The sequence below is a fragment of the Biomphalaria glabrata genome, chromosome 13 (assembly GCF_947242115.1).
Source record: "Biomphalaria glabrata chromosome 13, xgBioGlab47.1, whole genome shotgun sequence".
In the NCBI taxonomy this organism is placed as follows: domain Eukaryota; kingdom Metazoa; phylum Mollusca; class Gastropoda; family Planorbidae; genus Biomphalaria; species Biomphalaria glabrata.
The window spans coordinates 3,593,315-3,656,693 of record NC_074723.1 but is presented as its reverse complement, the minus strand read 5'-3'; the positions used below and the strand labels follow the sequence as shown (position 1 = coordinate 3,656,693).

At 35.7% G+C, this 63,379-nt stretch overlaps 4 protein-coding genes across 7 annotated transcripts; 2 read left to right on the top strand and 2 right to left on the bottom strand.

The window, feature by feature from the left end:
• The first annotated feature begins 3,532 nt into the window (after nt 1-3,532).
• LOC106053538 (WAP four-disulfide core domain protein 1-like) lies at nt 3,533-14,571 on the top strand. 3 transcript variants are annotated; one of them, XM_013209100.2, is made up of 8 exons: nt 3,533-3,695; nt 8,640-8,893; nt 11,088-11,292; nt 12,515-12,556; nt 12,789-12,830; nt 13,461-13,625; nt 14,240-14,375; nt 14,519-14,571. In XM_013209100.2, the coding sequence occupies exons 2-8, from the start codon at nt 8,759-8,761 to the stop codon at nt 14,553-14,555; spliced, it is 762 nt and encodes a 253-aa protein (XP_013064554.2). In that variant the 5' UTR covers nt 3,533-3,695; nt 8,640-8,758; the 3' UTR covers nt 14,556-14,571. The 3 variants fall into 3 exon arrangements, with proteins under 3 accessions (XP_013064554.2, XP_055864855.1, XP_055864856.1); XM_056008880.1 differs by lacking the exon at nt 3,533-3,695 and adding an exon at nt 3,721-3,841; XM_056008881.1 differs by lacking the exons at nt 3,533-3,695; nt 8,640-8,893 and adding an exon at nt 9,472-9,543.
• On the bottom strand, nt 14,389-20,995 carry LOC106053540 (YEATS domain-containing protein 4-like). The gene is made up of 7 exons (XM_056008882.1): nt 20,825-20,995; nt 19,318-19,437; nt 18,262-18,328; nt 18,059-18,153; nt 17,781-17,873; nt 16,965-17,052; nt 14,389-15,192 (listed from the first exon to the last, which is right to left on the bottom strand). The coding sequence occupies exons 1-7, from the start codon at nt 20,861-20,863 to the stop codon at nt 15,014-15,016; spliced, it is 681 nt and encodes a 226-aa protein (XP_055864857.1). The 5' UTR covers nt 20,864-20,995; the 3' UTR covers nt 14,389-15,013.
• An 8,399-nt stretch (nt 20,996-29,394) lies between these two features.
• LOC106053539 (coiled-coil domain-containing protein 63-like) lies at nt 29,395-42,264 on the bottom strand. Of its 2 annotated transcripts, none has more exons than XM_013209102.2 (11): nt 42,145-42,264; nt 40,353-40,533; nt 39,550-39,680; nt 38,489-38,670; nt 37,295-37,476; nt 36,296-36,483; nt 35,290-35,501; nt 34,304-34,472; nt 32,419-32,582; nt 31,839-31,933; nt 29,395-30,420 (listed from the first exon to the last, which is right to left on the bottom strand). In XM_013209102.2, exons 2-11 carry the CDS (start codon nt 40,508-40,510, stop codon nt 30,234-30,236), a joined length of 1,668 nt encoding a protein of 555 aa, XP_013064556.2. In that variant the 5' UTR covers nt 40,511-40,533; nt 42,145-42,264; the 3' UTR covers nt 29,395-30,233. The 2 variants fall into 2 exon arrangements, with proteins under 2 accessions (XP_013064556.2, XP_013064559.2); XM_013209105.2 differs by having other exon boundaries at nt 40,353-40,519; nt 42,145-42,231.
• A 3,447-nt stretch (nt 42,265-45,711) lies between these two features.
• Nucleotides 45,712-60,887, top strand: LOC106053537 (uncharacterized). The gene is made up of 5 exons (XM_013209099.2): nt 45,712-45,903; nt 50,923-51,063; nt 53,789-56,973; nt 59,355-59,465; nt 60,551-60,887. The coding sequence occupies exons 2-5, from the start codon at nt 50,940-50,942 to the stop codon at nt 60,713-60,715; spliced, it is 3,585 nt and encodes a 1,194-aa protein (XP_013064553.2). The 5' UTR covers nt 45,712-45,903; nt 50,923-50,939; the 3' UTR covers nt 60,716-60,887.
• Nucleotides 60,888-63,379: the final 2,492 nt, after the last annotated feature.

The following is a 63,379-nucleotide window of genomic DNA, read 5'->3' as shown; positions in this document are numbered from 1 at the left end:
TGGTTTCCATCGTATGTTGTTGAATGACTGAGGCTCGTTATGAATGACTTGGCTTACTTTGGCTTGAAGTATTTCCTCTTGTGGCTCTGAAGCCCTTGCTCTGGAATTGCATATTTAGACACATACGTTTCAGGAAAATGTTGCGTTTATATCTCACGTTTAATAAGCATAATAAACTATTATATATATATATATCGCTACTTTCATGCTTATAGCATGCTCATGGCGCTCAGCAAACGCAAGTCTGCTCGAGTCGGATGTCGAACCTCGAGCCCCATTTATAGGTAGCCTAGCCAAGTTCAAGCGTACTTAGCCTTTCGACTCTCGTTATATATATATATCATATATATATATATATATATTATATATTTCAACTCTTCAAACTATCTGGCGCTCTAAGGCATTATCTCTACACAACAAGATACGAATCTATAATACGAACGTTAAGTCTGTCCTTCTATACGGTTCAGAAACTTGGAGAATCACTAAAACAAATATGGAAAAGCTCCAGACCTTTGTTAACAGATGCCTACGCCGGATATTAGGAATTAGGTGGCCAGAAAAGATAACTACTATCGATTTGTGGGAGAGAACTAGACAAAAGCCCATAGACCAAGACATCACAAAACGAAAATGGAGCTGGATAGGACACACCCTGCGAAAACCAGCTACCTATGTTGCAAGGCAGGCACTTGACTGGAACCCAAGAGGAAAGTGGGCAGACCCAAGCAAACCTGGAAGAGGTCAGTCATCAGTGAAGCTGAGGGTACTGGAATGACATGGGAGCAGATGAAGAAGCTGCTCAGAACCGAGTTCGGTGTAAAGGTGTGGTTGCGGCCCTATGCTCCCCTGGGAGTGCACAGGATTAAGTAAGTAAGTATATATATATATATGTTGGGGGGGGGGGGTAATCTGATAGCGAATATTTGGAGGAAAAGAAAGAAAAACAATTTAGTACGTACGAATGTATGAAAATGTTTGATAGGATCAATAAACATATGTCTTCGAGTCCGAAGATTAACGAGTAGTGCAGTATTTCAGGTGGATACGCAGCCCCATCTGCGACCTACATATTTTGTACATCCATCGAAGATATATAGGCCTACCCACAGTACAACTACTTTCTCGCTCGTTGTTAATATTAGAGTCTGAAGCCTGTTTTATTTGAGATGAACTGTGCTGTGGCTTCTCGATTAGACTAGAGTCTGCCGAAAGCCTGTTTTATCTGAGATGAACTGCGCTGTGGCTTCTCGATTAGTCTAGAGTCTACCGAAAGCCTGTTTTATCTGAGATAAACTTCTGGGGCTTCTCGATTAGACTAGAGTCTGCCGAAAGCCTGTTTTATCTGAGATGAACTGCGCTGTGGCTTCTCGATTAGAGTCTACCTAAAGCCTGTTTTATCTGAGATGAGCTTCGCTGTGGCTTCTCGATTAGACTAGAGTCTGCCGAAAGCCTGTCTTATCTGAGATGAACTGTGCTGTGGCTTCTCGATTAGTCTAGAGTCTACCGAAAGCCTGTTTTATCTGAGATAAACTGCTGTGGCTTCTCGATTAGACTAGAGTCTGCCGAAAGCCTGTTTTATCTGAGATTAACTGCGCTGTGGCTTCTCGATTAGACTAGAGTCTGCCGAAAGCCTGTTTTATCTGAGATGAGCTCGCTGTGGCTGCTCGATTAGACTAGAGTCTGCCGAAAGCCTGTTTTATCTGAGATGAACTGTGCTGTGGCTTCTCGAGCAGACTGTTCTCCATTATTTAACTTTCTAGAGCATACCTCTTGATAAAGTTTTGAAGGACATCTTTGCATTACCTGGTAGCGACACAACCGTATCGTAATGAACGCAAGGAAGGTAACTCAACGACGATTAGCAGTAAAAGATTATTGCTGAAAAGCCTAGTACCCCCTTTACAGACCTTGCGATCTATGGGGCAGATGATGTGAAGATAATCTGTTTCTTTGGGCAACAATTAACAAGCATGGTGTCATGTGGCCAGCACAACGACCAACAACTTTACATTCCCCAAATCAAGTCATTAGAGTTGATGGACCCAGGGGCCTCCTTAAAATCCCGAAATTTAAAAATCCCAGTCTTTGGCGAGATTCGAACTCGGGACCTCTTGGTTTGGAGCCCAAGCGCTTTACAACTAAGCCATTACGCTGTTTATTTATAGGTGATATGAGGACAACACAATCTTAGCGATATTGGTTCGAAATTGGTTTTCAGATCATGTCTACAAGGCTTACTGTGTCCACCTTTAGCTCCACTGCCACAAGGCCACAGCCCGTGTCGTTCTCTATCCTCTCTTGTTCCAAGAACGCTTGCCTTTGCAAATCACCAGGAATATCTTCCACTCGCAGGAACGACCCTTCCAGAGTTTCTTAGACACCTTCTTGTCCAGACAATCGCACAGAGAATCCAAACTGTTCATGGCCCTGCTGGCTTGTACACTGGCCATGATCCCGTATATAAATTTAGGCGGATCGAACCGAGACCAATCACACAGACCTGTGACTTGGCAACGAGCTATGGGGTTAGACTGCCCACAGGTTGTGACGTTGCAGGTCAGTGTTCAGGCCTTTTATAACGAATGGTCTCGATCGAACGAAGCTCTAGCCCAGGGATTCTCAACCTGTGGGTCGCGACCCTCTTGGGGGTCGATTGACGATTAGCCAGGGGTCGCCTAAGACCATCGAAAATATGGATTGTTATTGTCTATTCTTCAATTGCTGTGTGGGTGGGGGTCGCGGCAGATTGGGGGTTCATAACAAGGGGTCGCCGAGCAAAAAAGGTTGAGAACCGCTGTCTAGCCCAATCATGGAGCTATACATTCTGTTTCTCCTTTTCTCACCCAAACAGTGTTGAATAGTGCACCATAAGTGCCGGTGCAGGGACAGAGTTATTAAAATGTGAATATGATAGATTATGTAGTGTTCTGATACCCGTTTTGAAGCCCCCAACTCGGAGGCGCGGTGGCTGAGCGGTAAAGCGCTTGGCTTCTGAACCGGGGATCCCGTGTTCGAATCCTGGTGAAGACTGTTTTGTTTTTTTAAATTTCGGGATCGAGTCCACCCAGCTCTAATGGGTACCTGACATTAGTTGCGAAAGAGTAAAGGTGGTTGGTCTTTGTGCTAGCCACATGACACCCTTGTTAACCGTAGGCCACAGCAACTTTACATCATCTGCCCTATAGGGGAACTTAACTTTTATTACTCGCCGCTCGGTACGCCACAGTTAATACGATTAGCATGCAATGTTTGTTTTTTTTTCAATTTGTAGAAAACGAGAGAGAGGGAGTAAAAGAGACAGAGAGAGTGTGAGAGAAGAAAACTCCTCACAATTAGCATCGAAAGCGTTTAACGATTTACGAGTACACTCGAGAAAGATGGAGTGATGAAAGCGCGCGCGCGATAGGGAAAGAACGCGCGAGAAGATTCCCATAAAATTTCAATGCATGTACTATGCACCTCTGTTAAAACACTCATATCAAGGCGTGCGCGATGGAGATAAAGGTAAAAACCAAGAGGAGAGGGGGCGACGGAGGGTGTGGGGTAATTTGATAGTCAGCGAACCTGGGCGAATATTTGGAGGAAAAAGAAAGAAAAACAATGATGGTACGGATGTACGGAGACGTGTGATCAAAGATGTGTTCACGTTTTCGTTTAAATAGAAATTTAACTGCCAACGAGTTGAGCTAAAGGTAAGTTGATTTCAGTTTAACAATGGACAAATTATATATGGCGCTATTTTTATTCCCTTTGCGTGTCTATAGTCTGTTTCGTATTCCTGGCAAGCTTTTATTTTACACTTCAGTTTTAAGGAGTTTCGTCAAATGCTAATAATAAGGTAAAATTACCCAATAGTTGGGCTACCTCGATATTAGTTGTAAACCTAGACATAAATATTGTAAATTTTTAAAAGAGAAACAACTACAATTACTTTTAATGATGAAGATTGCATCACGATGTTTTAGTTTATATAGTTTTATAATATGTATAGTGTGTTCTATATTATATATCGTAGTTCTATTTTATGTAGTTCATATAGATCATATAAAAAATATTTATTTGGCTTGGGTATCTTTAAACATAACAATCTGTTCTCTGGCGTTAAGCAAGATTGCAAAACTTTTTCGTGGCTTATTCAGCTGGAACAGATGGTCTCCATTTAGATGGTTTGAATTTAGATGATTTCCATTTAGATGGTCTCCATTTAGATGGTTTGAATTTAGATGATTTGCACTGAGATGGTCTCCATTTAGATGGTTTGAATTTAGATGATTTGCACTGAATGGTCTCCATTTAAATGGTTTGAATTTAGATGATTTCCATTTAGATGGTCTCCATTCTTATCTACGCGTGTTCTTAGGTCAATGTAGTCATGCATGTTAACCAATGACTTATATTCTGCCAAGTCATTGGTTTTCCAGGCTGGAACAGGCAACCCATTCCATGCTCTAATAGCACTAGGGAAGATGGAGCATTTGAACAGATTTGTCCTAGCATATGGAACGAGGAATGTGCCTTTATCTCCCTTGTCTCTATTTAGATGATTTGCATATTTCCCCATATTGATGCACACGATGCCGTTGTCTACTTTAACTCTTTCTCTCCGTAATTATTTACCACATTCTAGTGGAATCAACATTGGTATCGTCAGTTTGGAGAGAAAGAGTTAAATCAAATAAGTTTTTTTTTCCCTCTGCTCCCGTCTTCGTTTGCAGTATTTCCGGTAGGCTTCTCCGTTTTTTTAAATTTGTTTTTCTTTTAAAAACAAAATTTTGCCTTTAACTTGTAAGCATCCGCCAAACAGCTGCCAGACACTGTCTTAAATTGTTCACGTTGACTTTTAACAGAAACCAATTTCAAACCTCTCTGTTGTTCGTTCTAGCAGCATTATCCTCATTAGAGAAAATGCTAGCTGAGAATTTCTCTCAAAGATTTGGGTTTAAGAAACAAAGATTGTCTGAAAAAAAAAACAAAGATTGTCTGCCTGAGTGCCGTGGAATGCAGCGCAAGGCACTGGGTGATTAGGCTACATTTAGCTGCACGATTATCCGTTTCTTTGTATATTATGATTATTATCCATTCATTTTAATCAGCTCAGATTTAAAAATTCTAGATATCGTAGTTTCGTTTTTAATATACATATTTAAAAATAAAGAGTAAAAATCTTGATAATTGAATAATTTATGAGGCCGAGTGCAATCAGATGTTTCCAGACAGTTGACCCGCGGTAAAAGTTCAAACTGGTGCATAGCCTTAGTCATTGAGACAGACGGGTTATAATTTTAGAAGTGAGGTCCGTTGATCAAAGCTTCTATTCGGCTTAAGAATAAGTAGGCCTTGTCATCATAGAAATCCTTGGGCTTATGGCCTCTTTTATTTGCCTCCTTTGTGGGCTTTCTTTGCCTCTTTTTAGGCTTTTGCCTCTTTTTTTCTTTAACTCTCCTTATGTCTCTTTCAGTCTTTCTCTAGCTAATATGGTTTTTACATTGCTATACGCAATTTATATCTGATTATTATTTCGCATTTTTTTTTTTACATCGAAACTTATGTAAGTTTTTTTTTTGTTTTGTTTTGTTTTTGCTCCAAGTGTTATTATGCATTATACTTTTAAAGCTGATAATCAAATTTACTTTTTTAAAGTTTTAAAAAATCAGGAAACTTGTTTTTATATTTTTAAATTGACAAATGAACATTTTAAAACAAAATGAAAAAATGAGCACGCGCATGTCGTCTGGTGTCTTGTTTTGCTGATCCAACAAGTTCCCAAAGACCTATTTCTCTCCCCTTACCCTCAAGGGCAGACTAAATATAGACTGGCCTAGTAACTTCACGCACCGTTCCGGAATTGTGTGTGTTTGTCTAGCAAGGTGCCAGACGAGACGATTGATATCAATAAGTTCAAGACAGGATGAAAGCAGAAAGAATCACGCGACTGCACCAGTGCATGCTTGAACAAGGTGTTTGTGGGAAGACATTATCTTTCATTTTGATAAATTTAGCTCTATGACGTCATTTGACCTGTTAGACATAGGCCTACATTTTTTTTTTCTACAGGCCCCTACGCACACATATTTCTTCATCTTTTTTTTTGTAAGTTATTCCCAGCATTCTTTTTATGTCATTAAAGAAAAAGAAAGGGGGAAAAATAAACTTTAATAAAACAAAACTTAAAGAAACGAAAGCAGAGAACGCCAGCAGAAGAACGGTATGATTTGAAAGGGGAGATAATTTTTAATACCCGATTTCACACTTTTGACATTTTCCCGAGTGTCTTTGACAAACATCGACCACCCAAATATCGGTCGAACCAACTGTAGAAATTCTCCGGTACAAAACGCTGTGAGTGTCTTAGACAACTAGATCTAGGTCCAAATGAAGAGTACCGCAAGTATGTCTTGGACAACAGTACGGTCAGTACCGAGTCCACTGGATTGGTGGTAATCAATCCTGTAACTATCCATTCACCGTTCCCCAAGGCCAAGAAGCCGTTTTCACACACACACATATATATATTTGCAGTATCTCACATATTTTGCCTCATCCAACGCAAACCATTATCCACCGTTGGTCGATTTAGATTCTCTTTTCGCCGTCTACATGTCATCAGCAGTGGATTTTTTTGTCTAAAATGTGTACACCGAGACCTTTATAAGTGATCTTCAGCTTTCTTGTTCCAGGCGCCCTCTTCAATGCCAGTTCAAGTTGGTACCTAAGCTGGTCCTCAAATTGTTTCCGTAAGGCATCTCTACTTACGTCGAGCACCTTTCAGCTTACAAAAAAAGAGTGCCTTTGGCATACTATCGTCCCCCACACGGGATACGTGCCCTGCCCAACGTAACTGTCGGATTATAAGAAGTCCCTCTATACTGTCCATACCGGCGTTCGCAAGGACATCGCTGTTTGTAGTGCGGTCTTGCCGGAACTAGGAATTCTTGAATGCTTTGACTAAATATGTTTGCGCTCCATCCATATATATATATGGTTCTCTCAACCCTTCTATATGGCTCTGAGACATGGTCAATATTAAGAAAACAACTAAGACTTCTTGAGCGCTTCCACCAACGATGCTTGCGCTCCATCATGGACATACGATGGCAAGACCGCACTACAAACAGTTACGTAGGGCACGTATCCCGTATGGGAGACGAACGTATGCCAAAGGAAGTCTTTTTTTTTTTCATCTAAAAGGTGGTCAGCGTAACAGAGGCGCCCCACGGAAACGCTTCAAGACCAGCTTAGGCGTCAACTTTCATGGCTGTGTGTGGTCAACCGTGACACACGGTCAAGTGTTGGGTATCGGAGAGTTAGGGGACTTGCGGGAAGTGACGAGTGTGTTGAAAATATGCAGAAGGAAGTCATCTAGTGGAGTTGGTTATCTGTAGATAATGTTAGCCTTGTAAATATGTTATATTTGAATGCTTCACAATAAAAGGCAGTTTATACTTAAAAGGACTTGTTTCTTCACAGTAGGTCACAGCTAGGGCTGCGCAGCCACGGGAAATACTGCATTCCTCACTAATCTTCGAACTCGAAGACAAGCCTTATTATATATATATATCTGTGGCATTTTACGTCTCGAGAGACGATCTTTTGCCTTTGCAACTTCTTGTGTGACTGAAGAGGCCAATCCCTGATACACAGCTGCGATCGCAGGTTGGGCATATGTGATCACCAGGCGCCGTTGCATTTTCACCCTTCTTTCTGCTTCTGTTGTGTATGACATCTGCAATCCGTGACCCTTCCTTTATGCTCTCTCTCCATGTGGATCTATCCAGTGCCACATCTTCCCAGCTGCTAGTGTCGATTTTGAAGAGCTTCATGTCGCGTTTGCATACATCCGTATAACGTATAAGTGGGCGACCAGCGGCTCTCCTACCTTCTATTAGATCGCCATACAGAATGTCCTGTGGAAGTCGACCTACTGGCATTCTACGAACGTGGCCAAGCCACCGTCATGCGGGAGGTTTGGACTAGGTTGTAGTAACATTCAATTCTAAAGGGACGTTAAAATAGCATAATACTGAAAAAAAATAAATAAAAAAGAGACTTATTTGAGGAGATAAACTTCACATTTACAGTCATGCCACCGTCATGCGGGAGGTTTGGACTAGGTTGTAGTAACATTCAATTCTAAAGGGACGTTAAAATAGCATAATACTGAAAAAAAAAAAAAAAAAAAAAAAAAAAAAAAAAAAGAGACTTATTTGAGGAGAAAAACTTCACATTTACAGTCTTATATATCAATACTGTAAGATTTATTTCTCTTTTCCGAAATCAAACAAAATTAATAAATAAACACTTTGATTTTAGTGATTAATGTTTTGTTTAGAACGACGAATAACTGCAAAGTTTCAACTTGATCCGAAAATGGGAATTTGTACCAGGAGACTGATAGTCAGAATGAGTTACAGTTAATATAATCTAACTTGTAAAAAAAAAAGAAGCAAGCGCCATCATGCTCCCAAAAGAATTCAGAGAAGTATGCATGAAAGCTTAAATAGATGCCTCAGAGTCTTGACAAAGTGTTTAGAAGTTTTAAACAACTAAACAAACATTATATACATATACAGTGGTTATTATTTTATTATTTCGGTAATTTATGTTTCTATTTTTCTTCTGTTATTTATAAAACGAAGTGTGTAGGCCTAGAGAAGACAAACATTTAGACGATGTAGCCTCTCGGAGTACAGAACACTATCTCAGTAAATTACAGCGTAACTCAAGACTTTCACCAAGCGTTTGACGGCTTTAAGAAATGATCTCACGTCGGCACGATCAGCAGTGCTGCTTTATCATCGTGACTGTCGGAATGATAACCCCCTTCGTGTTTACGGCCCCATCGCATTACCTTCAAAGTTCACATCAGCGAGAAACGTGGCTGTCGGACAAGGTAAGCTGTGTGTCAAATGTTTCGCTGTCGGACAAGGTAAGCTGTTTGTCAAATGTTTTGCTGTCGGACAAGGTAAGTTGTTTGTCAATTGTTTTGCTGTCGGACAAGGTAAGCTGTTTTTCAATTGTTTTGCTGCCGGACAAGGTAAGCTGTTTGTCAATTGTTTTGCTGTCGGACAAGGTAAGCAGTTTGTCAATTGTTTTGCTGTCGGACAAGGTAAGCAGTTTGTCAATTGTTTTGCTGTCGGACAAGGTAAGCTGTTTGTCAAATGTTTTTGCATTACCTTCAAAGTTCACATCAGCGAGAAACGTGGCTGTCGGACAAGGTAAGCTGTTTGTCAAATGTTTTGCTGCCGGACAAGGTAAGCTGTTTGTCAAATGTTTCGCTGCCGGACAAGGTAAGCTGTTTGTCAAATGTTTCGCTGCCGGACAAGGTAAGCTGTTTGTCAAATGTTTCGCTGCCGGACAAGGTAAGCTGTTTGTCAAATGTTTTGCTGCCGGACAAGGTAAGCTGTTTGTCAAATGTTTTGCTGCCGGACAAGGTAAGCTGTTTGTCAAATGTTTTGCTGTCGGACAAGGTAAGCTGTTTGTCAAATGTTTTTGCATTACCTTCAAAGTTCACATCAGCGAGAAACGTGGCTGTCGGACAAGGTAAGCTGTTTGTCAAATGTTTTGCTGTCGGACAAGGTAAGCTGTTTGTCAAATGTTTCGCTGCCGGACAAGGTAAGCTGTTTGTCAAATGTTTCGCTGCCGGACAAGGTAAGCTGTTTGTCAAATGTTTCGCTGCCGGACAAGGTAAGCTGTTTGTCAAATGTTTTGCTGCCGGACAAGGTAAGCTGTTTGTCAAATGTTTTGCTGCCGGACAAGGTAAGCTGTTTGTCAAATGTTTTGTTGTTGGACAAAGTAAGCTGTTTGTCAAATGTTTTGTTTTCCACGTTTCGGATGTTCCTTCAGAGCTGAAGATTATTTACTTCCTAAACCAAATTTACCGCAGAACGACGGGGTATGACAAAGGGCAGGGTATGAGTCCGGGGCCATTGAAATCAACGAAGGTCAATCCAGCGCGCATATCGCAAGCCCAGGCAGCCATTTGCAGTTGACGCAGTACACACAGAAAAACCAAAGTAATGGTAGTAATAGCAAAAATCACCAACGCTTTGGCTCCAAATATTTAAGCGATCACAAGTTCTATTTCTTATGTGATCATGAAACAAACAGACAAAAAAATATTGCAAACTTATTCCTATTAAAATTTAGTATAAATTTAGCCTACTTTTGAGAGGTCGTGATTTCAATTCCATCTTCAATTAAAATCCATAATACAAATATAGACCTTCTATCATTATGAAAAGCTGTTATGAAACAAACGGCTAATGAAAATCTTAATCGACCACCAGCGGACAATGGTTATGCTTGCTTTGGATGTGGTAAAAAATATGTAGGTCACAGCTGGGGCTGCGTAGCCACGGGAAATACTGCATTCCTCGTTGGTCTTGGGACTCGAAGACATGCCTTATTATGAAACAGACGATGAAAAAAATCGACATAGCTAGCTCAGCGAGCACATTCCATATAATGCTAGGACAAATTTGTGCAAATGCTCCTTCTTCCCTGGTGTAATTACAGCATGGAATGGGTTTGATAAGATAATAATAATAAGGCTAGTCTTCGAGTCCGAAGATTAGTGAGGAATGCAGTATTTCCCGTGTCTGCGCAGGCCCAGTTGTGACCTACATATTTTGCCACATCCAGGGCAAGATAAGATAAGCGAGCAAGATTTGTTGAAATCTATAGGCCTAACTGGCATAATTTTATTTCATTTTCCAAAACGTCCACAATGAAAATGGTCAAGCTGCCTGGTCGTGTGAATAAGCTCTTGACTGTCGTCCCAATAGCCCCGAGTTCGAGCCTATGCCCGGTACTATTTCTCACCGTCGTGCTGGAGGTTTGGACTAGGAAGTGCATTACTTCTACTCTGAAGGAACATCCAAAACATGTCAAACAAAACAATTATATAGATCTAGAATGTTCAATGACTATGCTAATAAAAAATTGCATTGGATATGTCTAATAAATAGATCAATTAATGTAACAAAATAAAACAATTATCTAGATCAAGAATGTTTAATGACATTACTTAGCACTTGCATTACATTTGGCTTATAAATTTTGGCTAATTATTGAAATGCTTTCAGGTTTTTTATGATCTGGAGGAAAACCAAGAGAACAGTGAGAGTTCGGACTCCAGTGAACTGTGTCCTCCAGTTCCAAAACAGCTGGGTGATGACAGCTGCGCTGTTGCCTCCTGTCGTTCTGATACCGAGTGTGCCGACAGACAGCTCAAGTGTTGTTATAACGGCTGCGTGTTTACATGTTTGGCTCAAGTGAAACCAGCTCCACGTGAGTTGATGTCTGTTCTCGCTTAAGAACGATGAAGAGTTCCACCTGTTCAATTTAAGCATTCGTTTTTTATTTATTTATTTATAATTCTTTGGCATAAATCTAGAAGCACTGTCTACATTGTCTCCCCGTTTTGAGGGAAGGGAGTAGCTATTATTTTATTTTATAAATTACAGACGCTCATTTAAAAAAAAGATTAGTAAGATTATTACAATAGATAACTTCCTATATGGGGTGATCGATAGTAGGGCCTATTAGTATTATATTAAAATTTTCTTTTTAAATGGGGAACAATTAAATCTACATAACATCTTAGGAAAAAAAAGCAATCATAATTATGAAAATATAGACGACATATTTTTACGTAGGCCTACCTGGCCTACTATTACAAGTTCACTATTAAATCAGGGTTTTGTCCATTATAGTGTTTTTTTTCACAATGTAAATCCTATGTAATGTGATTAAGCCCAATTTCCATTATTTTACCAACTAATTAGAGCTGGGTGGACTCAAAGATCCTAAAAAATCCCAATATTTACCAGGATTTGAACCTAGGACCCCGGTTTGGAAGCCAAGTGCTTTACAGTTTAGCCATCTGCTCTAGCTGCAGCATCCAGTTTTGAAGTAAGATCTGTTACCTGGTCTTTATTTTCTTCAATGAGGTCTGCAAACTTGAGATTGGAAATAGACCGCTTACTTCTAGTGCAACCAGGATTAAATCCTTCTAAAGTGTCCATCATATGCTCCTGAAATATGTTAAAAAAGAGCTGGAGAGAGAATGCATAATTGTCGCACTCCTAAAACTTTCTCCAATTTTGTTTGTTCATAAGTAGTGAGCTATCCTCATTTTGATAAAGAGCTTTGATTACATCGATAATGCTTTTTATCTATGTTAAACTCATTCATCACATGTCATCATGCCAAACCCTGTCAACAGTTTTTTTGAAGTCTTATAAAGTTGTGTACGTTTCTTTTGGTATTGAAGGTATTTATCATTTAACAGTCTGATGTTCAATACTTGTTTCTATTGAGTCTGTTGAGAATTATTCTAAGCTTTATATTGCACGTATGACTGATCAGACTTATTGTTCTATAGTTTTGGCAGCTGCTGTATTCTTCTACACATTTACTGATTAGTGAGTTGTCTTGTCTGGACATTAGAGTATATTTAGGTCCATTCAGTAGAAAACATTGGTAACCCTATTTTCTTTTTTATTTTAAGATTTTGACTGGATAGTTGAACCAGTTCGGCAATTACAGTTTGGTAAGATGTTATATGAAAAGTTAATTTCTATTACTTTTTAGTAACCATACAGGTTATTAAATGTTATATTTAACAAGACCTATTGGTTTATGCTTTTTAAAAATATCTACTTAGTAATGGGAGCATTGAAATTTGATTCTGTAATTTTAAACAAATATAAAGCCAAAAAATATATAAGGAAATTATAGTTTAATTTACACTGAATATTGTATATGTATTCATTTGTTTTCAGGCCAGTCTTGGTTAGTGCCTGGACCTGATGAAGATTCAAACAGTAAGCATTTTATAGAACTTTGAACATTACTTATTGTTATTAGAATACTCTAGATCTAAGTTAGAATGTATATGGAGATTCTTTTGCTGGTAGTATAAACTAATTTTACAGACACAAATTTTATCATTTAGTTGGTACAGTGATCTTTGAATGTGGTGTCCTTGACATTGCTTAGTTAGTCTATTTATTTCAAAATCTTTCCGTATGTTATTCTTTTTATAGTACTACAGGTCAATCAATAAGCTTGTTTTATTAGAAGCCACACATATTTACTGGCAGAACTGTGGATACTCTTTTTAATGACTTTAAATATTTCTTTTGCCATTCTATCCATCATCCATCCCAGTGGCACTACAGTCCATGGAGGGCCCTGGCCTGATCTAGCACATCTTTCCATTCTGATGTATCCTTTGCCCTTCTATTGGTTTATTTTTAAATTGCAAGCAAACTTAATACTACACTGATTACTATGCATGATATCCAATGTGCTGCTATACATATGCTAAAATGATACATGAATTAACTCTTGTTGCTAGTTGCAGATGTATTATACAGCAGATTTTGTAGATAAGCTACAATGCATTGCTATGCATACACTTAAATGAGCTATGAATTAACTCTTTCTGCTAGTTGTACTGTGCAGCACCACTCCACCAGATGACGACTCTGACCCCCTTATCTGTCCCCATGGTTACACATGCATTGTGGATGATGTGGCGGCCAGTGCAGAGCAGGAGGAGTTGCCAGATCAGGGCCACTGTGTGAAGATAGCTGATGATGTCACTGTCAAAACTAGTAAGTCACAGACATTGCCAGCTAAGCAATTTGAAAAGCCTATTCTATTTTTTTTTTTACATTTAAACATGTAGCTCCCTCTGTCTCAAAAGACAATGGATGCCCCCAGATTTAAATATTAGAGTGAATAGAGGCGTTGAAAGACACGACAGATGGAATAGAAACAAGGTAAGCTGTCACTTTATGCTACTCTTATTAAAGGAACTCGGAATAGAAACACTGTTAACTCTTTCTCTCTGTAATTATTTTCCCACATTTCGACGGAAGTCTTCATTTTGCTCATTACTATTTCACTACCCTAAGCTTCAATAGCTTGGTCTTTGTTATCAGAAAATGTTTTATTTCGTATATTATTAAAGGGGAATGCATGCTCTTTTTATATAACTCAAAAAAAGTTTATAAAATTAAACATCAATTTAATTTAATGAGGTCTAATCACCCAAAGGCTACAAGAAAATCTCAAAGAACTCCCTCTTTTACATGTTTACAAAAGAGTGCACTAAGCAGTTAAAGGATGAAAAACGATGTACAGTAGCAACTAAAAATAAAAACTTTTTATCTAGGTGACAAGAAAAAATATTTTTTGTAATTAAATAAGGTCCTTTTTTTTTCAGTAACAATTAGTGAAATTCAAAATGACCAGCCACCATCCAATGATCTTTATGACACAGCATTAAAACATGCCTGTTTCATCGATGAAGGTCAGCTGTTAATATCAGGACATTCTTTAATCTTAGATGGGCAAAAGTGGTATGTAGAAATGTTTTCAACAATGTTCAACAATTTATCTTAAATTTAATAGTTAAAAAATAAAAAAAAGAACAGCTTATATTACACCACAAATGTCTAAATAGCTTTCTATTTACACACAGTTGTTTATCTTTCATCCACAGCTTTTGTAATGATAAAAAGTTGACCTGCAATGATTAAAGATTTATTTATCAAATTGTTGGTGTGTGTTGATTTAATGTACAGTTATGTTTGTTTGGTTGACCTGTTTTCATGGATATTCCTTTAGAATTGAAGATTAAAACAACCTAGCCCAAACCTAACTTCCCACATGATGGCAGGGGGATAGTGAAGTGCAGGGTTCAAACTTGAGACCATCAATACAACAATCCAGAGTGCATACCAGGTGACCAAACAGCTATCCATTCACTGTAGATATCAAGCTTACTAACAAAAATGCATTTAAAATCTTTGGAACATAACAACACAAAAATGTACATGTATTTACATCGAACTGAAGTCCACTGAGATTTGAACTAACAAGTTATTAGACTCATAAATAACACTGTCTATAATCCCCTCAGTGAATGCCTTGGAAATCAAGAAAACTAGTGGAAAAGTTTTTCACTATTCAGCTTGCAGTATTCCATGACTGCCAGCTATAACGTAGAATCAGCATCTATTGTGACACCTTCCTCCAACTTGGCAATCTCTTTTTTCATCTTGGCAATACTGTCCTTAGCCCTCTTGAGTTTCTCATTCATCTGATCAATTTCATACCTGATTTTACTGTGAGCGTTGTTGATTTTATTTTTAGTTCTTTCTTTCTTTTCTTCGACTGAAAAAAAAAAAAAAATTATAAGCACTAAGATTACAGCAGTTTACAAGGTGCAGTGGCTGAGTTGTAAAGCGCTTGGCTGCTGAACTAAGGTGTCCTGGGGGTGAATCCTGGTGAAGACTAGGATTTTTTAATTTCAGGATCTTTAGTACGTCTCTGTCTATCCTAATCTAGTTGGGGAAAAGTAAAGGCAGTTGGTCAATGTGCTGGCCACATGACACACTCATTAACAATGAGCCACAGAAACAGATAACCTTTACATCATCTGCCCCATAGATTGCAAGGTCTGAAGAGGGAACTTTACTGTAGCAGTTTAACAAATACAAATATTTTTTGCTCATCAAGATATCCCTGAGAAGGCACACCAGATATAAGACACATCTTAGTTTAAATGAATATAAAATTCTGAACTTAATGATTAGCTGAAAAATATAATAAATTACACAACAAAAGTAATCTTATCTTATATAATACAGACGTTACTTCAAAAAAGAAGATGATTACATCCTACGCGTCATGCATCAAAGTAATGACTGGCATCAAAAGCATTATTAACAAACTTTGATCTAGAGTCAAATGACAAGATTTAAAACTGCTCTTAAACACTTGTTTATAGGGCAAGTCCAATTCTTCAATGTCATAAAACAGCCAGCATAATGGCCAGAAAATGTTATTTTAATAGTTTACATTTACAACTAGCTGTACAGGAAGATTTCAGTGCAAACTTCCAGCTTACAATCCTAAAGATTTTAAATTGCTTTTGAACTCTGGTATTGAAAGATGAAAACTCTTTTTATTCGGAACTTGACTAACAATAACTGTAAATAACATTTAATGAAGACAATCAGATTTTAATAAACAGTAAATCCCCATTAATTAGAGGTGCGGTGGCTTAGCGGTAAAGCGCTTGGCTTCCAAACTGGGGGTCCCGGGTTTGAATCCTGGTGAATGGGTAACGGGTACCTGACATTAGTTGAAGAAAAGTAAAGGTGGTTGGTCGTTATGCTGGCAACATGACACCCTCATTAACCTTGGGCCACAGTAACAGATGACCATAGCATCATCTGCCCTAAATATTCCAATGTCTGAAAGGGGAAACTTTGCTTACTGTTTTACTTAAATCCATTAATTAACATTTGTATCAAGTGTGACAATACGGATAAAAGCTAAGCATATTTAAAAAAGACCTGCAATTATTTCTATGTAGTAAAAATTAATAATTTTGGTTACCAGTGTCATGTTAAATGTGTAATATTTACTGATAAGTAAAACTAAGTTGGTTTTTTTTTTCAAGGTTTTTGAGCAATCTGGAAGTCTGATAAAATAAAATGGCATCCTAAACTCTTTTGTTCCTTTGGCAATAAAACCATTGAACAAAATGTAACCTACAGTTGTAAATTTCAGATGTAATGTTAAAAAGAAACTGGGGCATGAATGTATATTTTGTGTGCTATCATACAAATTGTTTGCTCTATTATATTATTATGCCAAATATACAATTATAAAACTAATTTTCCTCACGGATATTGTTATTATTATTAAAATAGAATGGTGTCTATTTAAAATTTGATTTTAATTAGTAAAGAACAATTTCTACAATACTAAGCAATCTTTAACCTTTTAATTAACATTTACAATTTTGAATGAATTATCCACCAAAAAAAAAAGAGGGATGACAAAATTAGGATTAAAAAGACAAGAAAAATAGTGGAAAAAAAAATGTGAACTCTATTTATAATAAGGTTAAGATCTATATAATAAAGGCAACTTACAATCTGTTTCGTGTTTGTAAGGACCAATGCCCAGAGATGTTGTATTAGCCAACAGTGAGTTCATTATTGTGGTTGGATCTTGGAATACCTGTTTTAAAAAAATTACTTTCAGTATCAGTAATTAGTTATATATATATATAGATTTTAGTTTTTAAAATACTATTAAGGCCCTTACAGGTGCTCTCTTCTATGTCAGCTTAGGCACCTGGTTGCATGCAGCCTCAGAATGAGACAGCTGGAGGCCACTCACAAAGGCAGCGGGATACATATTTGAGACCAAAAGAAAATTTGCTGCAGAGGACGGACGAAGAAGGCAAAAAAAAATCTAAATCGACCACCAGCAGACCCTGGATGTGGCAAAATATGTAGGTCACAGCTGGGGCTGCACAGCCATGGGAAATATTGCATTCCTCACTAATCTTCGGACTCGAAGACAAGCCTAATTATTATAAGGCCCTTACAGCAGGGTATGTGTTATGAGTGGTCTAGCCAATAAATATAAATGTAGCTAATCAGTCAGGAGAAGGCTGAAGAGTCCAAACTTCAATTTGAAAAGCAGTTGACATGCAGTGAAAAATAGAAGTTATATGTCTTCAAAATTCCCAAGGACTTAATTATCTAAGGATCTGCAGACAAGCTAGCGCAACCACCTTGCATAAGATCTCAAGTAGCAATAAAATAACAATTTATATGAAGTATTCTTCAATAGTAATGTTTAAGAAATTCTGCATGTTATAAATTTTATCAAAACAATATTGTGTTAAAAATGCAAGCCGAAACAAACAAAACACAACAAAAAAAACCCCAGATATTTACCATTTCATCATAATATTCAACCACCAAAGCTTTCTTGCCCAGCATCACATCAGCCTCACTTTGAAATAGTTTCAACAAATGATAGATTGTCACCTGTAACAAATACTGTTAACTTGTAATCCAAATAATGTGCAATCATTTTAAAATGACTTTTTTTTTTCAAGTGATGGTTTATATTAGCAGGTAAAAGCTTTCCCTAGAAATGTTTAACATAGAGCATTTTTTTAAATTTACAACTTAAGTTTATGTAAATTATTATTGCTTTTCAGAATATTTACCGGCCTTTCCATTGGGTCGTTGAAATAAATTTTTATGATGATTTCAAATTCTCCCCAACCAGTTTCTGTAACTTCATATGGTGGCTTGGTAACAACTGCATAAAAAAAAATTTAAAAAGTAGGAATTTTAATTCATGTCACATAAAAATATGCAAGATGATAAGATTGGGAACAAAACTGTTACCATTCCACTTTTTTCTTACCTCTATTTGGATTGGGATAGCTGTCGTGAAGTTTGAAGTTTACTTTTTTAACATACGCTGACATATCCTGAAGAGATAGAAGTGCAATAATGTTATTTGTTGGAATATAAAAACTAAGTGTCTCTAAGACTAATATGTTTCCATCTAACGACAATGAAATTAGCTTTTTAAATGTACATATTACATCTTTTCACCGCAAAAAGTTTAAGCAAATGCTCATTTGGAAAAAACAAGCTGCACCAGTTGAACAATCAAAACATCATTCTATAGTTATAAAAACAAAGTTGGCCCCCTTTATCCATAAATCATCTCTAAAATAATAATTATTCGCTATTGTTTGTTGTTTAGTTGAAATAATTATAATAAGACAAGTGCGCCAAATCTTAATTGTATATATATTTTTTACTTTCAGATGAACTTCATATTGTGCTTTATATTTCAACCTTGATTTTTGTTGCCTATAAACTCTACCGCGCACCCCACCCCAATCTGTTCTAATCTGTTAAAACTACACAAGTGAACCCACTTATTAATTTAATGTACCCCATCCCAAATAAAAACAGTAGCAAATCTACACAGGGTTTCTAGAAAACAAACTGATCAATTTACAGTTCTTGTCATTAATTTAAATAAAATGCCTGTAGATTTATTGTTAAAAGACTCAAAAACAAAGATTTACTGCTGCAGGGGTAAACGACTGTATAGAAAATATGAAAAACATGCATATATGTAACCCTGCCGACAGGGTTACACATATGCATGTTTTTCGCATTTTCTAGATTTATTGTATAAAAAACTTTCCCCCCCTTAATGCAAACACTCGGACCGTTTATCTGGCTGTCAAAATTAGATCTAATAGCTTAAGGGGCTGTTGAAAATACAATTTCATCCTTTTTTTTAGTTTGTTCTATAAAGAGTTAGAAAAGCATTATGTCAAGGCATTGACTACAACAAACACAAAATAAATCATGTAAACTAATCATTTCTGTCCTAATAAGCAAAACGGTTTTTCATAACTGAATTTTAGTCAAATTTAACAAATTGAATCTTACAAACCTCATTTCTGTAAGGTTTGACATAGACTGTCCATTGATGTGTATGTCCATCTTCTTCTCTTTTCTTCCCAAAATATCTTGAGATGTTTCCATAAATAACTGGCTTGACCACAGTCACACCCTATTCAAAATTAAAGGATAATGAGAAAAAAAAACTACCAAAAAAATAAATGTAATGCTGTCTTTAGGAAAAAATCTATTTTTAGACATTAAACTCTGGGTGCATGCTTGTGAACACCGCTGATCAGACAGACTATTTTTTTTGTCTGGGTGGTCTAACGATTTGGTTGCTTGGCCCAGTGTTACTGCTAGGCAGAGTTGTTGAATTTAGAGGGTCCATGTCTTGGTAAGTACTGTCCTATATTTAATTCAGTGATTTCTCTCATAAAAAGTGCTGCCTTTATGATCATCATCCTGACAATCAATTTTTCTAACTTATAATTTAAGTGTATTATTACTACCACTAGATCTGGATCTAAATATAGGCCTATAGTATACAAAATCTAGTTACTAGATCGAGTCTGAAGTCTAGACTGTCTCGACTCTAGACTAGTTAGCATTCTCTATTCTGATTCTCAACTATAGATATACTTATGCTAGTCTAAGACTAAATCTAAATCTAGACATTATGATATATCTTATCTTCTTATTAAATATCATATATTACAGACATTACTTCAAAAAAGAAAATAATTATGTCCTACTCATTTCATTTGTCAATCTAGTATGCATGTTAATCAATGACTTTTGAAACCTAAACTAAGGCTAAACTATGCTAAGTTGTTGGCTTTCCTGGATGATTCAGGCAAACCATTCCATTCTCTAATGTCTAATGGCAAAAGGAGCACTTGTACGAATTTTTTCTGGAATGTACGAATATATATATATATATATATATATATATATCTTATATTATATTATATATAGATCTAAATTTAGATGATGAGATCTACTGATCTAGAAATTACTAGAATTAAGAAAGTAAGAAAGTCTTAGTTAGAATTAGAACTAGATCGTCAAGATCTACTCATCTAGAATCTAGTCTAGAGAAAATTCTAGAATCTAGTCTAGAGAAAATTCTAGATCTAGTCACTAGTCTAGATCTTATACTTATAGTAATTAAAGTAATGTATAACTTATACTAACTTATAGTCATATCTAGAGTAAATAGACTTTGGACAGTCTAGAATAGTCTAGATTCTAGGTTAACTTTCTTTGACTCAACTTTGTGTCTTCTTTGTAGTTGAGTTTAAAATGAATGAATGAATTTATTATGAAATCAATCTAGTGAATCAATCTAGAAATAGAATAGAATCTAGTCAATCTAGTCTTTAGTCATAGTAAGTCATACTCATACTCAGTCATACTTATAGTCATACTAGTCACAGAATTACTTAACTTACTAGATTCTAGATCTATCTAGAATCTATTTTTATTTATTAAATTTATTACTATCTTGTTACTTCATAATAAGTTCATTTAATTTAAAAAAAAAAAAAAATCATTACTTTAAGTCTTCCAGAATTATCTTGAGCTTGTACCGCCATATCGCTTTAATTCTGAAATTTCAATAAATGTATAGATCTATCTTGACTAGAGAAAATCTAGAAAATCTTAAGTCTAATCACTTTTATTTTGAAAAATAAACCTTCTGAAATCAATGTTTACACTCTCCAGCATAAGAGATACAGAAGTACTAGATCGAATCCACAGACCTATACATATTATACATATGATCTAATCTAGATCTAGATCACCAACCCACATATATTGATATATTTAACTCTGTGTGTCACTTAGACGACATTTAGAATATAAAGACTACACATTAAATTATAGCATAATAATATTATCATAATGGACTCTGAAGAATACATTTATATATTTGGAGAGCATATAGCTATATTTTTATGTAACCGTTCTACATAAGAACCTCTATTTTGGATCCCTCAACTGAAGAAACATAAGAAACTAGATTCTAGAACAAATACAAAATAGAGCAGTGAGGTTTATAACAAACGAATATTCCAGTTTGATTTGAGTAACACCATTAGTAAAATCACTAAATTTAGATATACTTCAGGACAGTAGAATAAAAAAGTAAAGTAGCTATAATTAATATATATAGGGACTATTATAAATGTAGGCACCATTTCACCCTCACTGGCATGAGGAAAGTAGCTGGCAGCAGTTAAGCTTCTGAAAGAGGCAGATGTCGAGCTCTCAGGATCAAAGGCCATAGGTCACACATTTGAGGCTCAAAGAAAAGCCCTTGTAGAAGAAACTTAGTCACAGAAAAATTAAATAGACACCTGGTTGACAATGGATTGTCTGCATCAGGAATGGAAAAATATGCAGGTCACATCTGGGTTTGCATAGTCACATGAAACAATGCACTCATATTGTAAAAATGTTTTACATGTTTGGGATGTTCCTTCAGACTTGACAATAATCTACTTCCTTGTCCATACCTCCCACAGGATGACAGGGGATGGCAGTGGGCAGGGTATGAACCTGGGGCCATCAAGACAACCGAACAACAGCGCTGCACATATACCACATGACCAGACAGCCATCCTATCAAAGACATTGCCAATATATTATATATAATAAAGAGAGACATGTATATATGGTCGTAAAGAGGTCTGACGTTACAAATCAATGATATGAACGATGTTTTGATCAACACAAACAACAAGAAAGTTGAAGTATCCAAAGGCATAATGCTCTTAGTATGATAGTTGTGAGCTGTACAAATGCAAAATAAAGGTATTAGGCCTAAATGTTTTTTTTTTTAAATTGAGGAGGGGGTGGTAAGAGTGACAATGATTTTAATAATTATACTTCTAACAACAAATACATTTTGATCACCTAAACAATAGGAATAGGATTTTTTTTTCTTTCTAAGAGGAAGGACTGAGCAAGTAATGAAATATGGCATATTTTAAACTTCTTATTAAATTCATTTACCTGCTTGATTTGACTTTGTAACCAATATAAGATTTTATGAGTGTAATTTACAAAATAAACATATTCTAAGTCACTTTAGAAAAGTTAAAACCATTCCCCAGTTGATGATACTGCACATATCTTAAATTGATTGTCATAAATATTATAGATTGAACATTTTTGTAGTTATTTGTTTTCCTGGCCCATTCTAACAACCTATTCCATGCGTGAACGACATCTGGAAACATTTTATAAATAAAGTTGTACAAAAAAGTTCATCATAATTTAATCTTATCTCAATCGTCTGTAATATTTAACAACTAAGTTACAAACGGGACAAAAAAGAATTGAATCGACAAGAGAGAGTACCAATCTAGAAGTACCATATAGGATTTATTAAGGAATTGAACAACCAGCAATCTACTGAAGTTTTAACACTAATAGGTGGGTTACATAGTTACATGTGGTATCACCACACCAAGTGGAAGTTTCACAGACATTAGTTTTACCCTGCAAAAATGTGGTAGATCATTTGTACAAAGCATGTTCATATATGTAATCGAATCTATCTCAACTTCTTAAAAGAAAAAAGTTAATATCAAGGGACATAAGTATGAAAAGTGTGAATGTACTTGCTGCAAAGGTTAAGTTTTAAGTACTATTCTATTTTATGCATCATGCCACTAGACTATCTGAAAAAGCTGGCCTCTCCACCAACCGACAAAACATTCAATGTTTTCCTCCCCTTCCCCCTTGGTGTCGCCCAACGACCCCAGACATACGTTTGAAACTATATAGACCCTAATGCCACTAAGCTAAGTCGTTCATCTAACGATCTTCAAACTTCAAATTCTAGCATTGGAGACCATTAATACCTTCAAGCCCAGTGCTATTTTTGCATACACTGATGGGTCGGCATCTATTGATTCTGGAAGAGCAGGCTATGGAGCCTACATCGACTTTCTTGGCTCTCAGTCAAAATCTTTGGACCATGTGGTAGTGTTTGCAGTTTCGATGCGGAGACCATGGCAGTCTGTGAAGCCTTAAAAGTCATTGACTCTCAGCTTGGCGAGGGACATTTGAGGGCAACACAGATTGTTGTGGTCACTGACTCAAAATCTGTACTCAGGCTTTGCAAAGCCCCGGACCATGACCTCCCAATATCGACACTGTCATCATGGCTTCACACAAGATAAAACAACGCTTTGGCACCCCTGTAATAATGCAGTGGGTACCGAGTCACATAGGTGTGACTGGCAACATGTTGCAGACTCCTTGGCCCACCAGGGAGGGCAAATTCCACACACTGAACAGGCTGTAAGTTTTCATCGTGTCCTGGCTATAATTTAAAAAAAAAAAACAGAAATGGAAAAGTGGTTTGAGTGCTGGGACAAGTCCCAAAAAGCCCGTGGAGTCTGGGAGCGCATGAGGCTCCCTGACCGCACTTCCCCGTGGTGGAGGCTGTCCAGGCCTGAGCAAGCTATTATAGCACAGTGCAGGACAGGCCACTGTCTCGTTGGCTCATATTTCTCACGGCTATGGCCAAATTTCGATTCACGGTGCCCCCGCTGCGGGGAGGAAGAGGAAACCGTGCCTCATATTCTGTTTGACTGCCCCGGACTTGCTGATCTCCGTCTCGACAGGTCTGGGAAACCAAAAATTCCTGACCTGTATGGCGACATTTATGCACTACGCAAGACAGCATGCAGGGTTTTTGTCCAGGGCTTTTGCAAGAGAGGATTTGAGCCTGTCAAGCCCTCACTCAAATGGAGTTTGATGATGATGATGATGATAAAGTACTATTCAGCATGCATTTTCATCTCTGAGGGTTAGTTTTGTCTTCAAGTGTAAGACTAATTGCATTTTAAAAGCCTAATACTTATACTCATCCTAATCTTTTGGATCAAAGACATTGCGGTTAATTAATTCATTTTAATCTTTATTTATTACTCTGCTTGACATATTATTCCTAGAAATTTCGATCCCTTTTTCAGTCACATCTATTTCAATCTCAACCCATTCTATCAATATTATCTTATAATGTGTCTATGTGTTTTTTTCGTGTGTGAATGTTGTTCGTATGTGCATGTATATTGTGCATCTATATTATTATTATACAGTAGTTACGCTGAGGTTGTCAATTGTAGTCAAACTGAATTTCCATTTGTTTGGATCAATTAAGTTCGAAGCAGGACGTTTTGGCGCCGCCGTTTTGGCCCCGCCGTTTTGGCGCGAAGGTCGTTTTGGCGCGAGCCGTTTTGGCGACGGGACGTTTTGGCGCGAAATACATTGTGTACGTTTATTGTATTATTTCTTTTAAAAGAATTATTCATATCTATGTTTTGCTGTTAAAAAGGAAATGGTAGGTAATGTCATTGGATTTAAACCTGTAAGTGATAGACTCTGCTCACTACGTTTGAAAGGAAAATTCTTCAACATATCATTTATCAATGTTCATGCCCCTACTGAAGATGCAGATGATAACACAAAAGAAGCCTTCTATGATGGACTGGAAAGAATTTATGATGAAGCGCCAAAGCATGACATCAAAATAGTCCTAGGAGATTTCAATGCAAAAATTGGAAAGGAACCAGCATTCAGACCAATAATTGGCAAAGAAAGTTTACATGAAGAGACCAACAATAATGGCATAAGATTAGTGGATTTTGCATCAGGAAAAGGAATGTCTATCAGCAGCACAAAATTCCAACATAAGAATATTCACAAGGTAACCTGGATCTCACCTGATGGCAACACCCAGAATCAAATAGATCATATACTCATAGATAAGAGACATGGATCAGACATACTAGATGTAAGAAGTTTCAGAGGAGCTAATGCTGACTCAGACCACCTACTAGTAAAAGCTAAATTTAGACAAAGAATAAGTACCATACACAATTACCAAAGAAAGAGAGCACAGCAATATGATAGTCAAAAACTCACAAAGGATCCACTTGTTGCAGAAACTTATAGAATGGCACTCCAAACACAACTGACAACATTAGAAAAGGACTGCGAAAATAACATAAATGAGCATTGGGAAATAATAAAGCATGCTATCAAAAGAACAGCAGAAGAGGTAGTTGGATTTAAACAAAAGAACGAGAAAATAGGGTGGTATGATGATGAATGCAGACAAACTATAGAAGAGAAGAACAATGCCCGAATGATAATGCTACAGAGAGAAACCAGGAACACTAGACAGCAATACAATGAAGCAAGAAGAAGGGCCACAAAAGTTGTAAGAATGAAAAAACGGGAATGGGAAAAGTCCAAGATCACTAAAATTGAGGAACTAGCAAAGGAGGGAGACATGAGAGGAATTTATATGAAAATTAAAGATGAAAAGAACGGATTTCAAGCTAGATCACACATGTGTGAGAACAAAGATGGTCAGCTTATTACAGAAAACAGCAGGGTCATTGAAAGATGGGCTGAATACTTTGAGGAGATCCTAAATACCACTGAAGATGGAGACAATGGAGAATATGAACTGCCGCATGGGGGACCAGATCCCTTAGTGAACCCTCCAACACTCATTGAAACATCAGAAATAATTAGGACCATGAAGAATCACAAAGCACCAGGAGAGGACCAAATCACAGCAGAACTAATTAAATATGGAGGGAAAGACTTACATTCCCAAATACACAGACTAATATCAAGAATTTGGGAAGAAGAAGTAATACCAACAGAATGGGAAACGGCTCTTATAACCCCAATACACAAAAAAGGATCCAAGTTAAAGTGCTGTAATTACAGAGGAATCTCTCTACTAAATGTGACTTATAAGATACTGTCTAGGCTTATAACTAAGAGACTTGGAAAATATTCAGAAGAAATCTTAGGTGACTACCAATGTGGTTTCAGACCCAACAAATCCACAACCGACCACATCTTCACACTAAGATGTATACTAGAAAAATGCCATGAATACAACATACCAATCCACCAACTCTTTATAGACTATAAAATGGCTTATGACAGTATCAGAAGGAAATACCTATATGACACACTACAGGATTTTGGAATACCCAATAAGCTGACAAGACTTATACATATGACATTAAACAACTCAAAAAGCAAAGTCATAATACAAGGAGAACACTCACGGGAATTTAGGATTAAACGAGGATTAAGACAAGGAGACGCACTTTCCTGCATGCTTTTCAACTTAACACTGGAGAGAGTTATAAGAAATATACACATAAACACAAGGGGAACTATTACTAACTACTTCAGGAGAGAAAACATGGGTCCACAACCAACAGGGACGATATACAGCCAACCTCTACAATACCTTGCTTATGCCGATGACATTGCCTTATTGGGTAAAGAAACCTCTGACATCGCTAGAGCCTTCATACAACTAGAAGAAGCATCTCGACCAGCAGGACTTGAGGTCAATGACAGTAAAACCAAGTACATCACAATGACAAGAGACAATCAAACAGAGGGACAAAATATCAAAATCAAAGACCACGAATTTGAAAACGTCCAAACTTTCAAATATCTAGGAAGTACTATTAATTTCAAAAATGACCTACTAACAGAAATAAAGGAAAGAATAGCAGCAGGCAACAGGGCATTTTATAGCACCCACCATCTACTTAAGAGCAAAATGATTTCAAGTAAAACCAAGAAAATAATATACAAAACTATAATAAGACCAGCAGCAATGTATGGAAGTGAGACCTGGACACTGACAAAGACATCTGAAAATTTACTTAACACTTGGGAAAGAAAAATCCTTAGGAAAATCTATGGTGCCATACAGGATGAAACAGGGTGGAGGACACGCACTAACCATGAGTTATATCAATTATATGAAGACCCACCAATAGTGAACGAAATAAAAAAGAACAGACTACGTTGGGCAGGTCACCTTGAAAGAATGTCAGACAACAGAGGGGCGAAAATCGTATACAGGCAAAAACCAAAAGGCAGGCGACTCAAAGGCAGACCCCGAATGCGATGGATAGCTGACGTGGAAGCAGATCTGAAGCAGCTTGGGGTTAGGGCGTGGAGACGAAAGGCCCAGGAGAGATCTGAATGGAAGGATGTTTTAAAGCAGGCCAGAGCCCTCCATGGGCTGTAGCGCCACTGGGATGGATGGATGGATGTTTTGCATGAGTGTTTATGTTAACACATATTTTTCACGTACTAAATGTAAATGTGTGTTTGTTTTTCACATCATTTTGTTTAATAAACATTTTGGCTTGTGTATGTGTGTTTATTAAGAGGCACACTTTTATTTTCAAAAAAGTTTTTTAAGATACTACTTTAAAATTAAAAAAAAAAATCGAGAGGGGAGGGGTGGAGGAAAGAGTATATACAAGGAGTGAAATGTGAGCAAAAGAGAGGGGGTGGGATAGGTGTCACATGTAATGACCATTTCCAAGGAGATGATCGCCAGACGCATGACGCCAACGACCAGTGCTGGTGCTGGCCTTGTCTTCATTTGTTTAACTCAACCTGCGTCAATGCGAGATGTGTCACCCAAATCACCCCTACCCAATTTCTCAAAATATATATTTTCACGTTAGAATTTGTGCTGACCACATTCCGTGTCTTGATCTTTACTATGTGTGGAGTTATTGTCGTCATTCAGCGTAATAGAGCTTTAGATGTTAACATGGTTTTTGTTATATTAAAGTGTGACTCTTGGCTAGTTCGTATATTACACTAATGTCAAATAAAAAAAAATCTTTTGGAAAGAAATCCAAAAATGTCATCCAGTGCGATTAGCAGAACTCACATATAGCATGTCATTACCATTCAGGAATCTGATTTATTATAGGCCTATATTCATGAAATAAGCAAAACCTTATAATAAAAAAAATAATGAACGGTGTTAGAATTCATACTATAGATACAATATTATGGTAGAGTGAAATAAACATTGTTATAAAAGCTACGTGCTTATTAAATTATCGTCAAATGATATCTCGCGCCAAAACGTCCCGTCGCCAAAACGGCTCGCGCCAAAACGTCCCGTCGCCAAAACGGCTCGCGCCAAAACGTCCCGTCGCCAAAACGTCACGTACCGAGGAATTTTATCTCTTATCTTATCTTATAAATTACAGACATTCCTTTAAAAGAGAAGATAATTATGTCCTCATGATTTAATTAATTTAGTTGTAGATGTTAATTATAGATTTAAACTTTGCTAAGTCAGTGGTTTTCATGGCTGATTCAAGCAATATGTTCCACACTCTAATGGTACTAGAGAAGAAATTGCTTATATAAATTGTAACGGATGTATGTATAAGTTGAACTTGATCTATTTCTACAGTACCTTGATAGTCCTAGATGCTTGGGTATCTTGTAGAGTGTATTATTGTTGCGAGTCCTATTAATAAAACATACTCCTCTATAAGACAATATACAATAATGAACTGGATCATCGCACAGGAACTAATTTCACTTGAGATGAAATAGAATAATGAGCCTCGAATGCAGAATGGGCCATAGTCAAGTCAGTAACAAAAATAAGATGTTATCCCTTCAAGAGCCTAGCGGTAACGTACTACTGTCCTAAAAGTCTACAATAATAATCTCTAACCCCTAGGCCTATGTCATCACTATGTCTAGTCAAATTTAGTTTATTATAGTGCGTTCCTAAACTAAACTAAGGGTCTAACTTCCTAAACTAAACTAAGTGTCTAACAAAATTCAGTCTAGCATTTGGAATAACAATGTGTTTCTGACAATTTTATTAGGTTGTGTTTTAGAAATTGTAAGTTATGGTTACCTGTTTGTGGTTAAATGTATTAAAACTTTACTTTTTTAGTCTTCTGTCCTGGAGTGTGTCTAAGTTTAGTGATTTTCATTTCATTACTTAAATACCAAGTCTGTAGTATCTCCCAAATAAATTTTTTTAAAGTTTCTACACTTAATATATGCTTCTTGTAAATGATAAACCCAGAATTGTGAGTTTTCAGTACAATTTAATGAGGGCACAACATGGCCTAAATTGTGCAGAAGTGCCATAAAATCTAAAATGATTAAATCCAATCTATATCAACAATTAAATTGCATACATCTCCAGAGTTTCAATGTCAACATTGCTCTTGTATATGTTTCAATTTACAAAGACAAGAAATACACATAAAATAAAGAAATGACCTGAATCACACATTTTATTGTCATTTGTTTTAACATTTTTTTAAAAATGTATTTATAAAATAATAAATATATTTATAAAATTGTATCACTTATTAAAATTAATCCTTCCTTTTGAGTAGGTCATAAACATGGCATACTTTATAATATATAACCCTCAAACTAAATAAAATATAATAATTTAGTGAACATGGAAATGTTTGAAATGTAGTCAAACTGTTTCAAGCAAAGAAAGAATGTGTCTTATCTATAGGACTATATGTTATATATCATATCTGTTTATATGATTTTTGATAATTATTTTGAAAGTCAAATAATAATAATCCAATTTTTTTAAATATTTATTTTGGATACCATTAACAGATACTGGTACACGAAGCCAATTTTTTTAATTTACAGTAAAACTTGATGACATTTTGTTATTGTTCATTACATGAAATAAATTTTAAGAGAACTACCATAAAAAAGTATATTAGAAGGTTGTCATTACATACACTTTACATTAAATAGATGTACAAAGATCTGATTGTTACCCTCATAGGAGGTATGCTGATTAAAGGGGGTGGTATTGGTCCTAGAACCTGTAAGTCATCAGAATGTTAATAGTTTACATGTATTATATGCATACTTGATCTGACTTTTTCTAAGCCCATAAGTTGGCATCTTAATAAATCTCTTTTTCAATCCCTAAATATTAGACAAGACAAGCAATGTATATTGAAGGACATATATTCAACTCTGAATTAATATTTATATTCCCAATCTATTTCCTCCCTAATCACATATTTTAGAAGTACAAGATGTAGAATGTCATAATATATCTTTTTTCTTTATTATTAATTATTTCTTTCCTTCTTTCTTCTTTTGAGTCTTTTCTCTAGTTGTTAAATCATATTTAAATCCATCTCCAATGGCTGCCTTTTCCCTCTTTTTCACTGTTTTGAGGACTTTGTTTTGAAGCTCATTCCTTGTGTAAGGCCTGGCTTCATCTTCTTCCTCATCACTGACTTCACTTTCATATTCATCTCTGTTTAAAAATAAAATGTGAATTTCAATACAAAAATCTTAAAATTAAATAAATAATGTAAACTAATTGTTTCAGAAAGACACAAAGATAAATGGCACATTTCTTATTCCATATGCTAGGGCAAATTGTACAAGTGCTTATTATCTTCTTATCTTATATACTACAGATGTTGCTTTAAAAAAGAAGATTATTATGTCCTATGCATCTCATGTATCAATCTGGTCATGCATGTTAATCAATGACTTAAACTTTGCTAAGTCTCTGGTTTTCCTGGCTGATTCAGGCAACCCATTCTCTTCCCTAATGGCACTAGGGAAGAAGGAGGATGTCTATGAATTTGTTCTAAATCCATTATTTTAATGAACCATTAATGCCAAAGTATTTTAGTTTTTTTAAGCAGGCTATGGTGGTGAACTTTGTCAAATGCCTTACATAAGTCTAATAAAATTGCATCTATTTGTTCACTATTATCTTATTTTTCTAAGCCTTGTGAAAAATCATCAATTAATCCTATTAGTTGAGTTTTACACGACCTGTATTTCCTAAAGCCATGTTGGTATGGAGTGAGGACATTATGTTTATCTAAGTGATTTAGGATGTTGCTACAATAGAGCCATTACAGAAGGGAACAGGAAAATCAATGAATTAGCAGAGTTTAAGTTTTTAATTAACACACATGACTATATCAACACGTGAATACAGATATCTTCTGTTTCAAATGAACCTCTAGGCTGTAACTTATAAGATAAGATGTTTTCTAACTGTATGATTGTATCAGTGAGAAAAATTCATTAAATGCACAATATTTAATAATCAGTTGACCATAGCTATTGATAAGAATAAAAGAAATAGTCAAAGATGTAGTACTGCTTGGTATCTTCATTGATCTTAAAGTTTCAGTAATATTAAAAGAGTGTACGAAGAATAGAGTTACATCTGTGATCAAACCTGACTTAATTGTTGTTTTTTCTATTGTTAGTTAACATTGTCATGATTTTCTTTGACAGTTTTGTTGTTCATACTATCAATTAGACTTTTTGTCTCTCAAATATATACATATAAACAGCTTGACTCTTAACCTGGTCAGTTCTTACACTGATATTTCCAGATGAAAGTGATGTATATCAATATCTATAGTTGGGAAGAGCTTTTAAAAGAATTTCATTTCATTGAAATATTGAGGTTAGATATTGTTATAAAAACATTTTATGTCGTTTTGTTTTTACATGTTTTGGATGTTCCTTCAGAGTTAATCTAACTCCTAGCCCAAACCTCCCACAGGAGGACGGGGAATGGCAGTGGTCAAGGACCATCAAGACAACCATCTGGAGCACATGATGATGAAAAAGTCGAGAAAAAAACCCCAGTGCGGTAAATATTGACATCAAGCCATCACAAGAATTAAAAACATTACTTACCCAACAGCTGGAGGAATTATGGGATGAGGTTGTAAAGGAGGTGGTGGACCTTCACCGAGTAATCCAACAGTACTTGTATGTATTTTATCTTGATTCTAGAATAAATAAAACATTATTTGCTTTATTAAAATATAATTGATGTTCAATTAAAATACAGTAGAGGAATTCTAAAAAAGATTTACATTGGCGGAAGAGGATAAAAATGCCAACGACCTAAAAGCAAGGAAGGGGTGTGGTGGATGAGTAGTAAAGAGCTTGGCTTTCAAACAGAGGGTTTGAAGTTTTGAATTTGTAAGGACACCAACTCTAATGGTTACCTGACAATCGTAAAGTAAAGACAGTTGGACATTGTGCTAGCCACACGACACCCTCCTTAACTGTCAGCCACAGAAACAGATAACCTTTACATCATCTGCCCTGGTCTGAGTGGGTATTTTACTCTTATTTTTATAGGATACACTTAATGGTACAAAGGGATAATTTTAGATGCTCGTTCATCTTCATAGCATTTCATAAATTCTCTGCTATAGCCTACTGAAGAATTTTTAAAAAGTTTTTATTCTTTAGTAGATATACTTACCTTTAGTTGTTCATATGTCTGTATAGCTAGCAGTTCATTTGTTCTCTGCTCAATAATACCAAGATATTGTATCATGTTACTATCAGTGACTCCAGTGGCAGCTCCAAGCATATCATTTATTGTTGATCTGTCACAGTTGATTTTGTTAAAAAGTGAATCAATACCTTTGAATTAAAACAAAGTCATGTTTGAAATATAGATACATAAATAATAATAATAAATAAATAATAATTTTATTTATAAACCGGCAGTTAACAAACAAAATCTAGGCTCCAGGCGCTGTGATAAGATTAGAAACATTAGCACGTAAGGTAAAAAAAATAAATAATAATCTAAAAAAAATTTTTAAACAGATAGGTCTTAATGTTCTTCTTGAATGTAGTGTTGCAGGTTGTCTGTCTGAGATCAATGAGGAGTGAGTTCCAAACCTTCGTCTGTGGACAGAAAAAAGCCTGCAGACCGTGGCACCACTAAAAGCGTTGAGTCCATTGAAATTTTCTTTCAGATTAACCCTTTAAGTGCTGAGCTGCATTAAAATGAGTGCATATATAATGAAATTACAATTCTGATGTTTAGAGGCTAAACTATCACACACGCATTTTAAGGGTTAAAGCTACATTAGCTGTTAGGCCACTACAATTAAAAACTGCCCTATAAACTTTCCCTAGCAGGTGTCTGGCACTTAGGTAAGCATTTTTAACTATGTAGTATAATTTCTTTCAGGCTATATCTGGACTTTAAAAATTAATTAAAATTATGTTCCAGTACAAGTACAACAGAAGAGAGACATGATGCTGTTTCTATAAAAATTACATTTTAAATTAACATGAAAGAATCATATTTGTACATTTTGATGATTACAAGACACTGTTTCACTTATTTTCAAAGGTGTTCTTTCCAAATTCTTTTTATACTCATATGAAAGTTTTAAAATTATGAATCTCATCATGATATTTCTGTTTCCCATTTATTTATATGCAGTTGGCCTATTACTAAAATTATATACATATTTTTGATTTATAAAAAATGAAACAATTGTAAGAATTTAAATGGAAAATTAAAACAAAAAGTGGAAGAAAAAAAAAAATCATAACACTTTATAATTAATTCAAAGTGAACAAAAAAGTCTCTGCCTTAATTACCTGTATTATTTTTTTAGCTGTCAAAAACAATATTATGATTATCTTTAAATAAATATTTACAAAAGTATAAAAGAACAAACATTATAAGCTTCAGTTTTACTTAGCAATTTCAACTTGCATAAAAGCATAATTTTATAATTGTAAAATATAGATATTCATTTATAAATAATTTGGAATAATGTTTTTTTTTCAAGTTTATTTCCTTTTTTTGCTTAAAAAAATTTACCACGTAAAAATGTGATGGCTGACATTTGATTTTGAAACTGGTCAATGATTCATTCATGACTTACAGAAAAGAGCCAACTAAACAATATTAGATCAGGACATACAACTATTTATGGTGCATGGTTGCTGAGATGTAAATGTCTTGGGTTTTGAACTGAGGGTCTTGGATTCAAATCTTGGTGAAGACGGGGAAGAATTTGAATTTATGGACTTTTAAGATCCTCCTGAGTTCACTCAACTTAACATTAGTTGAAGAAAGTAAAACCGCTTAGTTGTGCTGGTTGCATGACAACTTTTTTAAAACCCTCAGCTACAGAAACATAACCTTTACATTATCCGCCCTATAGATCACAAGGTCTGAAAGGGTTACTTTTCTTTACTTTACAACATGCAACTATTTACCAACAAGACAAATGATTTGATTCATACCCCACATAGCCCCACTCATCATGCATGCCCCTACCTATCAGTGAGAAGAGATAAAAAATTTAATAATGATAGATAATACTAAACCTTACCTGCTTTAAGCTGATCTAATATCTTTGACACTTCTTTGTGTTTCTGCTCATACTCATCTGCCTCTCTGGAGGCCTTAGTCTGTTTCTCTTCAAGGCTTCTCAAAATCTGTTTTCTTTGACTTTCTAGCTCAATACCTTGTTTCTTGAAGTTTTCAATTTCTAACTGTATCTAAGAGTGAGTAAAACAAATCCTTAGGAAATAATTTGTTTTTTTGCAAGCAAATATTAAAATAAGCATACTATTTTTTTCTTCTATTCTATTAAACAGACTTGAACTAGTTTAACTAAATATATGTTTTATTGCCAGGGAAGAAATGTTAGAGATATACCATAACTTTAAATATAACATTCAACTAGATAAATATCCCAGCTCCAGCATGTCAAAAAAGTTGGTATAACAATTGTGTTTCATTCGGTAAAAGAAAAGTTTCCCTTGCAATTTACAGGTGCAGATGATGTAAAGGTAATCTGTTTCTGTGGCTCATGGTTAACGAGGGTGTCATGTGGCCAGCACAATTAACAACTGCCTTTACTTTTCCCCAACTATAGTCAACTTTTTTTTTGGGTCCTCCAAAGGAACACCCAAATATTCAAATTAACAAATACTATATTAATGCTTTTCTTATTTCATTGAAGCAATTGGACCCCTTGATGACCTGCTAGCCTCTATCAAAAAATGCAAACTTAAACTCTATGGACACATAACAAGGTCCTCAGGGCTCACAAAGACCATTCTTCAGGGAACAGTACCAGGAAAAGAGAAGAAGAGGCAGACCGATAAAAGGATGGGAAGACAATATTAAAACAATGGACAGGCCTGTCATTGGATGTATTCTAAACAAAGTGAAAGATAGAGAGGAATGGAGAAAGATGGTTGCCAGATCTTGTATAATACCCCAGCTGTTCAAAAGACTAAAGAATAGGTGAAGGTGAAAATATATATGTATAAAGGTATAAAATAGGTCTAGCAACAGAAGTCCACTTACTGCATTAATATCTTCATTGAGTTTTTCAATTTCATTGTTCTGTTCATTCACATAGTTGAATAGCGCAAAGTTTGTATCCTCCACTTCAATAAACCTTCTGACGAGTATGTCAATGTCATCTTCTCCTGTCATCTCTCGGATTCTTACAAAAGCTTCTTCATAAGTCTCAACAGAATCTTCTTGGCTCTCTTTCTTCTTCTCACTTTCAACAGCTAAATTAGCAAAATCATTTAACATTAAATTGGGTTTAACTTTAAACAACTTTGTCTTTATATAATAATATTTTTTGTTGTTGTTTAGTTTACAGATTTTTGAAAAAACAAAAACATCTGCCCAATTTTTTTTTTCAGGAAATATTAAACTGATTTTTTTATGATATAGAAGTATCATAATTTTTTAAAGACAATAATAAATATAATATAATAATTATGGGAGGCGAGGTGGCCAAATGTTAAAAGCCCTTAGCTTCTGAACTGAGGAGCCCTAGATTCTAATATCATTGAAGACAGGGATTTTTAATGGGTACCTGACATTTGTTGGGTAAAGAAAAGTGATTGGTCACTGTGCTGGCCACATGACACCCCAGAAACAGATGAAATTTTTACATCATCTGCCCTTTAGATCACAAGGTCTGTATAACAATTATAACTAACACCCTTCTTCTCTCCCTTAACAAAAAAGTGATTTAAGTCGCTGGTGATATAAATGTAAGGATGTGCCTGAAAGGAATATTTTACAGTATAACAATTATAACTAATATCACCCTTCTCCTCTCCTTTAACAAAAAAGTGACTTAAGGTCACTAGTGATATAAATGTAAGGATGTGCCTAAAAGGAAGGTCTGAAAGGAATATTTTACAGTATAACAATTATAACTAACATCACCCTTCTCCTGTTCCTTAACAAAAAAGTGACTTAAGGTCGCTAGTCATATAAATGTAAGGAAGTGTCATTTAAAACATTCACAAAATAATGTTAATAAACAAGTTCTAAAAGATGTATAAACCTTTGCGCTGTCTCCAAGCAACAAGCTGAGGATCCTCCTGTCTTTCCTGCCCCTTGATTCCCATAAATTCTTTCAGTTTGCGATCATGATCAATGATTCGAACCAACTCTTTCATCTCTGTATTATGTTGTTGAACATCCTTATCTGCCTTCTCTTTGAGTATAATCATCTTTGCCTGGGCATCGTCTCTGTAAATACATTGTTTAGGATCAAAAGTTTTAGTCTCAAATATCCAAAACAAAGGGAGATAAAGAAGTCTTTATTATGTTCTGTAATGATAACAAACCATGTCATGGCAGTTTAATATAATAAGTATGAAAAGCAGAGTCTCACAGAATAAATTTTGAAATACCAGCCAGTAATTAATTGTCTTGTATAAATTGCTGCCATTTGGATGGGGAAGGGAATTGATTTAAGAAATATTGGCCATCAAAGTAAAATCAACCAAAAAAGACATGAAAGCTGAGCAGAGCAATGTTTAGCTACTGGATGAGGCTCTAGTTTGATGCATGGATTCAAACATCTGCAACAAATAACCGACAACAGCTTGAGTAAATGTACATGTCTGGTAACATAAGTTAATTAACAATATGCAAAAAGAACTCTTCATAGGTTAAGTTAAAAATCTGTAAAAAGAACTATTCTTTTGCCCTTTAGTTCACAGAGACATTTATCTTATCTACAAATTACAGATGCTCCATCAAAAAGAGATAATTACATCCTACGTGTTCATCTAGTCATGCATGTCAATTAGAGACTTAAACTCTGCTAAATCATTGGTTTTCCTAGCGGATTCAAGTAACCTAATCATGCTTTGATGGCACTTGGGAAAAAGGGAAGGAGCACTTGTACGAATTAGCCCTAGCATATGGAATAGCATATTTATTTTCTTTTTAAGACTTTCCATAAAAAAATTATTTGATAGTATATTAAAACATATCTAAGGATTTTTTTAATTCCTATTTTATTTAGAGAGTAAAAGCTTAAAAAAACAACAACCTTTGATCATAAGCAGCTGTTGAAGACTCAATGATCTCAGCCATTTCCTTCCTCAGATTTTTCAATTCTTTTTCCAGTTTTTTGTACAGATTTTCAAATTTATGATGTTCATTCCTGTGACTTTCAATTTCGTCACGTAACTTGGCATTTTGACTCAAGCAGTCGTTGAATTTCTTTTTAGCCTGGTGAAGGATTAGTCAAAAATGTCACAACATTGTTTTGGAAATCATTATAACCCAATCATTGCATGTTTCATAAGCTTTTTACATTTTCATTTTTAAGAATCAAAATAAATCTTTGATGCAAACCCATTTTTTACCATTGGTTCAAATTGGGAGAATGAAATTTATCAATAACAAAGATTGTCATAGCCAAGATTAAAAAAAAAAAAAAAAAAAAAAAAAAAGAAGATTGCCTCATTCAGTATCTGCCCTTGCCCCCATGTTACTTTATTTTAATTAATTTGACCTGCCTATTAAAATAGAATGAATAATGAGCTTTAAATGTCAGGTGCTTATGTTTATTAAGTAGCTTTCTGAAAATATTCAACATCTAAAAATATTCAATAGAGATAGTGCAAAGATATGCATGACTAGATGCATATGCATGACTAGATGCATGACGCGTAGGACGTAATCATCTTCTTTTTTGAAGTAACGTCTGTATTATATAAGATAATTAGGTCTTTTGCATATTCATAATAATATAGGGGAAAAAAGTGTAAGATAATAGGAGACAACACATTATAATAGCTATGTAAATTTGTTAAATGAAGAAATACAAAGCATTAATGTACAGGGTTAGGGTGTGGTGGCTGAGTGGTTAAGCATTTGGCTTCCAAACCTGGGATCCTGGGTTCAAATCTTGGTGACAACTGGGATTTTTAGGGTGCCTCTGAGTCCACCCAACTCCAATGGATACCTGACTTTAGTTGAGGGAAGTAAAGGTACCGGTAATTGGTCATTGTGCTGGCCACATGACACCCTGCTCATTAACCATTGGCAATAAAATCAGATGACCTTAACATCAGCTGTCCTATAGATCTCAAGGTCTGAGAAGGAAACTAATGTACTAGATAATTTTATAGGAAAGTGACTGCTGCTCCACACTTAGTTTTAATAATGATCATGATTAAATTAAAAATATTTCCATAACATAAGGAAACAAATTAAGAATAATAAGATCAACATTTACCTGGTCAAGGCGATTCTCAAGCACTCTCTGTTTCTTGGTGACATGAGTTGAATGCTCGGAGCCTACGTTAGATCCTCCTGTATTTCTCTGAAGTTCTTTTATGTCCTTCTCCAAAGCCTTAATCTTAGCATCCAGATTTTTTTGCTCTTCTTCTTGTGCTCTCATTTCCTCTTCATTTTTATCTGTAATACAAGTGTTTTTATAGAGTATTGATTTTGATAAGGTATTCATGGTTACGGATCTGATTGGTGCACAATAACAGATATATGGGACTTGAACTGGACATGTCTAGTCTACAGAGTTATAAGAAATGTCTATGCCATCTAGCATAGAGTAAAAGAACTCTGGGAAACATTTTTAAAACAAATTTACAGTAAAATAAAAACTTAAAATTTTCATTTTCATCCCCTGCATATGAATACTACCAATCTATTACAAGAAATCAATCTCTTAAATATCGCAAATTTATAATAACTTGCTTGGTATTAATGGTAAGACTTTGCCTATGGGCTAATAATTATCAACAACAAATTCCTTTGAGTGAAGGCTTTAGAGATTGAGGTTCTCCTTTGTACATATTATATGCTTCCTATTGAACAAATGTGAGACAGACAAAGAGAACATGGGCAGTTTTCTCCCTGTGATTAGGACACCACAAGTTAAAGTTTGTTCTGAAAGTAGGAACTTAAGGAGCAAAGGTCATTCTCAAACCTACCTCAAACCTCATGTATATGTTTTGTAAGAACTTATGTAGCAATGGTTAAACCTACAATGTGGGCATCTTGAGACACATTTCTTTAGACGATTAGAGGCAGCACTAAAACCAATTTTTCTCTCATCTTACTTTGGGAATGAGAAAAGATGTTAGGTACCGGTACCTTGACACATGATGCTAGCCTGGTCAGAAAATGTGATGGTGGTACCAATTACATTTTTATGACTTTATACCTACACTGCAGTGATATCAATGTGCTAAATTATGCCATAGTGTGTTAGTGTTGACCCATTTCATGTGTGACCATGTTGATGTTAAAAAAATTTTTTGGGCTATATTAAACTACCTTTGGCTTCTAACAAAGTAACTAATGTGTCAGTATATTGTTCATCTTTCACTTGATTTGATCTGGATTCAGCAAGTCTTAATTGTTTCAGTAATTCTTCTTTCTCTGACTCCAATTGTTTCATTTCTTGCCTGAGAAAAAAAAGTTAATATGTAACTATATAGCATGCTAAAATAAATAACATATACAATTTATTTGATTATTTTTTACTTTTTCCTCATTATTTTGAAATTGCTATAGAAAATGTCTGAGTTATCTAAATTTAGCTTCCTTTCTGTGCCAGCTATTATGTATGATTTTTTATGTTTCTTGCATTATCTCTAACTCTTCTGTTTTGTTTTTATTTTATTATTATTATTATTATATTTGGAAAGTGTGAGGGTTTGAGAGGCTTATTTCCTTTATTTCAAAAGGCCTGCAGTTGTGTGTTATGTAAATCAAGAGAAAGTGGTTTCCTAGACCTGTGGAATAGAATTCGTAAAAAAGCATCAAGATTAGAAGTTTGGGTTGAACCATGTAAAGTGAGAAAGAATGGGACAATGACCATCCTGCAATGGGCAATTATACTGTTTAGGGCTAGGTAGCTTCCACCATGTAGAGGCTCTGTCAGCGCACCCTATGTGCTCCCAGACTCTGTGGGCTTTTTGGTACCCACTGCAGCTCAATAGGTCACTGTAGCACTGGCCTATATTAAATTATTAAATGAGGTAATTTATGAATACCAGTATATATAGTTCAAATGAATTTCTCTGATAACTGATAAACTTAGAGAAATGAGCCATGACAGGAAGTTAAAAACTTACTTCTGCTTTCGAATAGCATTCTGGGACTCTTCTGTGTATGCTGCTCTGTCTCCTTCCATATTACGAAAGCTTCGCTGTAACTTTAGTAACTCTTGCTCTTGGAGGCCTTCCATGTCAGCATCACTCATGTCTGACCTTGCTGATCGTGGTGGCGGCATTTTGTTTTACTTGAAAAGGCTCACTATGAGAAAAATTAAAGATTCTTATGGAACTTTAATAGAAACAAAGTTTATCTTATCTTATATAATACAGACATTACTTCAAAAAAGAAGATGATTATGTCCTATGTGTCATGCATTTAGTCATGCATATTAACCAATGACTTAAATTCTGCCAAGTCACTGGTTTTCAAGGCTAGCTCAGGCAACCCATTCCATGCTCTAATAGCACTAGGGAAGAAGCTAAAGTAAAGCCTTTTTAAACTATATAGCTACAATAATTTTATTCACACTATCAGAATGAGGAAGAAAAATAGTGAAATTAATTTAGGTGTTAAATCTAATTACTTGTTGTGTTGTTAGGAAATAATGTATATTGTTTTTATTTTTGGTATATATGTATCTTATTAGGTTTTGTTTTTCTAACACACAGCTGCAGGGCTTAGTGGCAAATCCAAGTGCATGGGTTTGGGTTTAGAAAGTCTTAAATTAAAAACTTGGTTAAGACTGAAACTTTGTGGTTTAAGGATATTTATATTTCAATTCTTCTTTAATTTGTTAATCACATTTTTGAGGAAATTAAAAGTGGCTGGACACTGTGCATGCAACTTATCATATGCTTCCAGTGATAGATAAGACTTCAAAGTCACTGTTTTTTAGTTATATACATGCCATTCTAGCATATCTCACATACATGATGGTAGGAAACTGTAGGAGTTACATCTAGATAGCAAACTAAGATAGTAGCAGTACTGCAGTATATAATCTAGATTCAAACTCCAAGAGGGTATAAAGTATGCTATATAATATAGTTTTAATAGTTTTAAATAATTTTAGCTCCAAAAGAAAGGGGCCTACTAAAATTTAGTCTAAATCTAATTAGTAGCTAAGTAATAGCTAGGGACCTGGAGTAATTTAGCTCAAAATGAAGAAGACTTATCTAACTATCTATATTATATATAATATAAAGTTTACACATTTTTGGATCTAATCTAGATGTAGTAGATCTGCATTGAATAAAATATATATGTAGGCTACAGGCAGCTATATTATAGATCTTATACATTTAATTATTTTAATGTATAAACTAATCTTTCTAGATCTACACCTATTTTAAATATAATCAATATAAAATATGTTTTCTAGATCAGAGACAAATATGCAGATCTACAGTATATTCCTAAGTGACTTAAGAGTTATTATATGGATAATCTAGATTCTATAAGTATAATCTATCATTTCTAGAGTGACTAGAATGATATACTAAGCCTATATAAATATAGACTATATAACTATAAGCTATGTAGACTAGAGAGTAGAGTAATAGTAACATTAGTAGGCCCTACTTAACACTAGGCTAGCAGTAGTATTATTTAATTATATACTTCACACTAACAGTACACTAATAGAGTTAGATATATAGATCTAGTTAGTACATGATACTAGATCTAACTATCTTGACTCGGAGTCTTGAGTCTGTGAGACTCTTCTTGATGTCAAGTGTAGCTATATCTCACCATCATCTGCATATGATGCGGCACATTTTAAAACTTTTTACAAGTAGATTTAAATTATAATTTCAATCATATTTATACTTTTGAAATATTAAACGTAAGCTTGAGATTTTCAATTACCAAATATGTAAACACAAGTAGATCTAGTAGAACTTTAGTGGTAAAATTGTTCTTTTCCACCATAACAATACTCGCGGAGTGTAGTCCTGACAACAGGAAAGATAACCTCTTATTATTCGCACTGATCTACATAAATATGAAAGTTAAGTTGTATTCATAGGCATAAATAAATATATATATGTATGGTTGTATTATTTCTAAAATAGCTTTTAAAAGAAGTGTCTTGCAGATCAGCCATCAATATAGATCTATAGTCTATATTAAAGGTTGGTTATTTATTTTTTTTAAACCGATAATAATTCCAAATTTCTTTACCAATGTTTATTATAATTGCTGATTATTTTTGGTTAAAAATGCTTGGGCCATAGCTGTGCATATTGAGAGGAGAGTGGCAGTATCGAACTATGTAAGACATTAAAAAGATTTTTCGATACAAAAAAAAAAGATAAAGATGACAAACGTAACAAGAATTACCATATATAATGTTCACAATAATTGTGTACTCAATTCCCCTTCTCCACACACACACACAAAGTTCGGAGCAAAATATCCGTAGGCTAAATGAGAAGCTATTCTCGTGGATCCATCAAAGATTTAGTTACACTGCTTCTAATTTACATAAATTAGCTACCGAATTGCATTAATTCCGGAACAAAAAACACATTTGCAGACGATTGCACAACATGCCTATTTAGAACTATAAAAACAACACAAGATACTGAAATAAAAAAAAAATAGCCTACAGAAGTGGGAATCAAACGGGAGCATGACTATCCGTCCAGAAAAAATGTCAGTTATTAATATTAGACTAAGGGAAAAAAAACGAAAAACAACTCAAACAAACATTAGGCCTACTTATTTTATTCATGGTAATAACCAGTTACACAGAATAAAAACTCAATATATCTAGGTGTAAAAATAATAATTAAAAAAAAACATCACATAATTCTCATATATTTTATCGAAACAATATACTTAAGTAAAATGCTCAGAGAGATTGCAATCAGAAAGGATGATCCAGACCTAGTATAGAAGACCTTGTATAATGAGAGCAAATTATAGGTTCATATTAAAGGAATTGAAATAAACAGAGAGTAGCTGAGTGGTTTACGAACCAGTCTCTGTGCTGCCTAGGAAGATATTAGATTAACTATAGCCACTCGACCAACAGTCAAATAAGTAAAAAAAAAAAAAGAGATTATTGATATTGATGATTATTGATATTGATGAAATTATTTACAAATCTTATACATTACAGATATTTCTTCAAAAGAAAAGATAATTAAGTCCTACAATGTTAATTAGTCTCTGTGCTGCCTAGGAAGATATTAGATTAACTAGCCACCCGACCAACAGTCAAATAAGTAAAAAAGTGATTATTGATATTGATGTTGATATTGATGAAATTATTCACAAATCTTTTACATTACAGATATTTCTTCAAAAGAAAAGATAATTAAGTCCTACAATGTTAATTAGTCTCTGTGCTGCCTAGAAAGATATTAGATTAACTAGCCACTCGACCAACAGTCAAATAAGTAAAAAAAAAGTGACTATTGATATTGATGTTGATTATTGATATTGATGAAATTATTTATAAATCTTATACATTACAGATATTTCTTCAAAAGAAAAGATAATTAAGTCCTACAAATTCTTGTGTCGATCTAGTCATGCATGTTGATTAGTGACTTAAACTCTGCATGTTAATTAGTGACTTAAACTCTGCTAAGTCTTTGGTTTTTCTGTCTGATTCAGGCAACCCATAATAACAAGAAAGATCACGAGAGAACTTTGACCTCAAGGGATTATAGGTAGTCGAGTATGCATAGGGTAGTCGATTAGTTTTTTGAATGTACAATTAGGCTACTAGTGAAACTTTGAACATTCTCCAGTACAATAACTTCAAGATATTGGAATGTGATGTTTGTCTGTAAAATGTTTTACATGTTTCGGATGTTCCTTCAGAGTTGAAGATAATTACTTCCTAATCCAAACCTCCCACAGGACGACGGGGGATGGGAGCGGGCAGGGTTTGAACCCTGGACCATCGATAAATCTGAACGACAGTCAAGCGCGCACACCGCACGACCAGGCAGCCATCCATTGATAAAGTTCAAGTATGACATTACTTATTAAATTCTAATGTGATTGTTATGACAAGTACGTTATTAATGCTACTTGGATATATTAATATGTTATTCTCTTATGTAAAAATTATAGGACTTTGTTGGCTGTGATCATCTATTTGTGAAGTAAAAATGCTAAAGTCAGTAGAACCCAATCAACATCAACATAATTGGTGGCGGTTTGTGACAGCATACTAACTAAAAGTTCCCGCAAGAATACGGGGGTCAGCAGACGTCAGGGTTTGAGCCGGCAACCATCGAGACGATAGTTCAGAGCACACATCCAGGCAGACACACACACAAATATATATCATGGGCGTAGCCAGATTTTTTTCTGTTGGGGGGGGGGGGAGTTGGCTTATATACTGTCCACAACATAGTTATTTGTAGGTTAATGTAGTCTTGCCAGCGTATACCCATTATGGAGCGATGGCAGGCCTACCTTTGTTGGAAGCGTTCGAGGAGCCATGCCTTCTATAGAGAACTCAGGTCCCAGAGCCATACAAAAGTGTGGTGAGAACCACTGCTTCATAAACACTGACTTTTGTTGCTAGGTGAAAAGACCTATTCCGCCATACTCTCAGTTTGAGGCGACCAAAAGGGCTGTTGGCCTCTGCGAGACAGTTATCTGTTTCTTTGAGTAGTGACGCATCGTTGGACACCGTGCTGCCCAGGTAGGTCAAGTGGTCAACAACATTAAGGAGATGGTCATTCGCATTGATTTGTGTGATTTTTTGAAGAAGAGGATGTGAAATTTCTGTTGCTGTTTCAGGGGTCAGCCTTCAATGTTTCTGAAGGGATTCAGTTGATGTAGAAGTCTAAAGTCCCCCCCCTCCTCATCAGCACACAAATTGGATTTTATTAGCTTCAATGTCTGCAATCCCGTAGTTACCTCAGTGTAGCACGTTGGTACGCATGAGTGGAATGTCCATTTTCCTTGTGTTGAGGCAGGAAAGGTCGCACAAAAAAAAAAAAAAAACTATTCGGACACGTGACTTAGGCCTGCCTCTCCATTTCACAGCACCTCCACGACATGAGTCAAAGGTGCAAGCAGTCGTTAAAAATTACCATTTAAACGATAAATAAAGATAGCAAATAAAACTGAATTTTAATATATGAATACTCTAAGAGAAAAGGCTTCTATTATGTTGAGACAGAAAAACGAGGCTATTTGTGCACCCAGCGATATTTCTCATACTGCTCAGTAGGCCTACTCTCTAATGAAAAATATTTGTCAAGTTTGACCAGGAATAGTTTTGAATATGGATTAGTACACACTTTTTCCAGCCATACTTTCCTCTCTCTTTTTTTTTTGGGGGGGGGGGACATAGCTATTGATTAGTTCTAATTATAATGAACGAAAATTGAAACTGGTTATCTAACACATATAATTCCTTTTTTATTTTTAAAAACTATTATTATTTTTTTTTAAATTATTTTTTGGCGGGACTACTCACGAGTATAAGAACTGTCTGTGAAAACGTCAGAGTGACGTATCAGGCGTGATGTACTCATCATGGCGCGAAATGACGTCATCCAGCCGCTTGCTACTACATTTTATGTGTGCTATAGACTATATCATCCAACCCTACTAGAATCTACAACAGAGGCTTTACATTATTCAATTGAGGTGAGTATAACTAATGCATTAATATTTAGATCTAGATCTAGTAACGAATAGATCTACTATCATCTACTAGATTTAGATCTAGTTGTAGACAGATTTATTCTTATCTAGATAATCTAAATTATAGTCTTACCAATCATATAGATTAATTAAACTTTTAAAGATCTATGCCTATTTTTTAAATATTTAGATCTAGATCTAGATTCTAGACTAATTTGGATCTTGTCTAGTCCTAGAATTAGTAGAATCTATCTCCTGATTATAGATATAGAGGCCCTATCTGTAGATAGATCTAGAGATTTAAAAGTAGACTATAATTCAATGTTAATCATAACAGAACCAACATTAGGCCTAATTTAGATCTAGATTTAGGCCCTAGATATTATTATTATTATCTACGCTGTTTTTTCTTCTGGTAGGCATACTAGATCTATATATAGATCGTCCTTTTAGTCTCTCGGTCTATGGAAGATCTAGATCTAGAGATCTATTCCTAAATTATAATTAGTAATTAGGCCTACGTTTAAATACTAGAGCAGTGGTGATGACCCCCCCCCCCGTGGGCGTGGTTCGCGACACACTTGTGGCGATTTACTGGGGGTCGACTAAGATTACAGGAAATTGATTAAGTTCATTTTTATTTTTCTATGTTGAAGTGTAAAACTTGCACACACTTTTTTTCCATTGGTAGATACAATCTAATTTTGTTTTCTGTACTTTTTCATTAGAGATCTCTAGATCTAGATGTTGCAGACAACGGAATCGAGAAATATTTTATCAAAATGAGTTCAATACTTTTTTTGTCGCACCATATGTATTTTTCACTTATTTAAATTACTGCCCATCAAACGACGTGCGTAGGCCTAAGCCATCTCGAACGTTAAAAAAAAATGATAAGCATTGATAATTTAATTAATAATAAGGCATGTCTTCGAGTCCGAAGATAAATGAAGAACGCAGTAGCTTATTTTCCGTGGCTTACGGAGCCCCAGCTTTGACCTACATATTTTGCCACATCTAGCGCAGGCATAACCATTGTCCGCCGTGTGGTCGATTTAGATTTTCGGCGTCTACGTCTGTCCTCGGCTGCGGATTTTCTTTTGGTCTCAACTGTGTCTCCCGCGGCCTTTGTAAGCGACTTCCGGCTGTCTCGTTCTGCAGCCGCATGCCACCAGGTGCTCTCTTCTATGATTTAATTGCGGCACGGTTATAGCCTTAATTGAGGAACTTCGTTTGTCTCATTTGTAATGAAGTTCTTTCAACCGTATCTCTGAAGCCGAACAAATAGGAGCCGTCATATTGATAGAGCATCCAAAAGTTGCAGACTAGAATACACAGTGTTTTAGGTGCAATGCTGGCGGAGTGAAGAAATCCAGACTTGACTATAGTTGCAAGTAGGGGCCTACCATAAACCAAACAAAACAGTCGTAGAAGCATCTTGGAACTGCCGAAGCCAAGAGCTATGAGACACCAAACCATGTTTGAGGAAATACTACTGCCAAGGGCCAATGAGTAACACCTTTAGTAAAGTTAGAGTAACACCTTTAGTAAAGTTAGAGTAACACCTTTAGTAAAGTTAGAGTAACACCTTTAGTAAAGTTAGAGTAACACCTTTAGTAAAGTTAGAGTAACACCTTTAGTAAAGTTAGAGTAACACCTTAAAACACTGAACCATAATCTTCAAATACAAAAACAAAACCTAATAAAATACCCAGAAAGACATAAAGATATACAGTGGGTTGCCTGAGTCAGCAGGAAAATCAACGACTTACCTGATTAATATGGATGGCTGCCTGGTCGTGCGGTTTGCGCGCTGGACTGTCGTTCGGATTTATCGACGGTCGAGGGTTCAAACCCTGCCCGCTCCCATCCCCCATCGTCCTGCGGGAGGTTTGGACTAGGAAGTAAATTAATTCCAACTCTGAAGGAACATCCGAAACATGTAAAACATTTTACAACAAACTTTTTACAAACATATAAGAATAATAAGATAAGACATTGTTCGAGTTTTGATTGGAGCAGAATTTGTGTCTAAATTTATTGCGTTGCCCTTACCTAATGCCACTTTTCACAGGAGAATAGAAGAAGTTGCAAATCGTTTATAATGGCTGGTTTACGCGAGGAATATAATTAATGGCAATTTCGAAACAAGATTCTCTTTTGCAAACCTTTTGCAACCACAACTACTGCACGTGATATATTTGTCAAAGTTATACAATCTTTTGGTAAAATATTTGTGGCGTCTGCGCACCTAAGGTGCTTCAAGCATGCTAAAATGTTGGTCTGGATGTCAAAAGTTTGGTATAGAAAGAGTCACTAAAAGTCATTGGAACTCACTGTATGATTCATCAATAAATATTAGCGACGAAGAGACTGCCAAAAGAATTACAAGTAATGAGAAAAAAAAAAACACTTAGTTCCTTCAATTTTGTGAAGGCAAGCGCTTTAAACAGTCGACTAAAAAACAAACTGTGTTATGTGTTTGATGGGTCTTCCAGTGATTTACTAAAACGCACTGAACTGGAACGATTATCGAGAGGTTCAATGGACCTCATCCACCAATCGTAAACAAACAAACATTTACCCACGTGATTCTCTATCTCTTCTATACAAATTACGATCTAATTTTAATACACAGTGGCTGTCACGTGACAGTTTTCCCGTCTCTTTATCAATATGATCACGTGACTAAATATTGTATGTTTACGATTGGTGAATGAGGTCCATTGTAAACATGCTTTTTATCCAGACTGGTCTGCCTGGTCGTACGATAAGCGCGCTGGATTGTCGTTTTATTGTCTCGATGGTCCAGGGTTCATACCCTGCCCACAGCCATCCCCTGTCGTCCTGCGGGAGATTTGGACTAGGGCGTACATTATCTTTAACTCTGAAGGAACATCCGAAACATGTCAAACATTTTACAAACATTTTCGTGATGGATATAACATTTTTTTAAAATTCTAAGTTTATAGATCTAGATCTGGTTGAGTTCTAAAAATGTTTAGCTATAGCCCACATTTTTCTAAATTATTCATGTTTGTTGAAATGAAAAAAAAATCTAAATTTAAGTTTAATGAGTGTCCCTGGCTCTAAGTGTTGAGAGAGAACATTAGAGAGAAGTTAGACAATTTGTATCTGAGGCCTATGTGAAATTATGCCGTACAATAGTTTCATCACAGGGCATTAGGGGAGAAGGGTTCCCTGTCCAGTCTCAATCAGAGATCATCTCTATCTTAAGGATCTGTCCTGCTTCAGAAAAAAAAAAAAGATTATGATATTGTTAGGACGTAGGTTGAAACAATAAAAAAAAGCTCACCGATTCCCAGGACGCCGCTATCACTCTGATTGCAGACTTCTTGCCGAAGCACAATCCAGTTGTAATGTAATAATCCCGGTTATAGAAATACTTTTACAATACTCTAATTCGAATTCACATCCACTGATCCACAAAGACACAAAAGAAAACAATCCTCAATCTCATCATCTAGAAAATGAAAAGTTTTCTCCCTTAACACACTTCAGAGCTCATTTTTCTGCCCCCCCCCCCCCCGTATAAACGAAGAATCATACTAGTTTGCACGTGGAAGAAATGGTTAGTAAAAGGGGGGGGGGACATGCTTACTACACTATTATGAATTCTCTATAAGAAAGGGTGGGGTTGGAGAGTAGTTTGACCTCAAGCGCGAACTAAAAACCTGTTGGGCGGAAAGGAGGTGAGACTTGATGTGGCTTTGAAAAACAAAAGTAAGGATGACTAAATCTCTATCAATATATCTGCTATAAAATGTTATTATGGGATCTGATCTGGCTTATTGGTAGTGTGGTTTGCGCTCCGAGATGTCTCGATAGTTCGAAGTTCAGGAGGTTTCGGCCAGGACATAAATCTGTTAATCCTCATTTCTTAAACGACGTCTGAAAACGTACAAGACAGATCTAGATTCAATAGCCGACAAGACCAAGCAGTGATCTATTAGTGGCCATGATCCGACTATTACCTGTGAACATAAGCGCTATCTTGTTATTATAGAAGTGCATTACATGTCAGACGTAGACGGCGGAAGGAGAATCTAAATTGACCACCGGTGGACTATGGGTTTGTCTGCTCTGGATGTGGCAAAATATATAGGTCGCTGCTGGGGCTACGTAGCCACGTGAAATACTGCAATGCATATTAATATTTAGGCTCAAATACAAGCCTTATTATTATTAACATGGTGGGAAGAACTTGAACTTCACAGAGAAATATACATATAATGATTTTAACCGCACATCAGGAGAAGGCGATGCCGCTTTTATAAGAGAATATTATAAAACTTTGACAATTTAATACATAGTGGCATCCATGCGGCCCTTTCGGTGGCCTACCGGCCCATTTAGGTATCGGCCCACCTGGCATTTGCCCAAATGCCCATATAGCCAGTCCGCCACTGCAACCCACTCTGTCTGGTAAAATGTTTGTACACGTTATTTCTCCCACACTCATTCTCGGATCAAGTTGAAACTTTGCACAAATATTCATTGGCATAGACAAGACATGAATCAATAAAGATAATTAACCGATTGATCAATGTAATTAATGGTGATAATTATTTTTTATTTCAAAAAGGGAAATTAATCCTTCAGTATTCACAGATACGTCTAAATATGTAGGTTTTCGTGCCCTTAGATATTTGAACACGTTCTCTCCCCTACACTCATTCCCTGATCAACAATTATTTTTTGTCCCTAAGAAAAACATAAATCAATTTTTTTTTAAATTAACCAATTAATAAAGGAATTATTGGTAATTAATTATTTTTGGTTGTTATCAAATAAGGGCAATAGCTTCTACATTATTGAAATATATAGTTGTAGTTGTGAAGTTCTTCCCCTTAGCTAAGCCTTTTTTTTTTCTCCTTAGGATTTTAATTTGTTTACATGTTTGTTTTTCTATCAAAAGTCTTAAGTTTTTTATTGTTTTTTTTTAAGTATGATATCTCGATGTAAATTCCTCTTAGTTTTGTTCTTTACCATTTCCTCAAGATCAAATATTGGTTCAGATGTCTTGTGGTCCCTATAGATCGAGCATACAGCCTCAAGTTATTGATGGGTTTAAGATTGAGATCGACTCCGACGTGGCTCACCAAGACTATTACAATGACTTCGTCTATACGGAGAGACACTGTAAGTCTTTATCTCTTTAAAGCCAATGTAAGAACTAACATAGAAGCTGAACGAGTTTTCGGCATGCTTCACAATTAGCGTGAGATCAAGTCCCAAGACCGGAAATGAAGTTTTTAAGTGCCAAGTTTTCAATTTGCGAAACTAAAAAAAAAAAAAAAGATAAAGTTGTCTATACGATATAGAGTTAAAAGCTTTATTAATATGCTATAGAGTCGATAGAGTTATCAATAGGCTATAGAGTTGATAGCCTTATCAATAGGCTATAGAGTTGATAACGTTGTAAATGTTACAGACCTGATAGTGTTATAAATATGTTAAGTGTTGAAAGCGTAAATATGTTATAGAGTGGATAGTGTTATCAATATTTTATAGAGTTGATTGCGTTATAAATATGTTTTAGAGTTGATAGCTTTATAAATGTTATACCGTAGATAGCGTTATCAATAGGCTAAGGAAACGATAGCGTTTATAAATATGTCATAGTCTTATTCTGTTGATAGCTTTATAAATATGTTATAGAGCTGATAGCGTTATAAATATGTTATAGAGCTGATGGCTGATAGCTTTATAAATGTTATAGAGTTGATAGCTTTATAAATGTTATAGAGTTGATAGCTTTATAAATGTTATAGAGTTGATAGCGTTGTAAATATGTTATAGAGTTGATAGCTTTATAAATATGTTATAGAGCTGATAGTGTTGTAAATATGTTATAGAGTTGATAGCTTTATAAATATGTTATAGAGCTGACAGCGTTGTAAATATGTTATAGAGCTGATAGCGTTGTAAATATGTTATAGAGCTGATAGCGTTGTAAATATGTTATAGAGCTGATAGCGTTGTAAATATGTTATAGAGCTGATAGCGTTGTAAATATGTTATAGAGCTGATAGCGTTGTAAATATGTTATAGAGCTGATAGCGTTGTAAATATGTTATAGAGCTGATAGCGTTGTAAATATGTTATAGAGCTGATAGCGTTGTAAATATGTTATAGAGCTGATAGCGTTGTAAATATGTTATAGAGCTGATAGCGTTATCAATATACTGAAAACATAACAACGTTATGTTTCTGGTGAAAATAATAATAGCGTAGTTACTTTACCCAAAGAGTTGATAGTGTTACATTTGAGGCAATCAATTAGAAAGTATTATCTAGGCCAGTGATGCCCAACCTAATTTTATATACAGGCCATTTCAGTTTCCACTAGATGGAAATGGTAAACAAATGAAACGTTATTGACCTTTTAAGTATTTCATTAGACACCTGTGGATCTAGATCTAGTACTTAGCCTACATTAATTAATTAATTATTTTTACGTGATGATTTTGAAACTACCCGATAAGCACTGCACTATGACTAAATGAATCAAGTATAACACTTGGAATGGTGAATCTCTTATTATGAAAACAAATTTCTGCTGCCACATACATTAACATATATATGTACTTGACATTCAAATTCAAGGCATTCAAAGCTGGTCCGGTCATACTGTTGGACACGAGTCGCTGTCAAAATCATCTAAAATAAAAGTACAAAATTAATAAAATTACAAAGAAAAGCTACATGGTTGACATCAAAAAACGGACCTAAGACTAAGACTGCTTTATTGATCCTTATGAAAATTTGTTGTGATTACAAGGACTCTTGTGTATTAAAAAAAAAAACTGCTTGCATAGGATTGCAATTTCCTTCTGATATTCTTTATGAAAATATTGAAACCTGACCTTTTAACCTGCCTGGGTGGACCACTTCGGGGGCCAATTTTGAGTTTGTGTTTCTACACAAACTGTCCTTGTAACCGTGTTATTTCTGTATTTATAAACAAGACTTGATAACAAAGTTAGCAAGACATATATATATATATCCAGAGTATGTAAAAAAAAATCGGTAACTAAACAAAGATGAGATGACTTGGAGTAAAAATCCCCACTACTGCCTATTAACACAGCTAGATGACTGTTGAGTATTAGAGGCCTATACATAGTCGATTACACCAATTTCATTGGTTCACGGTACATTAAAAAAAAAGTTTAGAAGGCATGAAATCGTATGACTTTTTTCCTGTGTAAAATGTATTTAAGAATACTGCATTTTTAACAAAAAGGGTTCACAAGATTCGATCAAAGACATTTGGTGGAAGCTAAAAAAAAATATTGCTTTGGCTACAAACCTAAAAAAAAAATGAAAATGAAAAATTATGTAGTCCCTCTTTCAGACCTTGTGGTCTATAGGGTAGATAATGTAAAGGTCATCTGCATCATCTGGAGGCGCGGCGTCAGAGCGGCAAAGTGCTTGGCTTCCGAACCGGGGGTCCTGGGTTTGAATCCCGGTATTTTTAATTTCAGGATCTTTGGGCGTCTCACCCAGCTCTAATGGGCACCTGACAGTAGTTGGGGAAAAAGTAAAGGCGATTGGTCGTTGTGCTGGCCACATGACACCCTTGTCTACCGTACGCCACAGAAACAGAGGACGAAAAGTGATGTGATTAACAAGAAAACAAAGTGATACTCTTATTTAGTATTAACATTGCGGAGGGAAAGTTTTTTTTTTAATATCATTAAAACCCCACCCCTTTTTCAAACGTTGGGGCACCACACAAGATCGGTCAACCTTCTTTCTCCATTCTTCTCTGTCCTTTGCCTTTGATATAATTTCCTTCTTATATATATATATATATATATATATATATATATATATTTTAAACAGAAAGTTGTTATTTCAGATGACAATAAAATGTCAACTGCGAGTCCAGAGAAATTCGTTATTGATCTGAATAAATCCGTCGTACCAAGTCCTAGTGTCGATGTCTCGTTACGTCCTAGGGACTGCACTAGTTCTTCTCTCTACAGAGCCTTAACAGACTCAATTCACAAAAGGCGTTTCCACGAAGTGAGCCCATTCACCGGTCCCTCCACGACACATCCAGTAAACGAGAGCACGCCTGTGCTTAGCGCGGCACACTTACAAGGTAAAGCTTTAGACAGAAGCAAACTGATAACCACCTTCCCCAGAGATCAGGCTGCTGCATCGTCAAGCATTGCTGTGGTGGAGAGGGAGGGTGTTCCTCAAGGCCTCTGGGGTGGTCAGGTGGTACCGCTGGACCTGTCCAAACCAAAATCACATGGTAGTGCTTTATCATGCAACAATAAAGAGGACTCCTCAGGCAAAAGGCGACACCTAGCGGGCTCACACAAAGAGACACGGATCACTTTCGCTTTTCCACCAACTGGCAATACTGTAGTAAGGCATATATCTGCATATTTACCGGCACCGCAAGATAGCGATAATAAAGAGGAGATAACCAAAGGGGCCCATGTTGTTTACAAACCAACACCCACGTATCCAACGCTTTTTCATACGCCGTCCTTTCAAGGTGAAGGTCGTTTCACAAATTTTATTAACACTTCTGGGCCACAGCGTTCCTTGTATGACACTGAGTGGATGCCAAACGTAACAGGTCGCTGGGGCTGTTGTAACAAATATTTGTGGGACAACGATTCACAATATTCGGTGCTTGGTGAGAGGTGTAGGGCTGACCACAATGCTTATCCTTGGAGACAAGCAGGCAATCGCCTCTCGAACGATTCTATTTCCTTTTCAGGCGAATGTGATCTTTTTAAGCCATCGCCTCACGAACCACTACCTAAAAGCGGACTTGACGGCCCTTGTACGGTTCATCTAAATAGTGACAGTATCAAGAGCTCGTCAGCTGATGCGGACACTAACTGGTTACAAGACATGGGCCATACCCCACCATCTGAAATCAGAAAGCAGACAACAAAAATGAAATCAAATATTAAAAAAGCATGTTTGACACTTCCTGTTAAAACCCGGAGAGCCAAGGCAACATCTACAGAATCAAAGCAAAAAAGTCACGTGGCTATGTCTCGGAGGCACGTCAAGCCCAGAAAATCGCAACAGGCGTCACAAGAAATGTCGCCCACTTACAAACGTTTGGTGAAAAAAACTGCAAATTTGAAAGATGATGATGACGATGACAATAGACATAGGGGTAAAAATAAGAAAGCAACTCCAAAAATACCAAACATTAGCATTCATTTAAAGCGATGCCCCAAAGACTCAAACGATTACATATTTTTCCCATCCATCAATAAACCAAGTTTCAGGCAGAGGATTACAAACAATGCGCATGACCATACAGGCATGATGGGAACGGAAGATACCGGAAGAGATACCCGCAGAAATACAGCTCAAACTTTCTGTGATCTGAGAGATCTGAAAAGTAACCAACCTCTTGGTTTGACATTAAACATCCTCCCAGCAAGACATTGCCCATCCCCTGAAAATAAACACTCTCAAAGCCATTCTGATAGAGACAATAAAACAATGAACGCAATTTCCAAAAACGGAAATGAACCGGGGTCCATAACACTTCCAAAGAAAGAGAACTCTGACAATTCTGGCAAATTTGGGGCCAGCTTTGTGTGTGGAACGTGCAAGACGAAATGTGACAGTTTGTTTACTCTGCTGGAGCATCAGAACAAAGACTGCCAATTTAGAAGGAAAGTCTATCACGCCACTGACTGCCTAGCGAACACAGAGGGCCAAGAGTGTCAATGCACTAACTGCTCATTCTGTCATGTTATCTTCAACTCCAAGTTTCGTGTTTTTTCACACTGCCTGAAGAGTTGCTACGTTAAGAACATGCTATCCATAGCTACAGAGGAGCAGAAGTCGCTACCAGGTGGCGCAACAAAACGACTAAATGTCAAGGACACACATGTTATTTCTATTGAAAGCAGTGGGGATGAAGAATTTCAGCAAGCATTGCAACAAAACAAGCCGAACAAGAAAATCCATCACTCAAAGCTAGAACACAAGGTGCATAATACTTATGTTGCTAAATCAGAAGAAAAGAACTTGGCATCTACTCAAAATGTTAACATCACAAATGCAAAGGCTTCTACTAGTGCATTGTCTGACTCTAAGGGGAAAGCACTAGATTGTACTTCCGATGATAATTTATCCAGGAAAGATATTTCAGAGTCGAATCTTACAGGTTTAATTACTAACAGTGAAGAAATGAAAAACCTAGAAGATTCTACCTTTAATGTCAAAAAAGATTCATGCCTTAACAGTGAAAACAAGTTGGGTCAAACTCTTTCTAAACAGTACACTGAACAATTCAATGAGGTAGTAGTCACCCAACATACACATCCCACTGGTTTCAAGCAACAGACAACAGACAATGAAATCCAACATCCTAACGAATTGACTGGCTGTGCTATAGAGACTCAATACAAAGTACCAAATCAAACAATAAAGATCGAACTAGAAGATAGTCATATTACTATCTCAGACACATCTGTACAGACTAGTCCAGTGATTATATCAGACAAGACAAGACAGACAAGCCCTGTGATTATATCAGACAAGATAAGACAGACAAACCATGTGATTCCGTCAGATACATTGACACACACGAAAACATTGGACTGTCGCCAGCATGTCAGAAATGAAACACTTGAAGTTTATCTCGCCAGCGACAGAATCACTGCACCTTATGACCGTAACGCCATGAATATCCATAGCAAGGAAATGCGTTTATTTTCAACACCTGAGATTAAACATGAACTGATATCTCCAAGTGTTGCCAACTGCTCACTCAAACATGAAGTAAATATGTTCAGCACAGACGACAGAGATGGAACACTGGCAAGTAGATCACACCAACATAGTAATGTGCTGTCTCAGTGTGAATCAGAGCAGGCTCTGACTAACATTTGCAGTAGCAATCCAAAGAGAGCTCTTGTATATGACAGAGAAGCTTCACAATACAGTTTTAACATTGAACCTGAGGTTAAAAAGAAGAGAAGGTCAAAATATCAAATCTCAAGTGGTGTTAATTTCAGCAGTGTATTAAACGAACTGACTCCACCAGTCCAAGTAAGTACGTATGAACATGTATTATACGGTTAGATAAAAGTGTACACAAAAGTATTAATCTTTTAACATAGATCTTAAAAGGTTAGCAGAGCAATATTACATTTTAAGACATTACTGTCAGAGATGGAGTGACCTCTCCATTGCTGGGGGAAAGCCTGGGCTGAATGTCTTCCACCTCCGATGCCTAAGGCGGATCTTTAAAATAAGGTGGCAAGATAAGATAACCAATGAGGAAGTGCTACGAAGAGCAGGTTGCCAGGACATCCGCTCAGCTGTTATCAGCAGCAGACGCCTTGGCTGGCTTGGCCACGTTCGTAGAATGCCAGTAGGTCTACTTCCACAGGACATTCTGTATGGTGATCTAATAGAAGGCAGGAGAGCCGCTGGTCCCCCACTTTTACGTTATACGGATGTATGCAAACGCGACATGAAGCTCTTCAAAATCGACACTAGCAGCTGGGAAGAGGTGGCACTGGATAGATCCACATGGAGAGAGAGCATAAAGGAAGGGGCATGAATTTCAGATGTCATACACAACAGAAGCAAAAAGAAGGGTGAAAATGCAACGGCGCCCGGTGATTACATATGCCCAACCTGCGATCGCAGCTGTGTATCAAGGATTGGCCTCTTTAGTCACACAAGAAGTTGCAAAGGGAAAAGATAGTCTCTCGAGACGTAAATTGCCACAGGATTACATTTTAATTGTTCTTGTCAATCTACAAATATCATAGCCCTGACTCACTATTGCTTTACTTACTATGTCTCCCATTTAGATCTAAATATGTTTTATATTTCACCTGTTCCTCCTTGCTTCTTAGAAAACTCAACAGTTTTCACACGTACAGTGATGCACTGAAACTGCCCACAACGGTCAGCTTAACCTAATCAATTTTCATTAGTTCAGTTCCAAGCTGTAATAAGGTCTCAATATTTTTTTTTTCACAAATCAGAATGGTTTCTTCTATTACATGTCCTGAGCATATACCAAGAAGCTCAAAGACTGCAACTATCTTCAAAACACTTAAATCTATATAATGCAGCTGTTCTCAACCTTTTATGCTCGGCGACCCCTTTTTACAATCCCCCATTTAGCCGCGACCCCCCTCCCCGCACACACACACACAGCAATAGAAGAATAGACAATAACAATCCAGTCGCGACCCACAGGTTGAGAACCCTTGATATAATGTGTGACTTAATGATTTGATCTTCAAATGGAAGAACCTTTTCTTTTTATAAAGTTTTTCTGGATGACGAGCTATGGGAAAGAAATTTAAAAATTCAGTAGACTAAATAAATATTTTTGTGTAGGATCATATTTTGTAGTACAATACACAATCAATTTTTTCCCACAAAATATTTAACTACCTCCAAAGAAAATTGAAGGCGCTCTCAAGAAGGCAGTGGGATACACATTTGAGGCCCAAAGAAAAGCTCGTATAGATGACAGGAGCAGAAGACATGAATTGTCTTTGTTGAAGTAACATCTGTATTTCATATGATAAGACATAAAGAAAACTTAAATAGACCCCTGGTGGACAATGGCTTTGTCTGCATCAGATGTGAGAAAATAAGTAGGTTGCAACTGGATTAGTGTGTCACTGCACTGAATCTTTGGAATCAAAGACATTGCCATGCTAAGAGAGTGGACCAATGATGACTGAATTCATTTCAATAGAACAGCTCAGGAGCTGGGCATCAAGATCATCATCAAAGTCCAATGGAGTTTGTGCCTGAGAGGCTCTAATCCTTTCTTGCTAAAACTCTGGACAGAAACCCTGCAGTTGTGCTTGATGTGGACATTTGTTATAGAACTTTGTTTTGGCTGCTAAATGTTTCACTAAACTATGACCAACAATGTAACATTTGTTTTACTTATGGATTTCCAAGAGTATTTTCCCTGCCATGAAGATGTGTCTAATAATGTTTCATATTCTGTGTCTAATAATCTTTCATATTCTGTGTATCTAATAATCTTTCATATTCTGTGTGTCTAATAATCTTTCATATTCTGTGTGTCTAATAATCTTTCATATTCTGTGTGTATAATAATCTTTCATATCCTGTGTCTAATAATCTTTCATATTCTGCATGTTTCATAATCTTTCATATTCTGTGTGTCTAATAATCTTTCATATTCTGTGTGTCTAATAATGTTTCATATTCTGTGTGTCTAATAATCTTTCCTATTCTGTGTGTCTAATAATCTTTCATATTCTGTGTGTCTAATAATCTTTCATATTCTGTGTCTAATAATCTTTCATATTCTGCATGTTTCATAATCTTTCATATTCTGTGTGTCTAATAATCTTTCATATTCTGTGTGTCTATTAATCTTTCATAATCTGTGTGTCTAATAATCTTTCATATTCTTTGCTCAGAGTTCTGCAATAGCTTTTGGTGCTAGTCAGAGAATTACAAAGTCAGGAGAAAAAGAAAGAATCACTTACTTGCTGGATGCCAACAATAAGCCACTCATGCTAGTAGAAAAGGTAACTCTTGTTTAAATAAGTTACACACAATGAGATGCAAACAAATAATGACACCCTGCTTGTTAACAGATGACCTTAACATCCTGCCCTATAGATCACAAGATCTGAAAGGGAACATTACATTACTTTACTTGGAACGCTAGCAGACCATGCTTTTTTACATTCAATTGGTTTCTAACTAGATTTTGATTATATATCTATGAGTCAGATGATGTAAATTTCATCCATTTCTATTGCTGATGGTAAACAAGAGTGTCAAGTGGTCAGCACAATGACTAACAGCCTTGTCAGCCCAATGACTAACAGCCTTTATTTCCCCAACAAATATCATGTTCCCATTAGAGTTGGACAGACTTCGAGGTGACCTATAAATCTCAAAGTTCCAAATCTTATTCTTCACAGGGTTTGAGCTAAGACCCATTGGTTCAAAAGCTAAACAATTTACAACTCAGCCACCATGCCCCTAGAGTTTCTATTAGACTACATGTTGGCCATCATTACAAATTAAAAATAAAATACATAGAAAAAAACAACAACAGAATTGCTATAAATATTTCTTTTTTTTTTAAATCTAAAACTATTAAATAAAAAAATATTTTAGCCACATAGAAATGGGGGTGGGGGGGGGGGGGGAACAAATCAAAAGTTATCTTCATATGTTGCTTGTATTTGCTTTGATGTGGATTTCTAAGACTTGGAATGACATTAAGCCATAATACAATTCTCATTTTCTCTGTTGTTTCATCTTCATTTGATAGAAAAATTGTTTCCAATTGTTTGCTCTGTAAATAATATGATGTCATAACAATATGGTCATTTCTTCTGTTGTTTTTTCATTTGATAGAAAGTTGTTTCCAATTGTTTGCTATATAAATAATATGAAGTCATAATAATATGGTCATTTCCTCTGTTGTATATTCATTTGATAGAAAGTTGTTTCTAATTGTTTGCTGTGTAAATAATATGAAGTCATAATAATATGGTCATTTCCTCTGTAAATTAATCTTCATTAAACATGTCATTTTCTCATTTGTTTCCTCTAAAGAATGTAACAATATTTTTCTGTGTTTAAATCTTTCTTTTAGGAACAAAAGGAGAACAGCATTATGAGATGTGAAAAGTGCTTTCAATGTTTTCCTACTTTCTTGTTCTTGACATGGCATGTGAAGTACACTTGCCCTTATTCCTCTATCATGCTTGCGGCGGCCAACTCAAAGGTGGGACAATCTTATGTTTATAAATACCTGTGAATTAGGACTGTCAAAAGCAAGATGCTCAATTGTTAGAAAATTGTATAGAACATTTATGGAATAAATACATGTTTGTTATTTAATATCTTTAGGCATGTTTACTGTAAATAAAAGTAATGTTTACCATTTAAAGCATATTTATTAAACTTTCCATCTTTCATTTTTAAAATGTTATTCATTCCTTAGTTACAATAAAAAATCACATTGATGCTATATTTTGAAAAAAAAAAAGAATTTTGTTATTTTAAAACTTTACAAACTAGAAATCATAATTAGTTTTGTTAAATGACAATTTATTAAGAAAATATTGGTCTCAATCTTATTTTGCACTATTCAAATAGCTATGACCTTACAATTTTAACAAAGGAATAGTCTCCATAGTCACTCTACATATATGTTAACTCTTTCTCTCCTAATTGATGGCACCATTGTGATTTAAATTAATGTTTAATTTTATAAACTTTTACTTTGTATTATATAAAAAGAGCATGCATGTTCCTTTAATTCTATATCAAGTAAATATTTTCTAATAGCTAACGACAAAGTTATTGAAGCTTAATCATAACAGGGTAGTGAAATAGTAATAAGCAAAATGAAGTATTCCGTCAAAACGTGGAAATAATTACGGATAGAAAGAGTTAAATTTGTCATATATGACATGTTCAGAGATTTAAGAATCCTTTTTTTTAATAGTTCTAGACCCTAACCTAGATCCTTTGAATAAGAAGTGTTTATCTCTTCTGCTTCTTGAAAAAGAAAGCAACAGTTGTGTCTCTTTCAGTCAGTTTTATTTACTGCTTATTTGCAAGTTGAAGTGCTGCTTTTTTCCCTTGTGCCATTAGAGCCCAAAATGGGTTGCCTGAATCAGCCAAAACAAAAAAAAAATTGTCAGGGTTGTAAGACTTACAGATTAGGCCAATATTAGAATATGCATCCTCTATTTGTGAACCCTCAACTCAAGAAAACATTAAGGAACTAGAACATGCACAAAATGGACAGTGAGATTTATAACAAAGTTTAAACAAACTAATATTCACATTTGATTAGAGTATTTAGAATAACATCTTAAGTAGAAGACTAAAATGTAAAGTAATTACAATTACAAACAAAAGCTAATAAAATACTCAGAAAGACACACAGATCAAGGCACATTTCTGTTAAGCGAGGACGAATATTTACAAATGCTCCTTCTTCCCTAGTGCTATTAGAATGGAATGGGTTGCGTGAATCAGCCAGAAAAACCAATGACTTGGTAGAAATTAAGACATCGATTACGATGCCTGACCACATTGACGTAGTTACACGGGTAGACGTAATCATATTTTTTTAAACAGTACTGTCTAGCTGTCTTTTGCAATTCACTTCACTTTTGTTTTGAACTGAATGCAGTAATATTCTTGAGCAAACACGATTTATTAGAATTGTATTTCCTTTCTTTGAAATCTGCTTTTTAATTTAGTGTCCATTTCTAAATCTTAACACTTGAATATATTTCCATTGCGTTCTTTCTACACTAGAGGTAAAGTTGTTTCCCTTGTTTTATGCATTTGAGGCAGAGAATAAAAAAAAAAAATGGTCCCCCATTTTATTTCTACACAAAATATTGAAACCAATCATTTGTTGTCAATCTATGTAGTTTTGTAAAAATGGAAACAATGGCTGATGTGTCAACAGCTCTCCTTGAAAGACAATTATAGTGAAAAAGAAAAAAAAACAAAAACAATTAAGTTTTTAAATTTAGAAAAGCCAAAAAGAAAAACAACAAACTTTCGATGGCCCGTGCAAATCTTCATTCGATCTATGTAGATGACAGTGATTGACATGTGTTAATAATATTACACATAGGACTGGTCACTATAAGGTGCAGAAACGTGCCACACTCTCAGTGTGTCGTGAATGCTGTAGAATGCTGGGTTCGTGCTGCCTGGGGTCACACTTGACACGTAACAAACATAAATGGTAGGGCCTATAGCTTGAGTCAGTCAATTTTAGCAGACAAGATATAACATGTATTTAATAAAACAATATGCTGCACTTCATAGTAGTTACAAAAATGATCCAGTGCACAGAAATATAGTCCGCATAACAGCGGTATCAAACATATCCAATATACTAAGTCCTTAAGAATAGGTGTATATATAATTTTACTATTGAATCACGTCCGCATCACAGCGGGTAACAATCAACTTCAATAATACATATCCAACTGTAAGTACAGAAAATAACTTAACAAAATACGTGCACTGTCTCAAGTCCCATAAACGACTCTAATTAACTAATTCACTCAACTCACTTAAGGTTACTACCGTATACATATAGCAGGCAATGTCGACCGAGACTGTGACAATATCAAGTGTTGAAAACAGATTATTGATAGGAAATATTAGATTTATATTTAGTCTATATAACTAGAGTCTCACATAGCTAACTAGATAGCTCCGGCAAACAGTCCAACCCGTGGCCTTCACATGTGGCTGTGCCCGGCGGAACTGTTAAAGAAGAGATAAGTGCACCCCAACCAGTAAGTTTAAATTCGGATAAAAGGGACTCCTCAGCTTGGATTACCTATTTTAACCTAGCTTTGAATCAAAACCTCCATATGTCTTTCGGCTATAGGCCTATTGTAACATGGGTAACCATTAGCTTAGGCAACTTGCAACACAG

Excerpts from the sequence above, each read along its gene's own strand:
- LOC106053538 (XM_013209100.2), top strand. The coding sequence starts at position 8,759 with ATGATCTCACGTCGGCACGATCAGCAGTGCTGCTTTATCATCGTGACT. Across the intron at positions 11,293-12,514 it reads TCAAGTGAAACCAGCTCCAC|ATTTTGACTGGATAGTTGAA; the intron begins GTGAGTTGATGT and ends TTTTATTTTAAG. Across the intron at positions 12,831-13,460 it reads ACCTGATGAAGATTCAAACA|TTGTACTGTGCAGCACCACT; the intron begins GTAAGCATTTTA and ends TCTTTCTGCTAG.
- LOC106053540 (XM_056008882.1), bottom strand. The coding sequence starts at position 20,863 with ATGGCGGTACAAGCTCAAGATAATTCTGGAAGACTTAAA. Across the intron at positions 19,438-20,824 it reads ATAATTCTGGAAGACTTAAA|GGTGTGACTGTGGTCAAGCC; the intron begins GTAATGATTTTT and ends AATTTTGAATAG. Across the intron at positions 17,053-17,780 it reads TTGAATATTATGATGAAATG|GTATTCCAAGATCCAACCAC; the intron begins GTAAATATCTGG and ends TTTTTAAAACAG.
- LOC106053539 (XM_013209102.2), bottom strand. The coding sequence starts at position 40,510 with ATGCCGCCACCACGATCAGCAAGGTCAGACATGAGTGATGCTGACATG. Across the intron at positions 34,473-35,289 it reads TCAATGAAGATATTAATGCA|ATACAGTTAGAAATTGAAAA; the intron begins GTAAGTGGACTT and ends ACTCACTCTTAG. Across the intron at positions 31,934-32,418 it reads AGACATATGAACAACTAAAG|AATCAAGATAAAATACATAC; the intron begins GTAAGTATATCT and ends TATTTATTCTAG.
- LOC106053537 (XM_013209099.2), top strand. The coding sequence starts at position 50,940 with ATGTCTTGTGGTCCCTATAGATCGAGCATACAGCCTCAAGTTATTGAT. Across the intron at positions 56,974-59,354 it reads AACTGACTCCACCAGTCCAA|AGTTCTGCAATAGCTTTTGG; the intron begins GTAAGTACGTAT and ends TTCTTTGCTCAG. Across the intron at positions 59,466-60,550 it reads CACTCATGCTAGTAGAAAAG|GAACAAAAGGAGAACAGCAT; the intron begins GTAACTCTTGTT and ends TCTTTCTTTTAG.